The 65,000-nt window shown below is 40.4% G+C and overlaps 4 protein-coding genes, 1 long non-coding RNA gene and 1 pseudogene across 5 annotated transcripts; 2 read left to right on the top strand and 4 right to left on the bottom strand.

Moving 5' to 3' along the window:
* Positions 1–13,200: 13,200 nt before the first annotated feature.
* On the bottom strand, positions 13,201–14,481 carry LOC129765276 (SOSS complex subunit B homolog). Its single transcript, XM_055765412.1, has 2 exons — positions 14,228–14,481; positions 13,201–14,171 (listed from the first exon to the last, which is right to left on the bottom strand). The coding sequence occupies exons 1-2, from the start codon at positions 14,248–14,250 to the stop codon at positions 13,544–13,546; spliced, it is 651 nt and encodes a 216-aa protein (XP_055621387.1). The 5' UTR covers positions 14,251–14,481; the 3' UTR covers positions 13,201–13,543.
* A 2,964-nt stretch (positions 14,482–17,445) lies between these two features.
* On the top strand, positions 17,446–31,928 carry LOC129766507 (uncharacterized). The gene is made up of 7 exons (XM_055767075.1): positions 17,446–18,025; positions 18,093–19,328; positions 30,115–30,184; positions 30,834–31,080; positions 31,138–31,342; positions 31,400–31,623; positions 31,695–31,928. The coding sequence occupies exons 2-7, from the start codon at positions 18,306–18,308 to the stop codon at positions 31,846–31,848; spliced, it is 1,923 nt and encodes a 640-aa protein (XP_055623050.1). The 5' UTR covers positions 17,446–18,025; positions 18,093–18,305; the 3' UTR covers positions 31,849–31,928.
* On the bottom strand, positions 31,874–33,403 carry LOC129765275 (uncharacterized). The gene is made up of 3 exons (XM_055765411.1): positions 32,391–33,403; positions 32,192–32,325; positions 31,874–32,131 (listed from the first exon to the last, which is right to left on the bottom strand). The coding sequence occupies exons 1-3, from the start codon at positions 33,269–33,271 to the stop codon at positions 31,926–31,928; spliced, it is 1,221 nt and encodes a 406-aa protein (XP_055621386.1). The 5' UTR covers positions 33,272–33,403; the 3' UTR covers positions 31,874–31,925.
* Positions 33,404–42,387, top strand: LOC129765277 (uncharacterized). The gene is made up of 3 exons (XR_008741413.1): positions 33,404–33,891; positions 41,756–42,071; positions 42,135–42,387. It is a non-coding gene; the product is annotated as an uncharacterized LOC129765277 (long non-coding RNA).
* A 10,926-nt stretch (positions 42,388–53,313) lies between these two features.
* LOC129766508 (uncharacterized protein K02A2.6-like) lies at positions 53,314–54,534 on the bottom strand. Its single transcript, XM_055767076.1, has one exon. It carries the CDS (start codon positions 54,532–54,534, stop codon positions 53,314–53,316), a length of 1,221 nt encoding a protein of 406 aa, XP_055623051.1.
* An 8,976-nt stretch (positions 54,535–63,510) lies between these two features.
* LOC129772352 (5.8S ribosomal RNA) lies at positions 63,511–63,663 on the bottom strand (annotated as a pseudogene).
* Positions 63,664–65,000: the final 1,337 nt, after the last annotated feature.

Here is a 65,000-nt window from a genome sequence, read left to right on the forward strand (position 1 = left end):
TAAAACACAAGCATGAACACAAGAGTCACAAACATTTCACGTATGTGTAGATCGTGAAAACATTATTAATTTTTTATTTTACAACCAACATATTCACGAGAAATAATGTTTATGACAGAACAACGTTTGCCGGGTTAGCTAGTATATATATAAAGCCATTCCATGCCAAACCGATATAGTGGTTCACAGATTTTCGTCAAAAGTGGTAGTTTTGTTCTTTATCGCAAATTATTAGACCCGTATTTTCCATTTTAAGGTGGTCCGAAAAATCAATTTTTTCGCATTTTTGCCGAAAATGACTTTTTTCAAAAAAATCATAACTTTTGAACCACCAATTAAGATGTTTGACATATTAAATTAAAGCCAATTAGCTTTTTTGGGAAGATACTTCAGTTGCAGGAAATTTGAATTATATTTTCGTTATTATTAATTGTATTCGTTTTTTATAGTTTTCATAGTCTCGGGACCAAAAGCGCTATATTTTTTTATATTTTTCCTGGAAATCTCAGGATTTTTCAAATAACAAATCTCGAAACCAGAGAATCGTTTTTTTTCGTTTTTGAGTTATGTTTTTTCAAAGTTACCCGATGGTCCAAAAAATCATTTTTCCCTATTTTCCCAAAAATGACTTTTTTCAAAAATTTATTACTTTTGAACTACTGGACCGATTCTGATGACGGACGTATCAAATTAAAGCCTACTAGCTAGCTTTTTTCAAAAAAAATTACACACTTGTCAATTAATTGGATTATAGTCACATACATCAGCCTAGTCGCATAGAAATTTTCAAAAATTCATAACTTTTGAACAACTAGACCGATTCAGATGATCGACATATCAAATTAAAGCCAATATTGGTCTTTTTTTGGAAAAATACTACACCTGCAGAAAATTTGAATTCTGCTCTCGTTATTATTGATTGTGTTCGTTTTTTATTGTTTTCATAGTCCCGAGACCGAAGGCGCTATAGTTTTTTATATTTTTTTTGGAAAGCTGAGGATTTTTTATACAACATATCTCGAAACCAGGGAAGCGTTTTTTTTCGTTTTTGAGTTATGATTTTTCAAAGTTAGCCGATGGTCCAAAAAATCATTTTTTCCCATTTTTCCACTACAAAAAATCATAACTTTTGATCTACTGGACCGATTCAGATGATCGACATATCAAATAGCCAATGAGCTAGTCTTGTTTGAAATATTACACTCTGAATAAAAATGGATTTTGTTTTCGTAATTATTGATTAAATTTGTTTTTTATAGCTTACATCGTTTCAGGACCAATGGCGCCATAGTTTTTTTATATTTTTTCCTGAAAACTAATTTTTTTTCACATAATATATCCGAATACCAGAGAGGTGTTATTTTTCGTTTTTAAGTTTTCGTTCAACATTTCTATGCGACTAGACTGGATGTATGTGATTATAATCTAATTGATTTGCAAATGTGTTATTTTTTCAAAAAAGCTAGCTAGTAGGCTTTAATTTGACATGCCGATCACCTGAATCGGTCCAGTAGTTCAGGAGTAATAAATTTTTGAAAGAAGTCATTTTTGGGAAAAAAGAGGAAATTTTTTTTTTTTGGACCATCGAGTAACTTTGAAAAATCATAACTCAAAATCGAAAAAAAACGCCTCCCTGGTTTCAAGATATGTTATGTGAAAAATCCTCAGCTTTCCAGAAAAAAATTAAAAAACTATAGCCTCTTTGGTCCCGAGACTATGAAAACAATAAAAAACGAATACAATCAATAATAACGAGAGCAGAATTCAAATTTTCTGCAGGTGTAGTATATTTTTCAAAAAAGACCAGGGAATTGGCTAAATAGATCAGTGATTTTTAACCGGTGGGGAATTTGGCCATTAAAAGGGGGAATTGTGCAAGGGAATATTGCACATTTACTTCGCTTTGAAGATGGCAATTATTAGGAAACATTTCCACAAAAGTTTCATTGAGAACGCTGAAAGTTGCGATCCTCGGCAAACATTTCTAAATCTAAAATGTAATGTTCAATTGAACAACTTCGCAATGTTTAAAACACTTTCGTCAGTGAATGATGATAGAACAGACGACGAAACAGTACAGAAGACCATAAAAAAGGAAATTGTACAGCACTTTTTACAACAAGTTAAACATGAAACATATTTTCCTTCTATCTAAGAACAAGATCTGACCATGGTTTGAAATCCCTTCCGACTGGCAGTGACGAAAGTTTCGGATCAATATCAGATCAAACTCATCGATCTTCAAATGATTGATTCTCATCAGTAAACGATATTAAAGTAAGATAGAGAAAATTCACTCATTTTCTGGATTGTGCTAACATCAGAACTAATTTACACAACATAATAACAAAATAAGCGACCCAACGAATCGAGTGTCGCAGCTCACTCTACGGGGCTAAATCATCAAATTGACTGGGACAACGCGAAACTCAAGAAGTGTGTCAGAAAGGCTTCCCATCTTAATGCATGGGAATCCATGTTCATTCACACTGCTGAGCCGTCGCTTATCAATGAATTTGAAGCTCCGATTACATAATCTTTATTCAACTTGACGAAACAGAACATCCAATGACCTGACTTCTCTTCGACGCATACTACACCAGTACATAGTTGTTTTTCTTTTTGTTGGAATTCAGTCGGACATCGTCCTGTAGATGGGCAGCATCGAGCCCGAAACCAGTCGACTAAAAAGGTAGATTTAACATCCTTTTTACGTTTGTAAGAACAATAAATGTTGTGTCCTGTCGCGCCCCGCGTAAAGTGTTGTGTATAGAGAAAATCCCCTACAAGAATCTTCAGTTGGAGAATATTTTACAGTTCATTTCGCTTGTTGCCTGCCCAATACTTTTGTGACGTGACAATACCTGTCTTTTTAGGGTTTCCGACTTTGAATGTGCTCCCTTGGCCGAGTGGTTAGCGTCATAACTAACATGCCGGGTGTTCGGGTTCGATTCCCGTTCTGGTCGGGGGAATTTTTCGTCAAAAAAATTTCCTCCGACTTGCACTGTGTTCACGCGTATTCTAGAGCTTGCCACTCAGAATGCATTCAAGGCGTGTTATTTGGCATAGAAATCTCAACTAAGTACTAATAAAAATGACGCAAGTAATACTACGTTGAGACGGCGAAGTTCCTCTAGGAACGTTAGTGCCATTGAAGAAGAAGAAGACTTTGAATATTGATGTTGTATTTTCAGTTCCGTTTCAAAACATACAAATAAACTTTGTTCTATGATTTGTCAACAAGAAATGAACGGTGATTCCCTTCCTTTCCTTTTTTTCCACTTTTACAAACAACTCGCAAGAACATTGCCACAATCGGCAATTCTTTTTGTAACGTGACAACGCGTTCTGTGCGAAAAAGCAGTCTCCACGTAGCGTTGTCACGTCACACAATCAATGCATTGTATTAAATAAGAACTTCACCGTATTGTAGCAAGCTATATACTATTATTTATGTTTTATTCACTCAGAAAACGTCTCACTTTCCTCTGAGATCTCCCCTTCCAAAGGTCCATCCTATAGGGGAATGTGGTCCTAACGCGATCGGTGAACTTGAACCTACCTCTCTTTGTATCTCGGGCACGGAACTTCCTACCGTATTTTCAGTAGTGTCAAATGAAAGGTGTCATAACGCTAACAATGTAATAACATGGTGGCTTTTTTCTGGCTCTCTTCATTCTAGCGTTTTAACGCCATTTTGCGGTTCCACTGCTTCAAAAACAGTGAAGAAATATTTTTTACCTGTATGCAAAATAAGTTCAATGTTCTTTTATATTGTGAAATATTGCGAAACAAGACAATTGTAATTGTTCATGGTATGTTCATCAAAATAAACTATATAAATTGAATCCACCTGTTACCTGTAATACACGGTATGCCGTTGTTTGGGAAAATTCGGGGTGGTCCTGAACCGATCTCCAATTTCTACATCGTGATTGTTTAACACGTTCACTCTGGCGCTTGCCATCAATGGCTAGCAGAATCCTGGTTCATCGAGTGGCGCTCACTACAGGGGGAACGCATTTGTTTTTTTCTATCAGAATTTTTTGACAAATTCTTTGTACGAAAGTGCGCGTACCTGTGCAAGGGCGTTTATGTTTGCGTGTTGAAGATGACTTTGACTTTGACTTGGACGTTGACTCGATACGCGTCGCTCTAAGACTAAGTTCTTATCACTCAAATTTTATCTCCCTCTCGCTTGAATCCTATCTGCACACTATCAAACTTTATTCTCCTCTTTCATTCTTCTTCGCGTACCTATGGATATATGCCAACGCTACCATTCACGATCGTATTGTGAAATTCTATACCATTTACGTTCTTTAAGATCCGTTTTTAACGAACCGGAAGTCACCATCCTCGATTTTAAAATAACATCGGAATATGATATTCTACTTCCGCTGGTAAGACACCTGCAACAAAATACCCAAATCGTATGGGGTTTCCATATTTTTTGTCATTCAATACTATTACCAGTGTAACCACCCCCCCCCCCCCCCCCCCCGACTATTAATGGAAGAGAACTCTTAAGGTCAACGTTTCGCCTCAAACCCTGTTGGGACCGAAAGGACACTTACTAAGTAGGAACACACAATAATACAACACGTGTCCACTAATCGTCAACAGCACACGTTCTTCTCAACTTGAATCTCACTAACTTAGGCTCAAAGGCTTCTAAGCTAGTTCATCTAATCACTATCTGCGAGCGAGGCCTGGTGGTTCCATTCGAACCCGAATAACGAGTACTCAAAAAACAGAGGAAAACAATCAAGGGCTGTTTGTTGTGGTAGATAAGTTCGAAAACAAAAGTGATATTTAATAACGGAATTCATTTTAGAGATTTGGTTTGTGGGTGGATGTGAGGGTGATTCAATTGGTGACTACACACGATACTTGCAATTTTTGTGGGTTGCCTCCGTTCTCCTTCTCGGCTAGATATACCAGCTGCAATTTTGGATTTAGTCACTGGTGTCTTGGTTGTCCAGTATTCCGGTAGATTGTCCCACCTGACCAACAAAATGCATTAGTACATTTGAGTGATGTCACTAGTTTTTATTTGATGATCTATTGAAATAGTTTCTAATCAGTTACCTTTTTTTTAATGTGTTAGATTTATAAGTGTGTTCGTTATTCCTTGATATTATCTCACTGGTTTCAGTGTGACCATAGTTTAAGGTAAGATTATTGTTTTGTTTTATTATATTGACCATTTTTATTATACTGTCCATAATTTTATGACGATTTAATATTAAACCACAAACACACACACACATATATATATATATATATATATATATATATATATATATATATATATATATATATTTATATTTTCAAACCAAATTATATCTTTTTAAACCTACAACCTACTTGATTATGAATTTGAACATGCAACAATTATCTTATACAAATTTACATTCACGACGCGCACTTCTATTCCCGAGGACAGTCGACGACAGAAAGAACTGTACAGTTTAAGCCGAGAACAAATAAAATGTCGAGAGACCGGACACATAATTGTCCTATCAAGTTGTAAGTTGTGCGAGCTGACCAGCTCTTGGACACACACCTACAACGTTCACACCACTTCTTCCATGTCCTACGGTCCCCTCTCCATCGTATGCTTATCATATGTCAAGTGACAGATGCAAAGCAGACAGTGGAGATTTTGGCGCATCGATTTGTGGAGAAGCTGCAAAGGTCTTAAGTGACCGAAGGTTACACCAGCAAACCAGAAGTCGAAACAATAATTAATTCTATATTGTGGAATCTACGTTCTTCTATTATTGACAAAACATAGGAGAAAGTTCATTTATGTGTTGAAAAACTTATATATGAAACGGTTTCAGTTCCGTTTCAAACATTAATGTTCAGTAGTCCGGAACAAAGTCAGTTGTTGTTTCGTCACAAAAGTATTTGACAGACAACAATCCAATTTATCTAAAAAATATTCTCCAACTGATGATTCTTGTAATAAATTTTCTCAACTTCACTAACACATCGTTAATATTCTTTCATGCAAAGTGTGTCTTCAAAACAATACCGGTGAAAATATCTATAACGTAAAAAGTTATAACTATCGTCCTGATTCTGGTCTGGTCCGCCAATTGTGAATGTTTGAATTACAAAAAACTAGCTCTGCAATGTTGGAAAAACTTTACAGTTATTATTTTATATTCCAAATTGCCATTCTACGGTATTGCAACTCTCTCTTAGTCTAATTCAAAAATAGAAACAAAAAAGGTCTACTTCCGATTTTCCTGAATGAACAGAAAATTCAGGACAATCGGAAGTAGACCTTCGCCATGTTTCAATGGGTCTACGGGAATTACAATTTTAATCCTTAATTACATCCCATTGCGCATTTACCGAATCCAAATAAACAAATTTACGTCCTCTGGATACGTCAAAATTTCGTTTTAAGAATGCCACCAGGCGGGTAAATTGCTGTTTGTTTATCTTTTGTTTCTTAAACAACAACAAATGACAAATATACCTGTTTTCTCCGTGACATGACAGTATCGTGGTATTCATGAACTCTTCTGGATTCTACAGACACGGTGACAGCCGTAATAAGGTTGTATACAATTCACTTCGTTTTCACCGTGAAGTGACGTTCGTGATCAGGCCCAAAATATTAGCACGTCACGCTGGAATTGATCGTATACTTTGCGTGACGTGACAACGACTTCTTGAGACAGTTGATACTCCTCTATTTGTGGACCGATCTCAATCAAATTTGGGGGGGAGGGTGGTCTATCATTGTTTGCTCAGAGAAACCCAAGTATAAAAAGGTTTGAACTTAGGTTCAGCTGATAAATTAAAAAAATGCTCTATTTTTGTGACGTGACAACGCTTCAAAATACCTGTTTTTCAAATGCAATTTCTCATAAATTACAAAATGAAACCTAGATCTACCCAAGGCTCTTCAAATAAGTATTCAATTATCCATTCAATGGTATATAGACATTGAGTTTTGGTGAGGCAAGTGCAGAGATATCTCAAGAAACATAAAAATACTGTAAACCTAAAATATTTTAAATATAATTATGTAGTTTTTAAAACCGCCTCTCTCAAAGGTTGGCGCATAAAAAAAATAAAATTCGTAAAAATAAAATTCGTTTCAAGGTATTTATGATATAACTAGTGCTTATTCAAATTACGTTTTCATTTTTTCCTAAAACTAAATTTGAAATCTGGTTCATCGGTGCATAACCTCATGGAATGGATCATATGCAGAATAAGCGTTAGAAGTGTTGCTCGGTCCTTTGTTTTAAAGAGGCTTTAAACTTTGCAGTTCATTCGCGTCTAAGCTTACGAGTGTTGTTTTTTCGTAGCATTTATGTGAACCTAGACTTCCTACAATGCGGCTGATGGGAACAAAACACCGTAACAGTGTTGATATCGAAGATGGCATAAAGTGTGCTATTCTACAACGTTCTCAAGAACTACGATTTTGGTGGAAAGCGTTCAGGCGCAGATGCCATCCTGACTTGACATACTTTATATGCCTTTTTTGTAATCAGATACAAGTATGAAATCAAATTTGTTGCGAATATAACGTGAAACCGTTTGCATTCTTTTATTATTTTACTGATATGCTACATACTTTCTCCCGCCAGTATGTCGGGGAAGTACAGTAAACATTCACTAACTGGGCGAAAAGGGAAGACCAGTTATCGACATTCGCATTTTAACTGGTCCGGCATGTTAAACGTCAATTAAAATCGAGGGGAACTTCAATGAATTGTTTAATTCCCGTTGATCATGAAATTGGATAAACTAAAGGATTCCAATGGGAGTTTCGCATTGAGTGCGACAACAGATATGAAATATAATTTGAGGAAATTATTTTTCTGTAATGTAATCAATGTTTTCGTCATGCAAAAACAATGTCATCTTTTATAACATTTCAAATTACATTCGAATGCCCCTCACAGCAAATCTTCCATTTGAATATGGCGTCGATTGTTCACGAAATTCTACTTTTTAACTGGTCCAAGGTGTTGGCAGTATAAAAAAAGGGGTGACATTTTATGTACGCCGCCACTGTTTCTGAAGAGCTGCCAACTTGATAGGAGAAAAATAAAACGAGTGATACGTTTCCTTTTTCCTTCTATTGTATACCGTCGCGAAATATAGTTCACTTTTGTACGTTCCGAAAATTAGTCTTTTTCTTTTACTCCGCGCGAGTCCCAAGGTGATTCGATTCGTTCTCGTTGTTTCGCTGATTGGGCTGTCCACTGTGTGTCCTGTTGTTGCGGTATTATTCCAACAGGTTATGGGCCCAGTAGTGAGTTAAAGAAAAATCGCGTTTCGGTTGAACAGCAGTCGCTGCTGTGTGAACATTTCGAGGTTGTGTTTTTTTTTTCTCGAGCGTTTGCTGGTGTGGCTTTGGTTTGGCCTTTCACCGCACGTAACGGCGCCGGTAGTTATTTCTTGTGAGATTCTGTGTGAAAAAACTCTCGGTTCGCGTTTTTTTTGTTTTGCTTTGTGATACATTACAAGATGAGTGACAAATATCTTTTCGCGCGGCTGAACAATAAAAACTACCAAGTTTGGAAGACACGTATGGAGATGTTGTTGAAACGTGAAGATACGTGGTGTGCAGTGGGTGACCCGAAGCCGGAACCGGTGACACCGGATTGGGTCAAAGCTGATCGCAAGGCGCAAGCAACTATAGTGCTCTACGTGGAGGATAGTCAGCTGAATTTGATTCGAGATGCTGCGTCATCCCTGGATACTTGGAATCGCATAAGGGATTTCCACGAAAAAACAACGATGACGTCACGTGTGTCAGTTCTGCGTCGTATCTGCAGTCTGAACATGCAGGAAGGTGGTGATGTTGAGAAGCATCTGGTCGAACTTGAAGAGCTTTTTGATCGCCTGTCGTGTGCTGGTCTGGATCTCGAAGTACCGTTGAAGGTCGCTATGATTTACCGGAGCCTTCCTGACTCGTTTGGGAGCTTGGTGACTGCTATGGAAAGTCGTCCTGACGGGGATCAGACGATAGAGTTAGTAAAACAAAAGTTACTTGATGAGCATCAGCGACGATTGGAACGTTCAACGAATCCTGGTGAAAATGCTTTGAAGCTTGAGAGTGCTACTCGGAAGGACAGGGTATGCTATCAATGCCGGAAACCCGGTCATTTTCGACGTGATTGCCGCCAGTTGAAGAAGCAACAAGAACAGGAGAAGAAGAGCGACGAACTCCCGAAAAGTAGTAAGAAACCGGGAACGAAAGCGAAGCAGGCAGCCGAATCTGACGTCACAGTTTGTTTCATAGCTGGAAGCAAACAAAGTAACAGTTGTTGGTTTGTTGACAGTGGTTGTTCGAGCCACATGACGAACGAGAAAACGTTTTTTACCAAGCTGGACGAGGATGTCAAAATAAAAGTTGTGCTAGCAGATGGTTCATTTGCTATGTCTGCTGGTATAGGAGAAGGCGTTGTGAATTGTGTCGACGACAAAGGTGGTGTTTTGAAGGTTCCATTCAAAGATGTGTTATACATTCCCAGTCTCGACAGTGCGTTGCTGTCCGTGCGGAAGCTGACCCAGAAGGGATTAAAGGTGGAGTTTGGTGCTTCACGGTGCACTATATCCAGTGCAGTAGGAAAGGTGATAGCGGTTGCGGAGCTTCGTGGCAACCTGTATATGCTAAAGCAAGCGGAGGATGCAAAGTTAGGCAAGGAGGCTCGACACTTGCCATACTGTCAGCACACTTGGCATCGACGATTCGGGCATCGTGATCCAGCGGTGCTGGACCGGATCAGAGCGGAAAACCTTTGTGAAGGACTTAAAGTGCAAGATTGCGGATTACGACAAGTTTGTGAGCACTGCCTTGAGGGAAAGTCGTCGCGAGTTCCTTTCCCTAAAATTTCACGAAATCGTGCTGAACGTGTTCTGGACATCATCCACACAGACGTTTGTGGTCCCATGAAGAACATTACTCCGGGAAGATGTCGATATTTAATGACTCTTATCGACGATCACAGTAGATACACAGTGGTGTGTCTGCTCCGACAGAAGTCAGATGCTGCTACATGCATCAAACGATTTGTGGCGCACGTGAAGACGCGTTTTGGCAGGGTACCATGCGTCATACGCTCAGATGGTGGAGGCGAATACGTGAATCGAGAACTGAAGAAATTCTATGAGCTGGAGGGAATTCAAGCGCAATTTAGTGCTGCTTATTCACCTCAGCAAAACGGTGTTGCAGAGCGCAAAAATCGCTCTCTACAGGAGATGGCGACATGTATGCATCTCGATGCAGGTCTAGCAAAGCGGTTCTAGGGAGAAGCTATTGTACCTGCAAAATAGACTGCCATCGCGTATTGTAGACAAAACTCCTTACGAAATGTGGTTCGGCAAGAAACCTTCGTTGAGCAATTTGCGGATTTTTGGAAGTCCGGCTTATGCACACATTCCAGAAAATAAACGTGGTAAGCTTGATAGCAAGGCTCAGCGGCTTACATTCGTTGGATATTGTGACGATCGAAAGGCGTATCGTTTTTTAGACACGAACACCAGCGGGATAACAATCAGTCGTGATGCAAGGTTCATCGAGCTTGGCGATGGGTCGTTGCGGCCACGCGATCTAGTTCCTGGTTCTTGTGAAGAATACGTTGAAGTAGAATCTGAAAGTAAGGAAATTTCAATTCAGGAGGAGACAGAGGCCGATGAACCGCAGAAGCAAGCAACTGTTGAAAACGTACATTTGGAGGAGAACGGTTCAACAAACGAGTCCGATGAAGAATTCTACGGATGTTACGATGAACCAGGTGAGCAAACTCACGAGGTGGAGCGAAAACGAAGTACACGAGGTGTGCTTCCCAGGCGATACGAAGACTACGAAGTTGATGTTGCCATGGCAGTGCGTGAAGAGCCGACAAGCTACGAGGAAGCCGTTAGTGGTCCAGAGCAGGATCTGTGGAAAGCGGTGATGAATACGGAGTTTGAATCACTTATGAAAAATGAAACATGGACTTTAGAGCAACTACCGACTGGTCGAGTACCCATCAGCTGCAAATGGGTGTTCCGTAAGAAAGAGGATAGTGCCGGTAATGTTACTCGATGCAAGGCTCGGCTGGTGGCGAGAGGTTTCTCACAGCAAAGCGGTGTTGATTACGACGCAGTGTTTGCACCAGTCGCAACTCTAACAACTTTTCGGGTTCTCTTGACAGCTGCTGGTCATAATAACATGATTGTGCGTCACATTGATGTGAAGTCGGCGTACCTACATGGACGGCTGCAAGAAGTCATCTACATGCAGCAGCCAAAGGGTTTCATCGAGAGCGGAAAGGAGACTCTTGTGTGTCGTCTCCAACGTAGCCTGTATGGTCTCAAACAGGCGGCTAGAGTGTGGAACAAGACTATCAGTGATATCCTGACGGAAATGGGTTTCGTACAATCGCGATCAGACCCGTGCTTTTATTCAGTGATACTTCCTGGTGGTAGAAGAATGTATTTGCTAATATATGTCGATGATATGTTAGTGGCAAGTGTTAACGAGAAGGATATTTGTGATCTGGAGAATAAATTGAGCAAGGAAATTAAATTATCGTCACTAGGGATGGTTAGTCATTTTCTGGGCATGCGTGTGAAAACAGAAAATGGTTTCTATAGTTTGGATCAAGAAACGTATATTAAAAAGCTGGCGATTCGTTTCGGTCTTGAACATGCAAAGGGGTCAAGTGTTCCGATGGATATAGGCTATTACCGTAGTCGCGAAGGAAGTAAGAAGCTGGACGATAATCGGCGTTATCACAGCCTTGTAGGAGCACTACTCTACGTGGCAGTGAATACTCGTCCTGACGTCGCAGCGAGTGTTTCAATCTTAAGTCGACAAGTGAGTTGTCCAACCGAAATTGACTGGACAGAACTTAAACGCGTTGTTCGGTATCTGATAAAGACGAGTGACTACAATCTTAGGTTGGAAACCAACAGGGGTGGATTTGCCACACTGATCGGCTACAGCGACGCAGATTGGAGTGGAGATACTTTCGACCGAAAGTCGAATACTGGTTATCTGTTTCAGCTAGGAAAGGCGACAATATGCTGGGCAAGCCGGAAGCAGACATCTGTATCGCTGTCGAGCATGGAAGCAGAATACATTGCAGTATCAGAGGCATGTAAAGAAGTAGTCTGGCTAAGGCGTCTTCTTGAAGAGATTGGAGAGAAGCAGAATGGTCCAACCGTAATACTGGAGGACAATAGAAGCTGCATAGATTTTGTGCGAGAGGGGCGTCTATCCAGAAAGTCGAAACATATTGACACGAGGCTTTACTTTACGAAGGACTTAGCGGAGAAAGGTGTTGTAACACTTCAATATTGTTCATCGGAGGAAATGACTGCAGATGTTCTGACGAAGCCGTTAGGCGCCATCAAGCAGGCGAAATTCGCAGCAATGATGGGATTGGTCAGTACAGCTGATTAACCCAGCAAACAAAAATGTCAAGGAGGAGTGTTGGCAGTATAAAAAAAGGGGTGACATTTTATGTACGCCGCCACTGTTTCTGAAGAGCTGCCAACTTGATAGGAGAAAAATAAAACGAGTGATACGTTTCCTTTTTCCTTCTATTGTATACCGTCGCGAAATATAGTTCACTTTTGTACGTTCCGAAAATTAGTCTTTTTCTTTTACTCCGCGCGAGTCCCAAGGTGATTCGATTCGTTCTCGTTGTTTCGCTGATTGGGCTGTCCACTGTGTGTCCTGTTGTTGCGGTATTATTCCAACACAAGGACCAGTTAACATTCGCCCAGTTAAAAAACAGACCAGTTAGCGAACGATTACTGTACTGGGATTAGTTTTCGTAAAGGGGGAATGAAGCAAAAAAGGTTGAAAACCACTGTGCTAGATGGCTCTTTATCCACTTGAGCCTTAATAAAGAAAAAAAAGGCAGTTGCAGCGGATAGATAATGGCATAGCGAAGTTTTGCCACTGTCAAACAAGTACATTGATTAAATAACGGAAAAATAATTTCCTCAAATTATATTTCATACCTGTTGTCGCACTCAATGCGAAACTTTCACTGGAATCCTTTTATTTATCCAATTTCATGATCAAAGCCAATTCAAACAATTCATTGAACTTCCCCTCGATTTTATTTGACGTATTACATGCCGGACCAGTAAAAACGCGAATGTCGATAACTGGTCTTTCTTTTTCGCCCAAGTTCCAGGTAATGTACTCATGATACGTACTCTCTCACTAGTTTTCATTGAAAAACATTACAGAAAAATACAATCTGTTGTGAAATATGCAACAATTTTTTTGCCTCACGTCATCTAAATGTAATTATCCATATATGATACGAAAAACATATAATACGGGACACCTCGCGTGGTTCGGCATCCCTGTTGACCACATTTCATATTCCCGTCATCAAGCGGAATCGCGGTTAAAACATACTAAGAATTTTGAAAAATGATAATTTATCACCAAAAAAAGTTACCTTTGTCGCTCTAGCTGTTACATTGGAGATAATTCTACTTAAAAAAATATCTATAAAAACTTTTATAACATATCCATGTCTATTGTATATTATCTTCTTTCGCTTTTCGCTGCTGAATTCTTCGCTTGTCCGCTTCTACTTGTCCTTGGATTATTCTTGGGTGAAGATTTGCTCTGCTCAGAACTAGTACTCGTAAAACGACCGCTTTGCTGGCCTTTCACGTTAGTCGATACACCTGTACTTGACCCAGCCATTGCCTGGGAAGCTGATGCCCCAGAATCATTTTGAGGTCTCCCTCCTTTAGTTCCGGCGTTACTTCCTCCTGCGGCACCATTCCCTTGCAAAGGTTGGTTACCGATAGTCAAATTTGGATTTGGTTCACTCATATTTATCATTTCGTTGAATGTGAAGCAGAAATCGCCCAATCGATGGATTTCGCCATTCTTTCCAGAATACAATGTCAAACACTGGCGCCAAACAGCTGCGTAGCCTTTGGTTAATCGCACGATATCCCCCGGCATTAGCAGCTTTCCCGGTTCATCCCACACCGAAACGTTGATAGCAGCACTCTGGTCGGCAACTTTGAATGTTCTTACTTCACGATTCTCCTTAGTTAGCGTAACCGGTCCCACCTCCAGAACTATAAATATAGCATTGATATTTTTCAGCCCAGGGTAGATGTCTTTGATCGCTATTATTTCGATTGGATGGGATGAGCTAAAAAAACAATATGTATTAAAACGTGTGTATCCAAAATTAGTATTACTATGGACCTATGGGATGCTGCTGGATTCATGTTTTCTAATCACAAACACAATATTGTTGGGTCAAATTGATCGCTATGTCGAAATACTATATCTTGTCGTAAAAGTGAATAAACGATTTTTTTATTTACTAATCAACTGAAATGAAATCAGTTCCCATAATCCTGGAATTTCTCACTGGAAGTTTTAAAATTACAAGAATGATTGTAAAAATTTTTCGGCACAAAACCACCCACAATGCAATGATGGTTTTTGTATTTTGTTTTGAGTGTTTCCCTGTTAAGTAGGGATGCCAGGTAATTTTTTCAAATATCGTCACATGGTACGGAAAAATGTCCTCATATGTCTTCACAATTATATCTGAGGAAACTAGAGATGGGCAAACCGTTCATGAACTGATCAAAAGAACTAGTTCACCAAAAAGAGTGAACGAACATTCGTCCTTTTTTGCTGGGCAACAGTTCATATGAACTGTATACCCAGTTCAGAACGAACTTTGTACGGTGAACGATGAACTGATAATACAGTTCAGAACGAACTGACTGCTGACTGAACTGTGTATACAGTTCAGAACGAACTGCGTATACAGTTCAGAACGAATTGCGTATGCAGTTCAGAATGAACTGTATATACAGTTCATAACGAAGTGTGTGCGATAACCACTGCATAAACTGTGTATGCAGTTCAGAACGAACTGACCGCTGGCTAAAATGCAGTATGGAAACAAACGACAGCCCCATGTAACAACAAAAATAATGTGTCGGTATTGTCGTTTTCATAAAAAAACGCAACATTTCAGGATACGATAGTTTAAATTGGTTTATTTGATTATTTATCAAATATGTTTTCAATTTCATATTATGGAAATTATTTACATATTTCAGTAAGTTGATATGCAAATATATGTCACAAAATACAGTTGAAAACGGAAAAAATGAAATAGTCTTGTTAAACAGTAAAATTCACGTAGCTAATATAAAATATGTTTTCTTTATATCATATTGTGCTCGATAATTTTGAGATGGAAGTTCGCGGACGGACGACGTTATTGCAATACATCGTAAGCTAGCTAGTTTGTGTTGAAAAAAATGAATAACGACTGAAACAAAATCAAAATTTCAAAATCAAAGTTAGATTTCCTATTGTGTTATTATTGTTTTGTTGTTTTGTTTTATTGTTTTGTTTTGTTATTTCTAACTAAATTCGCCCGAATAATTATTAAAATGGCATTTTATGAATGAACTTTGCTACATAACATCCCACACTTTTTATACTAGCTTTGATTTATCCCTCCACTGTACGAGAGAGTGAGTGAACTGCTCAAAAGAACTAGTTCACTTGAGTGAACAGTTGCTCACTGAACGGTTCATTAAAGTGAACCGTTTAACCCACCTCTAGAGGAAACTAAAATGTATAACTTACTTTTGAATCAAGTTTGATAGCTTATTCAATGTTTATTCTAATTGGTATTGTTATATAGCGCATTTCATTAAACTTACCTTGAGGTTTTGAAGTTTGTTTCAATAATGTTAACAAAGAATATAGTGCGCAACTGCGAACTAGATTTCATGAGTTTGGAAACTATGAAAATTATAATAAACCGTTGATTGAGTGAAAATAGTCTCAGTTCTCAGCACAAAAACGGAACTATGATAAGTCAATTGTTTATTTCAGCTTAGAAGTTTTGGTTGTAACTCTAACCATATCCACGAAACTAATTATTGAAACAGTATGTAACCGGAAAACCTTCTATTTGTGAAGTGATCGTTTGAAAGATCGAGGTTAATCTATTGCCCAAAAGAATAAAAATACAATGTCACAATCATTCGAATTCTCGAGACAGTTTGCTTTGCGTTATCCAGCCTCGCATCTCACAAAGTCATTGGGAGCTGTCTGGAACAAATGAGCGAGGCAGAAGGCAGCCAAGCGAGCAGACTTCCTGTGCGCGCTTAAATTTCGAGAGACGAGTATCGATTTTTTTCTTCCTCACAACTCTTCCATGTGCAAGCGATGAGACCGGGCTTTAGCACGCGAGCTTGGGATTGGCTCTTTCTCTTCTCTTACGTATAATTTTGTGATGCGTTCAGAAATGCATCGTCGCGTTTCGATGCGAACGATGCACATGTGTTGGGTAAACGAAGAGATACTCGTGCATTAGTGCTCGAGAGACTTTCTCGTGTAACTGCCTCAAAGTGACATTTGGTTAGTCCTTCTGAGATCTCGCACAGCACGTAGAAGAAACGATGTGCTTTGCCCTATTCAACCTCGTATCTTACACAATCATTGCGAGCTGTGTGCAACAAATGAATGAATTGTTTGGATGTCTTTAGCAGCGATATTTATGTGAAATAGTTCTTCATAATTAATTGTTCTACGTGCCATATTACGAAGATTAAAATTTTAACACCAGAAACACACTTTGAGGCAGGTACACGAGAGAAGCTCGCGAGCACCAACACATGTGCATTGCTCAATATCTCAATATTTTACGAAAGAGAAGAGAAGGGACCAAACCCTGGCTCGTGTGCTAAAGCCCGATCTCATTGCTTGCTCTTGAAGGGATTGTGAAGAGAAAATCAATAATCGTCTCTCGAAATTTGGGCGCGCGCACACAGGAAGTCTGAACACCTCTCAATATTTTACGAGAGAAAAGAAAAGAGCCAATCCCAAGCCCGTGTCCTCAAGCCCGATCTCATCGCTCGCACATGGAAGCGTTGTGAGGAAGAGAAAATCGATACTCGTCTTCCTAAAATAAAGCGCGCGCACAGGAAGTCTGATTAAAACACAGCAAAAGTTATTACTTTTTTATTATTTTTTTCCTCGAGTTCAATTTTGTAAGAAAAAACGGATTTTAATCAACAAAATTTATAAGTTTGTTAAATTTTGCGAACAAAAAGCCGTGATTCTGCACGCTATTAAATCTGGCACACCTTTAGTTATGTCAAACCACGTTGACTGAGCCCAGCATCAAAGTACTAAACGAACCGCAAGGCACAAGTCAAGTTAGCCCTCTGTTCAAAGTAAAATATTCATAATAAATGAAATACGAATGTTTATGCCGAATAATTAAGGAAAATATTAGCGAATATATTGCATGGTACATGCAGCAGTACTCAACATAAGATAACCGGTAGGTGCAATTGTATCAAAAATCAATGTAATGTTACGTTCTATCATTGAAATATAAACATTGACACGATGTTATTTCGTTGAGCTAGCTCAATATTACACACAACACTTATTTGCTGCGATGATGTCTCATATCCCATATGTACCGGCGTATATCTCAACATATGTGTTTGTGAATCATTTGAAGCAGTTGTAAACAAACGTCCGGTTATATCTAGTGTAATTTTACATAATCAATTTCAGGCGTCTGAATCTCATCGATACTATCTAGGTATTAATCATAGATGAAATAAAACAAATACGAGTCGCAGTGTATAGTGATCTGTATTTGAACAGCGATAAATGGGAAACTGTTTACATTTGATCGTTTCCTCAGTTCAGTGTGTTTCGTACGATACGTGTGATTTATTTACGTTTGTTCCACATTGGTAATAAATTTACCCGAAATCAAATGAATGTGGCTGTACTCATACGAACGGATAGTAAACTTTGTTCATGTGTTTGTTCTGTCTCGTGTGAAAATGGTTATTCTCCCATACTAATGCCGTCAAACGTCAAAGTCGAACTCCGATAAATTTCGGGCGTTTTGGAGGAAATTATCTTCAATTGCATCTTACGTACGAGTATCAACATAAACTAAAAATGAACGGGTGAAACATAATAGTTCAGCTGTCAATGGTAAAATGTAGCTAGTTTACGTGAAAACTAGGAATAGAAGAATGAAAAATCGATTTGCATTTTTTAGTTTCGTCAAGAAAGCGGAGAAATAATGATAGAATTGCGACGACAGCAAAAACTATTGCGGATTTGGAAGCCGTTGGAGGAAGAATTGACACGATTTATCAATATATACTAGTGGATGTAATAGCGTGTACGGATCGCTCACGCCAAACACGGAACTTAATATAAGCACCAGCTTAACACACTCAAGCTAATTCGGCAAAAAACAGAACAGAAGATGGGGGCGAGTGAAACTCCCGGAAGTGGAAACGATGGAGTTACCCACTTGATGAAATTAGGCAGTGCCTTATTCTACGGACTAGCGTCGTTCCTAATTACAGTCATAAACAAGACCGTTCTTACTTCGTACAGATTTCCGTCGTTTTTGGTACTTAGCCTTGGCCAGCTTGCTGCAAGTGTTATCGTTTTGTGGTTTGGAAAACAATCAGGGATAGTGACATTTCCTGATTTCACCCGGGACATCCCCAGAAGGATCTTCCCATTGCCATTGATATATTTGGGAAATATGATGTTTGGTCTTGGTGGAACACAAGCGCTCAGTCTACCGATGTTTGCTGCACTTCGAAGGTTTTCCATACTGATGACTATGATATTGGAGCTTCGGATACTCGGCGTTCGACCCACCACTGCGGTCCAAGTTAGTGTGTATGCCATGGTTGGAGGGGCACTGCTAGCCGCGAGTGATGACCTTAGTTTTAATTTACAAGGTTACATGTTTGTAATGATTACAAACACCTTGACTGCGGCGAATGGTGTATACATGAAGAAAAAGCTAGACACTGCCGATATGGGCAAATTCGGCTTAATGTATTATAACTCCCTTTTTATGTTTTTTCCTGCATTGATCGGAACCTGGCTATGCGGTGACCTAGACAAGGCATGGCAGTTTGAAGCCTGGGATGATCTATTCTTCGCTGTTCAATTTCTTCTATCCTGCGTGATGGGATTTATCCTGTCTTACAGTACAATTTTGTGTACTCAATACAATTCAGCACTCACCACAACTATCGTTGGTTGCTTAAAAAATATCAGCGTGACCTACATTGGCATGTTTATCGGAGGCGACTACGTATTTTCCTGGTTAAATTCCATCGGAATCAACATCAGTGTGGCTGGATCTCTGCTCTATGCTTATGTGACGTTCCGGAAAAAGAGCACCTCGTCGTCATCCTCCTCTGGATCCAGTAGTCAGTCTGCGGATCGAAAAGTCCTGCTGCCTCAAGCGGGCAGAATCGACAACGTGTGACGAAACAGCTGTAGCTGTAGAAGATTTCGATTTTGCTGTGCCAGAAACACGTGGTATGGGCGCACGATTAAAGGAAACCAAAGCGGCGCGCGGTTTGATATTGTGTCTGTGTAAAGTGTTTAATTCGTTTACTATAATAGGTGTAATGTATTTAATTTAGCGAAAAAATCTAAACTTTTGTGACTCAGTTGCTAAGTAGTCTTTTATATGAGAACATTAGTTTAGCCTTTTATAAAGGACTGTTCATTTTAAATATTGACACGGATATTAATTAAAAAGGCTACCAAAGCAGATGATATAAAGGAACATTGGAAAATGTGTTGGACCTACGAAAAGAATTAAAAGAAATTTGCCCCTTCGGACGGAAGGTATTATGATCACTTGATTTTGGTTGTGCTAACGTAAGGATATTTATCACTATTCACTCACGAGACGCGATACGGGACTAGGACACAACACTTACAGACATTAAAAGTGGTAAAATTACCTTTTTCGTCGAGCGGTTTCCTTTTTCCCTCGAATGTGGAGACGCTATGCAGATGACATCTTCGCAGTCGTAAAAGAACGCTACTTGAAGCAGACGTTGGAGCTGCTTAATTCTTGACATAGGACGATAAAGTTTACCGTCGAATAAAAAAAAGACGGTACACTTCCTTTTCTGGACTTGAACACTACCCAGTAAAAAAAAATGGATAAAGTTTAGGATATACCGTTAGCCAACGTCTACGGATAGATATATAACTTCAGACTCTAACCATTTCGGCGCTCAAAACCAAGCAGCTTTCCATTCCATGGTGTATCGTCTCCTCAACATACTGATGGAGAGATATGATTACATTGCGGAGAAAAATAAAATTTACCATGCTGCAGAGCTGAATGGGTACGAGAGATGTTTCGTGGAAAAAAACCTTCGAAACAATACAGAAGGATCAGCCTAACGTACTATCCCTAAATAACAGTCCAGTCTACGAAGGCGGCCCGATAAGTACTTAGCCTCTCGCCCGATGTTTTCAGTATCGCAAAATTACTTATCGTGTAGTACATTCTCGTGAACGGCTACTGTCAAAATTTCAGCTGAATTGGATTCGTAGTTTCGTTTTGACCGTGTGTGGAAGCGAAAAATGGAAATTCCACCGTCGTCACGGCCAAATTGGTCGAATTGCACAACGAACTGCTCTCCCATCCACCGTATTCTCCAGATTTCGCCCCGTGCGACTTTTTTTTTTGTTTCCAAACTTGTAAAAGTCATTCTCCGGGCAAAAATTTGAGTCGAATGAGGAGGTCATCGCCACCACGGAGGCCTACTTTGCAGACTTCGAGAAAACGTATTTTCAGATAGATTAAAGCATCGCTGGGTCAGGTGTATCGAGTTAAAAGGAGACTATGTTGAGAATGTTAAACTATGTTAAACAACTAAGTAAACGATGAATAGGGTGTTTTGTGCTAAAAATACTGCAAATCCTTCTCGTATCGGCCCCTACATAATCAATGATATCAGTCAATTTGGTATGATATCGATTTCATCGCTATTATCCATAGTATCAATAACCGGTATGCATTGTCAAACTTAAAATTTTCGATAATTATCTATGACTGGTCAAATCGCGTGTTGAAACCATCGTAAATATACAAAACTCCAACTTTCTTACCATATACTGACGACATTCAATGGCTGAAATGAATCTAAATTGAAATAAAATAAATAATCACCACCGAATCTTGCTTTTCAATGCGTAAAATAAACATACACCCTCACTTTTGTGGTTCTGAGCTCTAATGTAGATGTCGCATGAGCTGATTCAGCTTTGCGTAAATTCGTCAATTCGCTCACTTCGATTATTGGTTGTGCAGTATTCGTTCAATTAATAATCGGTTTCTGTAGGAAGTATTCGATTAATCGAGCGATTATCGGGGATCACTACAGCCATTCCATGTCAAACCGATATAGTGGTTCTCAGATTTTCGTCAAAAGTTGTACTTCTGTTCTTTATCGCAAAATATTAGAGCCGTATTTTTTTTTTAATTTTTCGTTAGGGTGACCATTTCCATTTTAGAGTGGTCCGAAAAATCATTTTTTCCAATTTTTCCAAAAATGACTTTCTTCAAAAATTCATAACTTTTGAAGCACTGAATCGATCAAGATGATCATTTTTTTCATGGCTTTGGACTAGCGGGCGCTATATTCTTTAATATTTTTTCTTGAAAGCAGAGGATTTTTTACATAATATATCTCAATATCGAAGATGCTATTTTTTCGTTTTTGAGATATGATTTTTCAAAGTTAATGGTTCGAAAAAACAAAATTTCCTCCAATCCAGTTAGACCGGACAGCGGACACAGTTGATTGATCATTGTTGAGTTATTTATACGGCCTTATTCTGCGTGGCGTGTGAGGTGAGATGACAATTGTCACTTATGTCACGTGATTCCACCAGGCGTATGCCGTGAGAAATCTCACTTGAATGAACTCTCACTTTATTCCCGCTCTCAAATATACGTGACGATTGTCACATGAACTGGGATTTCTAGGTGACAATCGTCGACATGTCTTGAGGTGTCGACAGTGCATGAAAACAAATGAAAAAAGGAAGAGGAATAATAAGTGTTTTTTTGGGTCGTATAGAATCGATAGTAATGGTATTATATGTATCAATAAATTCAATTTATCTTCAATTTTCACAGTACGAAAGACAAATTGCAAGTAGTTTTTTTTTTGTGAAAGCGGTAGTGAGTCTGTTATTCCACAATTGGACGAATAAGCACACCGAAATTATTTTCATTTCATGAAATCTATTTATTTTCTCTAAAATATATCTATCATATGGGTCTTGTGTTTCATCTATCTATCCGCGAGTCATCGTCACCGAACTGCATATCCATTTCAGAAGCCGTGGTATATGCCCGAGCCGGAGCCAGAGCAACAATTTAACACTGAGAGTGCAGAGAGCAGCAGCAACTACGAGCAAAACAAACAAAAATGCTAAACTTTACAGGATGCAATCAACTGTTTCACCAAATCTAAATCAAATACCTGCAAATTCGGCAGAATGTCCTGATACACTAACAACAGGCCAGGTTAAATCAGATCTATAGATACGGTACTGACTGCAGCAAAACAAATATCTGACCTCTCTGAGCGAAACAAATAAAATTCTGGGATGCCAGATGTTTTTTCTCAAATATATGCGATAAAAATCTGAAATATTTGTAAATATGTGCTGTTGTCTGACATACTGACCAGCTTCGTTTATCATATGGAATCAATAATGTTTTGTCACTATTTTAAATAGCCTGCAGCAGGAATAAAAGGTTGTGATAAAAGTTAAATGTCTGCAAATTCGTGAACACATGTGCGAATGTGGCATCTCTGATCAGATTTGGCAACCAGCAGAATGAACGCCTTGTCACTTGCTGTTCATCCTCTCACATACATCAAATGAACCTCTCACGGCATCCGAAACGACTGTAGGAATAGAGTGAGGAGAGTTGCGTGATGGTGATGTGACAATTGTCATCTCACCTCACACGCCGCGTAGAATCAGGCCGATAGAACAGAAGCCCGATGTGTCTTGCAGAGCAGAGCAGTTGTATGGATGAATCGATCTTATTTCGACCATGGATCGATCTTCATCGCTGATGATTGTTGCGTGAACGTAGTTATTCTGTAATAACACAAAGATGGTCAATAAGGGCCCTGAGTTTTGAACTCACGATCGATCGCTTACTAAGCGAACGCGCAACCAATGTGGCTACGGAGACCCCCGTTTTAAGCATTTGTTCAATATTCCTATGTGACTAGACTAGGCCTATGCGGCTAGAGTCCAATCTTCCCGCAAGCGTGATATTTTTTCAAAGAAGTTAGTTTTTTGGCTTCAATTTAATATGTCATCTGAATCGGTTTAGTAGTTCAAATGTTATGATTTTTTGCAAAAAGCCATTTTTTGATAAAAGGGAAAAAACGATTTTTCGGGCTACCGGTTAACTTTGAAAAATCATATCTCAAAAACGAAAAAAAATAACATCTCTGATGTCGAGATATGTTATGTAAAAAATCCTCAGCTTTGAAGAAAAAATATAAACAAATAAAGTGCTCTCTAGTCCAAAGCCATGAAAACAATTAAAAACGACTACAATCAATAATTACGAAAATAAAATCAATTTTTGTAGCAAGTCAAGGCTAGGCCATTGGCTTCAATTAGATATGTCGATCGTCTAAATTGAGAGGTTTAAAAGTTATGATCAAAAAAAGTAATTTTTGGGAAAAAGTGGTAAAAATTTATTTTTCGGACCACCCTAAAATGGAAATAGTCACCCTAACGAAAAAAATAAAGTTCCTTGCCTAGGGGCAAGGACACGAACTTGACATACGACTGTAATTATGTGTAGTAATTGCATTTGAATTGAGTTTTTTCATTGTTCAGAATCTGTAATTTTTTCTCTTTTGATATATCAAATGGAAGCTCTGAAAAAACCGTTTCCTGTATGATCTTGTATCCTTCAAACGGGTTAGATGAGATAGCGTGGTAGAATCCGAAACCACATTCTGTTTAAAAATGTACACAAAAATGCCATTAAAGCCATTACTACCCTTTTCTTCTGTTTGTTCAATTATAAACAATTAAACACAAATCTAAATAGTTAAGATCTACATAAATATAAGCCTAAGTCAAATAAATCTATTGAAATATATTATCGATAAAAATAGCATTTTCTCCTTCGTTGCCACGTTGTCCGGAACATTGTTTGTAATAACTTTATAGGCCTGTGATGTATATTGAGTATTCTATGGCCATCTCTCTTAGGAAGTTCGTGTAGTTACTGTAGTGAATTGATCTCATTGGGTGCTATGTTCTATGTTCTGCTTATGTATAGAAAAGGGAAAGCAGAATGGGTATGTGCATTCGAGGAAGTTCAGTGGGTTTCTTTGGAAGTCATATATGGGGAGCATAATATTAAGATCGCGACTACTCAAGCTATCGGTATCTGATACGCGTGAGTATATTCTTTCGATCTTCTAAATCAGCAGTCAGTTAACTTCATTAATTGCAATTTTTACATAACCAACCAACATGCTCGATATTATGACATCGTGGACCACAATTACATAAATTGTGAGTAGCAAAACCTAAACGATAAAAACGTGAATTGAGCACGAATTGATTGGGCAACATACAATACAATAACTGATAAATGTATATTATCGGTAAATGGAGAATAATTCATCATACGCATCAACTCACATTGTGAGCTAACGCCCGAATGTTGCTCCTTGCGTCGGGGAGGAAAGCAGGTGGTTAGTGCATCGCAAGAAAACATACCCTTAAAATGGGTCAATTTATTAACTTTTTTTTTACTATATTCATTGTTCATGATTTGAGCAAAAAATGCTGGATAAATTCTAATGGTATATAACACAATATATGTCGCAATAACCGTTTTGAGTAATATGCGTTTGAAAACTCCTAATGAATCGTTACATTTTTCGTAGAGTTACCCCCCCCCCCCCCCATATAGAAATCAAAGACATAGTTCTATGTCAAAAAAAAACGGGTCTAATATTTTGCGATAAAGAAAAAAGCTACCACTTTGCATGAAAATCTGAGGACCACTTTATCGGTTTGGCATGGAATGGCTGTTGAAATCCATTTTCGAACAAAAATCAGTTTCCTTAGCGCAAACATCAAATGGACTAACAACGCTTGTCACTGTGTAATTGTATGAGGGTCGTTCAAAGAATAAGTTGCAGTGCCTCAAAAATCGCGGAAAAATAAAGTTAGGACAAAAAAACAAGGTGATTTTCGTAATCTACGTTTTATTTTCTATTTTTCTACATAATCGCCGTAACGTTCGAGGCATTTTTCATAGCGTGGCATGAGTAGTCGCTAGGGCGAGGTCTGGGAAGTAAGAGGATGCTCGAACACAGTCCATTTGAATTTTTTCAATTGCTATTGAGTTACGCGAGCAGAATGGGGCCGCGTATTATCGTGGATGAGGAACACTCCTTTCGTCAATAAATCTGGCCTTTTGTTCTTAATCGCGGTTCTTAATCGGTCCAAAACTTCACAATAGTACGGTGATGAAACAGGCGTTCGGCGGTCAACGATTCGATAACACTGAAGAAATTCGTGACGCAGTTACATCGTACTTTAAAAAGTTGGACGCTACGCACTTCGCGCTTGGAATAGAAAAACTCGTGCCACGCTATGAAAAATGCCTCGAACGTTACAGCGATTATGTAAAAAATAGAAAATAAAACGTATATTATGAAAATCACCTTATTTTTTGTCCTAACTTTATTTTTCCGCGATTTCTGAGGCACTGAAACTTATTTTTTGAACGACCCACGTAGAACATATTGGAATTGAATTTTCCGAATTTTCCCATTTTCCTTCATAGTTTTCCGAAAATCTTCAATTGTTATTTTTAGTTGTAATGTATTTGGATTAAATATGTGTAATATTTTGATGGGAGCCCCTCTCCATTCCAGAAGAGGGAGGAGTGTCATACCATCACAGAAACATTTCTCGTACCCAAAAACCCTCACATCCCAAATTTGGCTCCATTTGCTTAATTAGTTCTCGAGTTATGCAGAAGTTTGTGTTTCATTCGTATGGCAACTCCGCTTTCGAGAAGTGAGAGTATTGGTAAACCACCTTAGAAACGTTCCTTGCCCCCCAAAACCTTTACATGCCAAATTTGGCTCCATTTGTTTGATTATTTTTCGAGTTATGTAAAATTTTATGGTTCATTTGTATGACAGCAGCACCCCCCCCCCCCTTGATTAGTTTTCGAAAGAAATTTATGCCTCGAACACCTTCATTATGGTGCCAATGAAAGTGTTCATCTAAAAAAAATTAAAAAAATTACCCTATAAAAATGTTCACTATCTCGAAAAAACACCCTATGCAAAATATCAGCTCAATCGGACTTAACACTTTCGTCGCCCAAAGCACCATTTCTGAGTTTCTCGCGGAGCCCAACTTGCGGATAAATTATTAAATGAAGATCAAAGGTTCAGTTTGTAGTTAACTTTTATATAATCATGCAATATTCCTTCCAATTTGCAGACGAATCGACAACGATAAAACATGCCAAAGTCATATTATATGGGTTTCGCCAGAAACTGTAATACAAACCATCCGTACTATAAATTAATAAAAAGCATAGTATAAACATTATAATGATATGGTTATAAGTTTATTCCTTTTGAAAATCTTATTCAATTTGAACGAGGAAAGTGTCATCCATATATATATATTAATGAGATAACTGTAAATTTCGACGTGTCATGCAATTTTAAAGCATTTGGCGTAAAAAAAATGAAAACTCCGATTTCCGCTGAATTTTCGGGTTTCAAAAAAATTCAATTTTAACCAAGGCGCCTAGAAGTATATCATAAGGTGGGCCAACTTATTAAAACCATTCTTCAGCCATCTTGGAAGTCGACTGTGTTTTGTTTTGTAAACAAAACACAATAAAGGGTGTGTCACATCAAATTGCATCACGGAAAAAACGCTGTAGAAACTAATTTTTAGGAATTATATCTTCAGCTTTCGCTTATAATCAGATAAGAGTGTATAGATCACGTTGGTCGTAAATTTGGAAAAATGTCGTCGAACGAAAAAGAGCGTCGTGAATTAATCCTGTGCACTCATTTCGAGAATCCGGAGTTGTCACATCGGGACATCGGTAAGATGCTGGGAATCGTCCAATCCACGGTCAGCAGAGTACTAAAACGATACTTCGAGAACTTAACCATCGACCGGAAGGTGAAGAACGGCAAAAATGGATGCTCCGTCAGTGAAAAAGATCACAAGCGCGTAGTTAAGCAGTTTAGACGTGATCCGAGAAGTTCGGTCCGGGATGTCGCCAATAAGCTGAATTTGTCAAGTTCATTCGTCCAGCGGACCAAGCAGCGGGAGGGCCTGCGTACATACAAGGTTCAGAAGGCTCCTAACCGCGACGAAAGGCAAAACATGGTGGGGAAGACGCGAGCCCGGAAGCTGTACACCGAAATGCTGACGAAGCCGCATTGCCTGGTAATGGACGACGAAACCTACGTCAAAGCGGACTTTCGTCAGCTGCCGGGCCTGTTGTTCTTCTCCGCAGATGACAAATTCAGCGTTCCGGAGGAGATTCGCAAGCAGAAACTATCCAAGTTTGCCAAAAAGTACATGGTGTGGCAAGCGATCTGCTCTTGCGGAAAGCGGAGCTCCCCTTTCGTGATGACCGGCACGGTAAACGGGCAGGTTTACCTTAAGGAGTGTCTACAGAAGCGCTTACTACCACTATTGAAGCAGCACGAAGGCCCGACCATCTTCTGGCCGGATCTCGCTTCGTGCCACTATTCAAAGGACGTGTTGGAGTGGTACGAAGCCAACGGGGTCACCTTCGTGCCAAAGGAAATGAACCCGCCCAACGCGCCGGAGCTTCGCCCAATAGAGAAATATTGGGCGATTATGAAGCAGGCCCTCTGGAAGAACCCAAAAGTTGTCAAATCGTAGGCGGACTTCAAGAGAAAATGAATTTCTGTTTAAAAAAAACTACAACCTGACGTTGTACAGAACCTTATGGACGGGGTAAAGAGGAAGGTGCGAGCATACGGGCTTGGGCTCGAAGTATGAATAAAAAGAAAATGACAAAAGTTGTTTAATAGTTTTTATTTTACTGTCTAAAATTTTCAAAAGGATCGGTCTACTGGGCGAATTTCTACAGCGTTTTTTCCGTGATGCAATTTGATTTTTTACGCTTTACGCTAGTGACGGAGCTCGCTCGTGATCAGTCTGTCTCTTTTACGCTACAAGCAAATAATTCCGCTTCTGCTTTCTTCCGTACTGTTTTCATATACCGCTCCCCTTACCAACTTAGTGACGAAACTGATAAATGAAGTCCGAATGAGCTAATATTGGGTTGGGGAAAAAGAAATGTCGTATATTGTCAATATATGGCAACACTTAAACATATCTTGTGTTGTACTTATACGGCTATTTAAAGCCGACAATCTGTGCTACAAGTTTCGTTTTAACAGTGTTGTGATTGTCCTTTTCAGTCACAAGTTATAGCGCGTCAAAGATGGAGTCCACCAAGCAAGAAATTCGCCATATTTTTCGTTTACGCTTTTAGTTATACCTGCGAGGTAAAACTGCAACGAAGGCGGCCGAAAAAAATCGTGTAGTTTATGAACCCGATACTGTAACGATTCGCACAGCACAGCGTTGGTTTGATCGATTTCGTTCTGGTATAGTGGCTGTCGAAGATACACCCCGTACTGGTAGGCCAATCGTCGTGGAAACCGATAAAATCGTTGAAATCATCCAAGTAGACCGGCATGTGAGTACTCGCTTGATTGGCCAGGAACTGGGTATAGACCATAAAACCGTTTGGAACCATTTGCAGAAGATTGGATTCCAAAAAAAGCTGGATGTATGGGTGCCACACGAGTTGACACAAAAAATCTTTTAGACCGAATCAACGCCTACGATGCACTGCTGAAACGGAACGAACTCGACCCATTTTTGAAGAAGATGGTGACTGGTGATGAAAAGTGGATTACGTACGACAACCTAAAGCGAAAAAAGTCGTCGAAGCGCGGTGAGCAGGCCCAAACCATCGCCAATCCCGGATTGACGGCCAGGAAGGTTTTGCTGTGTGTGTGAGCTATGAGCTGCTCAGCTATGGCCAGACCCTAAACTCGGTTCTCTACTGTGAGCAGCTTGACCATTTGATGCAGGCAATTGACCAGAATCGGCCAGAAATGATCAATAGGAATGGTGTTGTTTCCACCAAGACGCGTAGAAGTATATCCTAAGGTGGGCCAACTTGCTAAAACCACTCTTCAGCCATCTTGGAAGTCTACTGTGTTTTGTTTGTAAACAAAACACTATACGCTAGTGCCGAAGCTCGTTCCTGATCAGTCTGTCTCTTTCACGCTTCAAGCAAATAATTCCCCTTCTGCTTTCTTCCGTACTGTTTTCATATACCGCTCCCCTAACCAACTTAGTGACGAAACGGCCTCACCTTGTACCATAGACCCGTCTTGGTTTCCACCAGGACAATGCTCGGCCTCACACATCTTTGATGACCCGCCAGAAGCTAAGGGAGCTCGGATGGGATGTCCTATTGCACCCACCGTATAGTCCGGACTCGGCTCCAAGTGATTATCATCTCTTCCGGTCCATGCAAAACGCTCTTGGTGATACTAAGTTGCCCTCAAAAGAGGCTTGCGAAAACTGGCCGTCTGATTTTTTTTGCAAATAAGAAGGGGGGGATAATGAAGTTGCCTTCTAAATGGCAACATGTTTGCGAACAAAACGGCGCATATTTGACTTAAATTGGATAATTTTAAATATGTTAAATAAAGCGTCAAATTTCATCAGAAATACGAAATTAGACATTTCTTTTTCCCCAACCCTATATTTTGCATAGGGTATATTATCGTGCAAATCAACATTTCGGAGAAAGTTCCGAATGAAAAACCGATATAACTATTTTTACTGGCACCCAAAACCATACGAGGACAGTCCGATAAGTACTTGGCCTACAAAAAAAAACAAAAATTTTGGAAAAGTGATGATTTATTTCTCAGGTGATGACCTCCGCATTCGACTCAAACTTCTGACTTTTTCAAATTTTGAAACAAAAAAAATCGGCCAAATCTTGAGAATACGGTGGATGGGGCAGCGGTTCGTAGTGAAATTCGAACAATTTGGCCGTGGCGACGGCGGAATTCCATTTTTTCCATTTTTCTAAAACTCACGGACACGCGCGCTTCCACACACAGTCAAAACAAAACTACGAGTACGATTCAGCTGAAATTTCGGCAGTAGCCGTTTACGAGAATGTACTACAATGTAAATGTAAATTAGAATTTAATTATTATAATTGAGAAACCTACTTACTAACCAGAAATTGAAATACTCTATTGTATTGAATTTCTTATATAGAAATACCTAGTAGGAGACCAATTGTAAGTACCTGAAATTTGTTATCCTAAAATGGTTCGACATGTTGAATTAATTCGAACCAATAAACTTGCAGCTTTGAGCTGATATCATCGGGAACCTTGGTGATTTCTTCGACGAAGACCTCCAAACCGTAAACCCCACCTCAGCGACGTAACAACCTGAGAGATGGACGAAAAGCGTATAACCAAACGGGGATTACTTCAAATAAAAATATTTTGAGGTTCTCCTGAAAATTATTATTGTTTATTGAAAAAACGGACAATTTCAACTCGCACACCTGAAAATAATGGTGGCTCAAAGGCCAATTGTGACGGGATCTTCGCGTTCAATTGTCCTTGAGGTCGTTGAGGTCGTGATATTCGGTAACGAAACATGAACTCATCTATACTTCAAATAAAAAAGCTGCTCGTGATATTGCGGCGTTGAGAAATTGATATTCCTCTAGGAAAGTCCATACCATTCGATGTAATTCGATTCCGAAAACCAGACTCCTGAAATAATGCTACATAAAGACTTTTCTTTTGATCGTCAATAGTCATCAATAACATACTGAAAATGTTAAGAAGCGTACGTTTGCCGAAATACTGCATTTCATTCGGACGTGGTTTGATTACAATATCGAGGAATTCTGAAAAACCTACCAACGAATCAGCATCAGCTCAAGCCTCATCTGAAGATGGGTTCACTAAAGATTTTCTGCATAATCACATCAAGCTGACGGATATGCAGAAGGTGCTACTCGGAGTAGGTAGTGCATTAGCAGCTCTAATCGACCCTAGAAGGTAACCCTTAATAAGATTATCTCCGAAACGTACATATTGCTAATAAAGTTTTGTAAGACATGACATGATTGCATGTTTAGGAGAAACAACCGGTGTATCAGCATTGCAAGACATCTGTAGACAAATGCTGAATTCGGAAGAAGGCCGCCAAATTCTGATGGAAAAACCGCGCGTTAATACTCAGACTATCAACCTAGAAGCATTGAAGAAACTTCCGGAAGATAGTTTTGGTTTTCACTACGTGAAATTTCTCGAGAAACATGTTAGTTTCAGTTTTTTACGTTTAGTTTTCCGTATAAGAATATTTTTTAATGTATAGGAAATAACACCAGATTCGCGAATGGCAGTTCGTTTTGTGGAAGATCCGGATCTCGCCTATGTTATGACACGTTATCGAGAGGTTCATGATTTGGTGCATACTGTTCTGGACATGCCAACTAACATGCTCGGTGAGGTAACCGTTAAGTGGGTGGAGGCGCTAAACACTGGACTACCCATGTGTTACGGAGGAGCGATTTTTGGGGCATCTCGCCTACGACCAATGTGAGAATCGCTCGTTGTAGTAGTTTTTGAGTATTATTGAACATAAGCAAAACCCTACTATTTCTTTGTAGACAACGCCAGAACTACACGAAACATTATCTTCCCTGGGCGTTACGCATAGGCCCCAAAATACCATCCCTCATGTGCGTCTATTGGGAGAAACGATGGGAACAAAACATAGAAGATCTACGGAAGGAATTAAACATTCAAACAATTAACATATAATTTTTTTTGTACTCAAATAAATGAACAATTTATTCTTGAACTTTTGTACCGTGTAAAAATTAGAACAAATATATATTTCAAAACTTGAGTTCGTATTTTTTCGCCTCCAATTTGTGTTTCTGCGCCGAATCAGCACTGGATGATGGAAGAACACTATTTTTTCGGCTGGATTTTCCCAATAACATATCTAACAGTTTTAGATTATATAGGTTAGGCAACGGTATATCAAGGTCAATCGAGTTTTGTATAATTTCCGAACAAGCTCTTAAGTCACGTCGCCAATCTAAAAAAGAATGTTTTAATTACAATACAAACTTTAGGTCAACAGGAATTTTCGACTCACATTGGTACTCGAATAGATGGATTAGAACCTGACGGCATGATGGTAGCATTTGGTGTTTCAAAAAGAGTTCCATCAGCTGATATATTGATTCGATGTTAAATTCCTGCATTAACTGAAAACACAATCTGCTGATTCTGCAATTGTACACAAATGCTCAGCATTATTCGAAGTAAATCAGTCACAGAAATGATAGAACTACCTTCCCGCAACCGCTTCCCTAAGTCTAACGTGTTTGTTGAACAGCTGCTTGGCTACCTCCTGGTCACTATGCCACTGACTTCGGAAGCTACTCTCCCAGATATAGCACAGCAAGTATTCATCGTTCAATTTATTCATGGAGAATTCTCCCATTTCAATCACAGAAAGTAAAACGGCCTCACTTTTGCTTCCAACGGTTTCGTCAATTACTGCTCTAAGAAGTCGATATATCACAGGTCTCGTTTCGCTATTGCATTTTATTAGGGCTTCTTTGAAACTGTTTACTGAATTTGACAAGTTACCCTTTCGCCACTGTAAAAGCGCAATAAAGTGCAGAAATTCATTGCATCTCGCGAACATTTCAGAATCTACCAGTTTACAAAGATTTATTAACTGCTCCAGTCTGTGTTGGTCCAACGTGAGGGTAACATATTCAAACAACATATTTAGCACATTCAAAGAGGAAAGTCTTTTACAATCTATCAATTGATCGAATAATATGTAGACATCCCTAGCATTATCTTCTCGGATAGCAGTCTGCAGCAAATTATCAATGTGACTTTCTTCCAGAGCTTCGATATTGATGACCAATGGATTGGACGTCAGATCCTCAAAGATCTGAGTTAATTTGCGGGACGATGATTTGTTGAAAGCGGATGGTATCGCTCCACCGGAGGACGTTCTATTTGATAACGGTATTCGGTATTTATTGTTGAGAATTTTCCATTTCAATGCTTTGTTTTCCACAAGTTCAGAGGTGAATGAATCGATGGCATCAGTATTGGTACATTTTCGATTGCTTGCAAGGAGACCGAGGAGCCACACATTTGGAATCGAAATGCCTCTGAATGCGATTGATCGAATATTTAACGGTACTGCCATGATTCACGAGCTTTCTACAGCAAATTCACAGAGTTATTCAATTACGCTTCATCCAAATATGTATGTTTTTGTTTATTTACATTGCTGACGATAGTTGAATAATCTTTGTTTTTGTTTTGTTTTAATGACAAGTGGCACGGTATACAATACGTGGCAGGTATGCAATCTACCACAACAGTAAACAATTGATTGGAATGTTAATATATGCGTCATCATTATCAGTCTACCTTTAATTGAACAAGGCAAAAATAACAAAAATAATGTGATTCGCGTGTCGAGTGGTTAGCGTCACACATTATCATGTCGCGTGTTTGGATTCGATTCATGTTCTGGCCGAGGTATTTTTCGTCAAAGAGCTTTCTTTTGACTTGTCTGTGTTCACGCGTATTCTAGAGCACTCAGAATAAATTCAAGGCGTGTGTTTTGGCATAAGAAATCTCAACTAAGTACCTGAGTCATGCGGATAGAATCAAATTGGTTGTCAAAAAAAATCCAATAGAAATGTCAAAAGAGATCGAAAATTCAGGAGGGGAAAAAAGTGTTACTTTTTATATAATGACAATAATAACCCACTACATAGAGAAAGTATTGTTTTTAAAGGTAATGAGAGATAGTGAAAGGTCAGTATTATTGTCTTCTAAACATATATAAACTGGATTATAATTCAATTTTACTTCTTGCCAACTATTAGCTGTTTATTATTTTGAACGATAGAATTATTAGGCTGTCAAAAAAGTCCTGCGGTATTTTTTTTGAATTTTCATTTGTTCATAAAATTAGTTACAATCATCTGTTTTAAGTCAAATATGCGCCGTTTTGTTCGATGACTTGTTCCCAACGAGATGCCAACTTCATAATACCCCTGATATAGAAGCTCGCTTCCTTATTGGCAAAAAACTTGGATAGCCAATTTTCACAGGCCTCTTTTGTGGCTAACTTCTGACTACCTAGCTCGTTCGCCATGGACAAAAACAGGTGGTAGTCACTTGGTGCAAGGTCCGGACTATACGGCGGATGCAAAAGAACCTCCCATTCGAGCTCCCGGAGCTTCTGGCGTGTCACCAAAGAAGTGTTTGGCCTGGCGTTGTCCTGATGGAAGACCTCTGTTTATCAAAGATGGCCTCTTCTTCATGAGTGCTACCTTCAAGCGGTCCAGTTGTTGGCAGTACAGGTCCGAATTGAGCGTTTGGCCATATGGAAGCAGCTCATAATAAATTATTCCTTGACAATCCCACCAAACACACAGCAGAACCTTCCTGGCCGTTAATGAGGGCTTGGTCACCGTCTGAGCCGCTTCAGCGGGCTTCGACCATGACCGTTTGCGCTTCACGTTGTCGTAAGTGACCCACTTTTCATCGCCAGTCACCTTCCGCTTCAGAAACGGGTCGATTTTGTTGCGATTCAGCAGCGATTCACATGCGTCGATACGGTCAAAGATGTTTTTTTGCGTCAACGTGTGTGGCACCCATACATCGAGCTTTTTTGTGAATCCAAGCTTCTTCAAATGGTTAATAACGGTTTGATGACTTATCCCCAGCTCTTGGCCGATGCTACGGCTGCTGCTATGCCGGTCTTTCTCGGCTAATTCAGCGATTTTGTCGCAATTTTCGACGACAGGCCTTCCGGAGCGTGGCGCATCTTCGACGACCTGTACACCAGAATGAAAACGTTGAAACCATCGTTGTGCGGTGGAAATGGAAACAGTATAGGGTCCATAAACTGCACAAATTTTATTGGCAGCTTGAGATGCATTTTTGCCTTTGTCATAGTAGTACTGTAAAATATGTCGGATTTTCTCTTTATTTTGCTCCATATTTGCGACACTATAACTCACGAACGACTTAACCAAACAAAACACTGTCAAGGTATAGTATGGCTCGATACAATGAATACAACTAGAACTACGCGCTTACAACGACACCTCACGGAAATACCGCAGGACTTTTTTGACAGCCTTATATATTACTTGAACATTTTCCTTTCATTGAAACTACTAAAAAATACGAATTACTCAAATTACAACATTTATTTCAATTTTGGGTCGATCAAAAAGGTAATAAACAAAGCCTGAGTCACGAAAACGTTTGCTCCTTTTATAGGAGCAACATCTGACAGCATGCGGAAAAAAAGATTGCATAGGGAAAAATGTGCAAAAAACGTTTTTAAGCAAAATGCATTTGAAAAATAAATTTTATTGACTCCGCATGACCCAGCTAAGTACTAATGGAAATGGCGCAAGTACTACCTACATTGAGACGACAACAGATGCTCTGGGAACATTAGTGCCAAGGCGCTTGCATAAATGTATAACAGGTGAAGCAACATCATCACTTCAATAAGAAGGGGATTACGGTTTGTGGAGCGGGGGTTGTTTGTTTCTTTATTGCAGGGGATACGCCATTACTGCATTTTCACATGCGAGAGTAGTGGATGAACTGGATGAGAATGAAATTCTACAAAATCATCCCTTCTTTTTCACATAAATTCGCGAAAGCCGAACATAGTAGGCATCGTTCGAATAAGCGTCGTGGCAGTTAGTAGAGAGCTGCCGGCAGCTGTTTGTAAACAAAACCGACAGCAATTCCAATATGGCTGAAAGTGCATTTCATATGATTGTTTCACCTGGTACATATAGAGGCGCCTTGATTAGTGCCATTCAAGAAGAACGTTCTCGATATGACTATTGAGAGGTCGGCAAATGTTTGGGTATGAGAATGGTCTCGTGTATCATTCTATCGAGATCAAAAATGAATCGTGTATCAAACATCTTTCATTGCTTTTAAAAATCCACGCAAACCCGTAGGTTTATTTATAAATCGTTATATTAGGCTGTCAAAAAAGTCCTGCGGTATTTCCGCGAGGTGTCGTTGTAAGCGCGTAGTTCTTGTTGTATTCATTGTATCGAGTCATACTATAGCTTGTTGGAAAGGTATTTTTGCGCGCTATAATATAGTCATTGACAGTATTTTGTTTGGTTAAGTCGTACGTGAGTTATAGTGTCGCAAATATGGAGCAAAATAAAGAGAAAATCCGACATATTTTACAGTACTACTATGACAAAGGCAAAAATGCATCTCAAGCTGCCAATAAAATTTGTGCAGTTTATGGACCCGATACAGTTTCCAATTCCACCGCACAACGATGGTTTCAACGTTTTCGTTCTGGTGTAGAGTTCGTCGAAGATGCGTCACGCTCCGGAAGGCCTGTCGTCGAAAATTGCGACAAAATCGCTGAATTAGCCGAGAAAGACCGGCATAGTAGCAGTCGTAGCATCGGCCAAAAGCTGGGGATAAGTCATCAAACCGTTATTAACCATTTGAAGAAGCTTGGATTCACAAAGAAGCTCGATGTATGGGTGCCACACACGTTGACGCAAAAAAAAACATCTTTGACCGTATCGACGCATGTGAATCGCTGCTGAATCGCAACAAAATCGACCCGTTTCTGAAGCGGATGGTGACTGGCGATGAAAAGTGAGCCACTTACGACAACGTGAAGCGCAAACGGTCGTGGTCGAAGCCCGCTGAAGCGGCTCAGACGGTGTCCAAGCCCTCATTAACGGCCAGGAAGGTTCTGCTGTGTGTTTGGAGGGATTGTCAAGGAATAATTTATTATGAGCTGCTTCCCTATGGCCAAACGCTCAATTCGGACCTGTACTGCCAACAACTGGACCGCTTGAAGGTAGCACTCATGAAGAAGAGGCCATCTTTGATCAACAGAGGCCGCATTGTCTTCCATCAGGACAACGCCAGGCCACACACTTCTTTGGTGACGCGCCAGAAGCTCCGGGAGCTCGGATGGGAGGTTCTTTTGCATCCGCCGTATAGTCCGGACCTTGCACCAAGTGACTACCACCTGTTTTTGTCCATGGCGAACGAGCTAGGTAGTCAGAAGTTAGCCACAAAAGAGGCCTGTGAAAATTGGCTATCCGAGTTTTTTGCCAATAAGGAAGCGAGCTTCTATAACAGGGGTATTATGAAGTTGGCATCTCGTTGGGAACAAGTCATCGAACAAAACGGCGCATATTTGACTTAAAACAGATGACAGATGAACAAATGAAAATCCAAAAAAAATACCGCAAGACTTATTTGACAGCCTAATATTTATATGTTAATAACAATTCCATACTTTTACTCATCCACTCACACACTAACTTTCAGCAATCTTTCAAAATATTAATTCATTCATTCGTTGAGAATTGATTCAGATGCATCTTAAATCAAACGATTATCGAACCAGCGTTAGTCCTACCTTGCGGTTACATTAGAGATATAACCAACTTCTAGCTTTTTCGGCATACTTTAGTCGATTAGCTCAGTAGGAATTACCTGGAAGTCCTTTTGAATCTCTGAGCGACTGCATTCTACTGTGGAGTATAAACAACAGTAACTGCTGCTGCCACTAGCCTAATATTCACGAATTTTCTCGCATATGTCCGAAGGTAGATCATGGTAAACATCAAAAAGAATCGTTCCAGGGGCCGACTTGCGCGATTATAGATTCCACTGAACGACTCATGACACTACTTCCCTTTTATACAAGTTTTACAGAAACCAACTAGTTCAATTTCCCGGATGTCAACCAGCATTCCTTCTCTAATGATTGTGTCCATTGACTAATTTGATCAAGTCGACGGTGCCATAACTTGCTCGGTCCCGTATCGCAAACATTTGCGCACTCGGTTTCGAACATCAGCATTACTTCGTACAAACTGCCGATAAACTTAAAAGTTGCCAAACGGTTCTAAAATGGTTTCATTCTAAAGAAAGCCACGTTTTCTTAGGTACGGCATGAACAGGATATTCTATGTTAAACGAGACTTCTTCGTTACTTATCGCGTCGATTTTCTTAGTTGTTCTAGCGATCATTGCTTCACCCCTCTAATTTCTATGATACACAGCTTTTAGAACGAGATAAATAATCATTTGTCATTCATCAAATGCTGGCTGCAGCCGGGGTCCAACTTGAATGCCGCTCTGTCCGACCTGTCAAGTGTTGTATTTGCTGGTTCAATCATAAATCCTATTGCACTCTTCTTGACATAGTTTGACTTTTTTTTCCAAAATATCTATTTTTATTAGGACTCATATGGCGTTAGCCTCACGGGACCGGGAGTTCAGTATTTCGACAATTTTTGCCTTATGACTATGTTAGTAATATGTATATGGCTTAACGGTTAACGATGGTTGATAAATTTTCGTTACTGTCAATTTGTCATTTTTCAAACAGAATATATCATTATATTTTACACATAACCTTTCTATTACAGGTCTGTCCTTGTCATTTATTTCTTTTAGGTTTAATTCCGATAAAAGTTCCTTTGTTCTAGCTACATCATACTTGTATGCACTATCAATTTCAATAACATCGTAATTTTTAAAGGGTTTTGTTTGTGGTTTTAGATTTTCAAGTTTTACTGCTTTATTTTTTATGTTCAATATTCTGACAGGAATTTTTCCTTTTTCTGGTTTTACTACTGCTCCTGCAATATATTAGTTTCAACAAAAGTTATTACTTCCGTTCGTGGAGAGATTATGAAATTTTCCTCAAATCGGGGTTTTCTCAATGTCATTTTAGAACTTGCAAAATCAATTTTTGCTCCGAATTTTTCCAAAAAATTAGTACCAACCAGTCCAATGACATTAGATGGTAGGTTATCAATAATGTGAAATGTTATGGGGTACATAAAACCATTATATTCTACAAAAGTGTTAATTCTTCCTATGGTGTTGGTGATTCCATTTACACCATGCACCTGTATGGTATGCGATGAATCAATGTATGAATTTAATTTTTTCGTCAGATGACGCTTGTCGAGTAGACAGCATGATGCACCGCTGTCTACTATCAAACGATAATTAGTATTGTCAATTTTAAAATTCAGTCGGAGAGCCTTCGCGCTATTCAAATTATTCACGAAAGAACTCCCCTACATTTGCTTCTTCTCGTGGTTGTCGCTCTTGTGGTTCTTCTGCCACATTTGCGTTTCTTCGTTGATAATTGTTGTTATTTGAGTTGTTATTATGGTTACGGTTATGGTTTCCGTTGTTGTTGTTATTGTTGTCACCATTGTTGTTGGTATTGTTATTTCGGTTGATATTAGCAGCTCCCGCTTCATCTCGAAAAGTTCCTTGGGAAACATGAGCAGATGCTAATTTACCAGCAAGTGCATCCATTTGTTCCCCAAATTCAGAAATAGTAAGCTTCCCTTGTTTCAGAGATAGCATTTCTTTCTCAACCGCTTTTGGCGTAAGCCTCACGGCGAATTTTTGCTTAAGAATGGCTGTTGCCTGTTGAATCGTCACTGCTGCGTTTATCGCTCCATGAGCTGGGCCTGTTAATCGAGTTTTCGCGAAAGTTAGTATATCGTTTTCAACAACGTTGGGAGAATAAATTTTTCAGCAGTTCCAATGTTTCAATGAAGTTCAAAAGTTTGGATGGTTTGCCATCATATTTGTCAATTAATTTAAGGGCAATGCCCAAATCTAACTTTGCAGGCGTAGTCATGTTGGTTTGTTCGTGTATTTGTTCGTCTGTTTCTTCATCCGTACATTCTTTTTCGTCTGATAAGTCGGTGGTCTCTTCTCCTTCTACTTCTTCCTCCTCTTCAGATTCCTCTTCTTCAGTTTTTTCTTCTTCTTCTTCTAATACTTCCAATTGTGACTGTTCCAATAGGTTACCTTTTAAAAGAACAATACATTCCCGGCCAATCTCTTTGAGATGCCGGTATCTAGCTTTAAATTGATTCCCAGACTTAGTCCCCTGGGTCTAAGGCTGGCCAAAGTTTCTTTGATAGCTTTGATTTTTAAATTTTTTGTATGTTGTTTATAGCTCGTATTTTTCTTTAAATTTTTCAGGAGATGCCCTAATTTATCTCCCGCAATGAAAAACTCGTCCATCCAGTGATGGCTAATGCATAAAATATAGCTACTATTAAAGATCACTCACTTCGACCATGTAACACCTTCCAGAACTGAGGCGCGATATCCAGTTTTCACCCCTTTTCGAATTCAAGCGGTATTCAGGCTTCCCATGCTGGCGTGCCGCACCGCTCGTTCGGCAACGCGCTCCGTGGCTCGTAGATGTAATTTTGAAATTAGTTTCCACGCTGCGTATCCAAACGCTAAGGCAGCAATTCCACACAAAGCAACCGTTTGTGCTATGTGGTTCTGTTCGATGGTGCAGTTGGCTGCTGCGGCTGGCGCGACAATCTCATCCGCGCTGAACCAACCCATTGCACTTTTGTCCCTTTTTTTTTTAGTCAATTAAAACAGTTCTAGTCAATAAAACATCGACGGAATTACTTTCCGGGAATGAGATGCTAGTTCATAATTTTCTATATCACTATATCACTTTCCACTGCTTCAGCGATTTATTGTACGTGGGGCATTTTTGTTTTTTTTTTTGAAACTGTTTTATTAAATTTCTACTGTGGTTCACTTCTTCTACATATACTTTTCATTCTCGAGCAGATGCAAATCATGTTTCGCAAGCTTTGAGCTTCACTTACTGAAAATGTTCGTACTGATATAGATGGATTTGATGCGAAGGTTTTCGGTTCACGAGTTGTTCCTTAATGGTGTTTTTTGACTGTTGTGCTTAGCTGGAACCGTAATAGTATTCCAGTCCAAGTATTCCTCCACTGACGCAATCGCTCGCCTTAATTCGGCGGTAAATCTTTCTTCGTACTGGTTCAGTACTGCAGCTCCTGCTGCCATATGAAACATATGGAAGATGACACACTTTATCGCTGCGCCATGCTCCTTCGTATGGCGCGCGTTTTTCTTTAATGCTTCCTCTGTATCCCGAATGTACTGGTAACAAAGGGTATACAGTACATCGTTATACTGACGGCTATTCATTTTTTTTCACTTTTTCGATTTCAAATTACAAGGCTTTATTTGATCACCACATCACTTTTCCCGATCAATAAGTTCACCGAAAATTCTTCAAATGTCTCACGAACGTCATATGGCACTGTGTTAAATCGTGCGCGCATTCACTGTCACACTTTCGATTTACAGCGGAGTTGCACGCTGGAATGTTGGGTCTCCAGATTATAGTATTGCTTTTCGACGCAAATTTTTAGATCATTCTCATCGCTATATGTTCGGGCAAAACACCACACACGCAATATTGCACACCTCTGATATAGAATCTAAGTCATTGTCCACAGAAAAGAGCACTAAATTTGACTACAGGAATAATGCAGAACATTTTCTTTCCTATACCAAATGGCTACACTTTGCACTCTATTAATGGCCACTGCTCCTGGCATCTTCTGATCCGCATCCGCCTCCTGGCATCTTCCGATTGTTCCAAAGCGGATTTGCTTGTCACACTTTTTTTTCGAAACTTTTTGAATTCAATTATGTATTCATCTCCCCCGAGAATTTGTTTTCATATTTTCGGCGGGGAAAATATCACAAGAAATTTTGATCCATATTAACATAATTGACCTAATACCATTTTTTTCTTTTTTAGTTGGCCTTAAAATTATATGCAGTACAATCATTCATCATAAACAAATCGGAGATAAGTATTCGTTTTTTTACATCATTATATCAGTCACCTCGGTCGGGAAACTATTTTCATATTCCCGCCAAGGATAAACATCAGTTATATTCTATACATTACAACACTATTGACCTTTTTCCTTGTCTTTACAGCTGGCATGATCCCAGACTCGTAATACTTGTTTACCAAAAACCACCCAAGCTATGGGATTGAAGGTAACGGCGAGTTTGTCGCTAAGATTGGAATCTTTCTTCAACACATCATCGACCGTAAAAAACTTAAGGTGAACATACATAATTTATTGCATATTTAAAATCATTAACATATGTATTTCTTTTCTTCATAGGGACACGAGAGAACAAAATACGGATGAAACGTGCTAATTCTACCGTCACTCTGCTAATCAGCTAATGCAAATCAGAGCGATGTAGCAGGAAGAGGAACGGGAACTTGCTTTGGAAATGCTCATCAAATTGAGGTGGTTGAGGCTGCGATTGAAATTTGCCTCTTGTACGCAGTTTATAGAATGATTCCAACGAGAAATATTGATGTTGTTTATAGAATAAGTTATTAGTATAATGTATTCTAAGTAAGTAGAATTAAACGCAATTAAATACATTTTTTAAAATTAAAAATAATTATTAAAAAATATTGTCATTATCCCTGATGATTACCTCTCACAAATATGAAGCAAAATTTTCACTGTTATTGCACCAATGTTGGACCAACAATTTGTAGTTTGTTTGACATATATGCCTACCATTCTTTTTTTGTAACTTGTACCAATGATTAGTAGGGTAGAAAATGACTAGAGAATTGGTAACATGTACCAAAAAATTCGTCATATTTACTAAATTTTCCTCTCAGTGTACGCGTTGGAAGTTAATCCTCAACTCTCTTTATTCAAGGCGCCTAGAAGTATATGCTAAGGAAGGTGGGCCAACTTGCTAAAACCAAGGCGCGTAGAAGTATATCCTAAGGTGGGCCAACTTGCTAAAACCACTCTTCAGCCATCTTGGAAGTCTACTGTGTTTTGTTTGTAAACAAAACACAATAAGCTTGTGCCCAAGCTCGCTCGTGATCAGTCTGTCTCTTTCACACTTCAAGGAAAAAAATCCCCTTCTGCTTTCTTCCGTACTGTTTTCATATACCGCTCCCCTAACCAACTTAGTGACGAAACGGCCTCACCTAGTACCATAGACCCGTCTTGGCTAAAACCACTCTTCAGCCATCTTGGAAGTCTACTGTGTTTTGTTTGTAAACAAAACACAATACGCTAGTGCCGAAGCTCGCTCGTGATCAGTCTGTCTCTTTCACGCTACAAGCAAATAATTCCCCTTCTGCTTTCTTCCGTACTGTTTTCATATACCGCTCCCCTAACTAACTTAGTGACGAAACGGCCTCACCTAGTACCATAGACCCGTCTTGTCTTTATTCATTTCAGATTTCAGTTCCCTACGCTTGGGCGATGGCTACGTGACCCTTTTTGCGGTGCTCAGCATAATCGTCGTCCCCCGGTCATCGCTCGGGTGGCGTGACTCCGTTTATGCTGAGTACAGTGTTTATGTTAACTTATCGTCATCGCTCGGTTGGCGTGACTCCTATTATGCTGAGTTGGTTATGTTATCTTATCGCGCTGCGCGCTTCTATTCAAGGGACATATCCACCACAAACTTACAATAAAAAAAATCCGGAAAATGAAGCCGATTTGAACTCGCCAGGTTTTCTATGGCGGTCCGATTGTTTAGATTCCTCTCAATACCTTTTACATCAACAGATCAAGAGTTACATTCTGCTCGCTCACATTTTCCAGTGCTGTCATTGGTTGAATGAATCTGCTAGGGTGGTGATAGGAAAAGTTGCGCCAGGGTTGCATCGGTCATTTTCAGCTTTCTCATTGAATTCGACCACATGACTTCGCATTTCACTTCCATCATTTATACGGAGATTTTCCAGTTGCTCCCTTATCCTCGTCCGGTTGACCACGGACTCTTCAGTGTACGTTGCCCCTAAACTTTCTCACATCTCTCTAGTAGTTTTCTACTCACGTACTTCTTTCAATCACTTGTCTGAAATAGAGCTCACCAGTATAGATTTTCCTTCCCAATTCATTTCGCCAAATTTCACTCACTCAGCTCCTACCTCCAGGGCCGCCTCGGTGAGCACTTGAGCCGGCAACTCCAATTTTGGAACTCGCATCCATTCCCACGGAATGGCGAAATTTCATACGCCAACTCCATCAATGTTCTCGGTCAACTATTTCAACCGTACATGTCTGGTAGGGGATCTTCATAGCCGAACTGGTTGCGTGTCCGCTCAGGGCCCTCAATTTACTATTTTTGTGTATTATTATAGCTTCTACGTCCACTCCACAAACATCAAGTGACGATGATTCAATTTCGAACGTAGCGTAGAACTCGCGTCTGTCACGTTCGGTGGCTGATGGATAGCTGATAGCTGACGTGATCGGAATATCAAGCGATGGCGATCTAACGCTAAACGTAAACGATCGGTGAGACATCTGGATTTTGTTTTTGAACTAATTTGATGATAATAACCTAAACCTCAAAAACAAATCACGTATATTTTACTTCCGGGCTTTCTAAGGTAGTTCTTACATGCAGGAACCATGCATTTTTCAACTTTTTTTTTATTGTGCCCTCGAATTTCCTTTTGACGTAGAACTACGTCTAACCGGAAGATATAGGGGGTGAAATGGAAATCTAGGCACTGAACAAGTAAGAAAAAATGCAAGATTTGGAACGCTTATAACTCGAGCATTTCTCAATAGATCGCAAAGGTTTTTGCATCAAATGATAGGAAATATATCTACGCATCTATCATAACGAATAACATTTCATTTTTCTTGAGATAAATAATTGAATAATTGTGAAATATCAAGCATTGTTAAAATGCACTATGTGCCCATTTTTGATTGGTCCATTTTGTGCTCCTCAAATCGTACCGACCAAAACGGGCAACCAGAGCAGCAGCGAAATAGAATGAAGCACGACTGGAAAGGAAAAAGAAAAAAATGAACGACACATTGGTCGCAGTCTCACACATGCGTAATTCTCGAGCAAGCCAGTCAGCTTAAAAATCCTCGCTCCGCTGCCGTAACGATCCATTCTTTGTGTGGACACCGACTGGACAACATCGTTGCTGGACGGGCTGGACGGCGAGGGATCGAGTGCCTTTCTCAAGGCAAGAGGGCGGAGGTGGTAGCGCTGGAGTAGAATAGAGTAGAGTTTTCAAAGGGCCTTTCTCAAGGCTAGAGACGAATGAACTGCAAAAGTTTAAAGTCTCTATAATACAATACCTTCCTTCCGTAACGATCATTCTCATTCAAACCGTACACCACATCGGTTCGCATCACAACACATCAACAAACCAACCCAAGCAGCCATGTCTGGACATGGTAAAGGAGGAAAAGTGAAGGGAAAGGCAAAATCCCGCTCGAACCGTGTTGATCTGGAGTTCCCCGCAAGGGTAGCTAGGCCGAGCGCGTTAGTACCAGTCCACCTAGCCGGCGTTATATAGTTTCGGCCGCTGAAGTGATCGAGTTAGCTGGCAAAGCTGCTCGCGACGATAAGAAAACCCGCATTCGGAACAGAACACATTCGGTTCGGTGGACATCAAGACAACAGGCAGTTGCAGCGAGTGGCGAGTGGCAAACGCAATCACAAAACGGCATCAGGTAGCAGAAGAAAAAAGTTTGTTCTTTATACAAACTGCTTTGGTGGTAAATCCAGAACAAGGCGGCATCGAGGGCGTTCGAAATGTTTTTTTTTCAAAACCACGAGTACTAAGTTTTCTAAATTGGAACCATTCCATAAAACAAGGCGCCATTAAACGTTCCAAAAAAGAGTTTAGGAAATACAGTTCAATGCTGTATTTCCTAAACTCAAACAATATCCAAAATAATAATAAAACACAAATTGATTTTTTCATAATTTGTTTGCCAGGATATGATGAGTATGTGAATTTGGCAGTTGTTCTGAGCTTATTGATTTTCACCAACTCTTAAATTGCTTCTAGATTGAAAATACAGTAATTTACACTTATCTCGACATTTAGCTAATTGGACGGACCTGTAATGCGACATATTTAGTTGGACATTTTTGTAAACATAGAGTTCGGGGTCCAAATTATGACTCCTCATTGAAAGCCGACACTGTACCACTGTCATCGCAAATGTACAGGTTAAAATTACCTCCAATCCGATACTGAGTGGTGGTAATGCGACGTGCCATTGAATGTAATTTACTGTAAAATATGTCACAAGCTGGATGGGAAGAAATTTTCCAACTGTGAAAGCTGTGGCGAGTGGCAAATGCAATCGCTAAACAGAAAGGTTTAGCCGAACAAGATGGGGATATCGAGTGATAACAAAACAATAAACTCTTTAGATTGAAGATAATTTTGTGATCCTGAAAAGGACCCTTTTTAGCCTGCATGTGAATCCAACGAGCGAACAAATCGTAATGAATGTATTTTTTTGCCATCGCTCCCTTTTAACGCTCATTCGTTCGTCTCGTTGGACTCGCCCCTCTGGCTGAGTCTGCCGATTTGTCTCTATCCTGTGAGTGTGTACCGCTAGAGTATAAAACACGCGGACCCCAAAAAAATATCTTATTTTCTTTCAAACCGTAAACCCGTGTGGTTGTACGGCATCGGAATCGTGGACGTAACAAAGGAGGACAAGTTAAGGGAAAGGCAAAGTCTCACTCGAACCGTGCAGGTCTCCAGGTCCCTGTTGATCGCATTCACTGATTGCTCCGCAAGGGTAACTAGGCCGAACGGATTGGTGCCGGAGCACCAGTATACCTAACAGCGATTATAGAGTTTCGGCCGTCAGAGTGCTCGAGTTGGCTTGCAAAGCTGTTCACGACAATCAGAAAACCCGCATCAAGAACAGAGCAGCTTCGGTTCGGCGCTCATCAAGGCAACAATTAGTTTCAGTGAGTGGCAAAGTGTTTCTCCGGCATGTCGCATTAAATGTAATTTACTGAACAACATGTCACAAGGTGGATGGGAAGAAATTTTCCAACTGTGAAAGCTGTGGCGAGTGGCAAACGCAATAGCTAAACAGGAAGGTTTAACCGAACAAGATGGGAATATCGAGTGATAACAAAAACACAATACTAAAAGTTCTTTTCAACCCTCAACATATTCATAAAGAGTAAACAGTAAACTAATCCATTTTTCAGGTAGATAGGTAGGTATTCAAAAAAAAAATAGGTAGGTAGGTAGAAGAAAATAAAACAATATATTTAAAATATATATTTAACAAAAGCTGTCCCCTTTGTATAGTCCTACGTCACTCCGGTTATGTCCCCGACATTACCCACCCGTCTTTTTTGATTCAACCATTGTCAACGTTTATACAGTTTTCACTACTGGAAGAGGTACGAAAATAACATCTTATATATAAAATTGGGCAGAATTAAATTTCTTCCAAACACATCGCAATCAAATAATAGTTCTAACATTGTAATTTATGGAAAGAACTACAAACCTTCCAAAAGGTCACATTGCAAAATTTAAAACCATCATCACTTTCACCGCAGCGCCGCTTATACCAGGGACAGACATACAGCTGTACTTGCGTTGTACGTGTACAGCGTTGTACAGGTACCATCGTACCATGACAGACATACTTTGGTTGTACATTGCACCGCATGTCAAATTGGCAATCAGAAATTCGACCAATTTTCACCTCATGTTTCAATGAAAAATTATTTAGCGTCTGAACTATCAATCACAACAAACAAGTTTCCAATCTGAGTTATTAACTCAAGAGAAAGTTAATGAAAAGAATATTTACCAAGTGTTTTGATTCAGTTTGTTCATGCTACCCACCACTAACCGTTTATGGCGCTGCGCACAGTACATCTGTAGTCATGTACAACGGTGAAACAGGTCGGTACAGATACAGCGATTGTACCGAGTTGCTTGCATGGTTCTAGCGCTGTACATGGTGACAGACATACATTTTTCGAAGTACAACGCTAGTACAGTTGTATGTCTGTCATAAGTATTATGAGCGTTTCGCATTTTCATGCACAGGTACACGAACTCAAAGCTCAAGTGAGAAATCCTCGTTCATTGCAATGCAATGAATCCTTCGTAGCAGTTTGTAGAAAATGTATTTAGCAAGCATCCAAAGTTACAGATACTAACGATAATAATCACTACGTTTGGTACTATTTTCTTGCACGGATTTAACTAATGAATTAAATAAAGAGAACATTTATCATTTCATTAATAGATAATCGATGGATTTAATTTTCTTTTCAAGTATGTCTTAATAAATCTAAAAACAACTTCAATTGGATTGTAAAATGGTAGTTCGAAATTGGTGAGTCGACAAGAGAGATTAATCACAAAGAGCGCAAATACTGTATGATATTCGCATTACAATAAATATGAGCATCGTTCATACTAAAAATTAAAAAACCTGAAGATGATCATACCCCAGCAAACATTAAATCGTATAATTTTGCACGTGCTAAGTCTTACAAATAATCAGAATAAATCATAATCGCATATAATATCAATCAAAGTATGCATCGTGTATATTTGAAATCGCATAAAATGTAAAAACTCGATTTTATATATCATTATAAAATTAAGTCGCAATTCGGTATAATTAACATCAGTTTTATGATGTACATTTTCATAAAATATATTTAATCCGCATCATATGCGTACATTGCGCTGATGCAGTTTGTATGTCGTATAAGCGTATAATTCAAATCGATTCAGTACTGCAGTAAATCGTGTTGCAGGCTGAAGAAAATCATGAAACAGTAAATCATATTAGATTCTAATAAAGAACATATTACATCATATTGAAATGTCCATGAAATGGTTTAACATTGACTAGTTTCATTTCATAACAGCAATGTCTGAACACATACGGAAGAATAAAATAATTAAATTTAAAAAAAAGTGGCTCTTATAGTCGATTACTCACAAAACATCGCAACCGGTGGAGAGAAGCTAAATGGATCGAAACAAATATGAGCGAAACTCATAACCAATTAACAGATGAAAATGGAATATTGGATGAATCTCCAAAACAAAACAATTTGGATTTTGATTTGATTGCAGGAATAGAGCAATTCAATGATTTCATTAATGATGATAATTTATTTTTAATTTATAATGATTTCATAAAACGTGTTTAATTTCAATCTATTACAGGAAATCATAGATTTTTTATGAATTTACAAAAATGGACTTCTGAATATCAGCACTCGAAATTGCTGATGTTCGATGAAAGTAACAACGGCAAACAGCCCTTCTAATGAAACATGCAGCAAAACGATAATACATACGACCGGAATTCGAACCCACATTGGATCAGTTTTCACCAAACATCAATCTGTGCTATTTTAAACATTTATATTCCACTCCCAACACAAGTAAATTTAATAATTATATATTTATTTTTTTAATTCATTTCATTTTATTCATTCATAGATACTTGCAGAGTAAGGACTCCTCCTTTTTGAATTCTGCAATTGGATTCAATACGACCACATCTTAAATTTTGGATCCGAATCCAATGAACAACTATTTTCCTATTCTAATTTCTAATTTCTTCCTTCTAGCCAATCTATACATTCACGATTGAACCGTCCGCGTGATCGAATGATTTTAATTTCAGCTGGTAGCTGGTTCCACAGAATAATTGCTCGCACGAAGAATAAGTCTCTAAAATGAGAGGTATTTACTTGTGGCAGAACAAAATTTTGGGTTCGCGTGCCTCTAAAAGAAGTAAGCTTTTCAGAAAGATAAAGGGGACCATGATGTACTAATCTAAACAGAAAGATGATGTATTCTACAAATATAAATACTCATATATAAAAATGGCGATTCGTGAGGCTATAATAAACATTTTACGAAAATATTTTGCGCCATTTGTTTTTTTTTTCTATGTGTGTAATAATTCGTATATGAGTATGGCAAAAGGCGTATTAGATGCGTTGACAATTCATGAATATATTCATATTAGATCGCAATTCAATTTCAACATAATCGCTATTATAGTCGGTCAAAGTTGCATATTCATCCAAACTAATTCGGTAAGCATTTTCCATGTATGTACCCAACAAACATCAAATCGCATAATGTGCGATTCACATAGCACGTTACGGAGAAGAACGTCTACGTTCCGTCAACGTCTCCACCAATTCACACATGCAGTCAATGCTTCCACCAGCACCGTCACGTCAAATGCCAAACGAATGATTTATTTAATTTTATTCATGGTGTCGCCATCTACAACAATTTTAAATTGCAATGTCCTCTTTCAAATCAGCATGCCTAGAATCAGTTCTAAATTTTGAAAAATTCAATGAGAATCATTGAATTCAATTATTTAAATGCTTAAACCCCGTAGTCCGACCCTTATGCAATAATAATAATAATAAATAGAATAATTCTTTCAACTAGTCGCGAATGATTTTCACTCCGAAATTTGGAGCTATGAGAAATGTTGGCATAAAAAGTACAGTAAGTTACTTATAAAGCGATATGCTGAGGTACCACTCAGTGTCGCATTGGAGTCGGTTTTGACCAGTAATTGGACATTTGCGACTGGTGGCGACTATCAATGTGGGGCCATAATTTGGGCCCCGAACTCAATGTTTACAAAAATGTCCAACTAGAGGTAAAAATGTCTAATTAAACGTGTTGCATCACAGATTTGTTCAATTAGCTTAATGTCGATGTAGATGTAAATTACTGTATAACCAAATCAAAACAAAAGCCGAGACACAACCAAACGAGCCGTCCGTCTCCGTCAATTATTCTTTTCTACAAACCCTGCCGGTCGTTTTCGTTGAACGTATGCTGACGGGTCGTTACGTTGCTGGTGTATGTGAATGTTTTCATGAGAATTGCATGGTAGAATCATTGACGTATCGTGACGTGACGGGACGTGAACGTGACGTGTATGTTGTATGTGAATCGCACTTAACCCAGCAAACATTAAATCGTATAATTTTGCACCTGCCAAATCTTACAAGAAATCCGAATAAATCATAATCGCATATAATATCAATCAAAGTATGTATCGTGTATATTTGAAATCGCATAAAATGTAAAAACTCGATTTTATATACCATTGTCAAATTAAGTCGCAATTCGGCATAATAAACATCAATTTTATGATGTACATTGTCATAAAATATATTTAATCCGCATCATATGCGTATATTATGCTGATGCTGTTTGCGTGTCGTCTAAGCGTATAATTTAAATCGATTCAGTACTGTAGTAAATCGTGTTGCATGCTGAAGAAAATCATGAAACAGTAAATCATATTGGATCCTAATAAAGAACATATTACATCATATTGAAATGTCAATGAAATGCTGATGCACTCGAATGTTTTAACCGCTGTTGAATTATATTTCAGATAGCCGCGCTAGATAGCTGGTGGATGATAATCCAGACGACCGGAGCTCGAACCCACATCGGAACAGTTTTCACCAAACATCAATCTGTGCCATTTTAAACATTTGTATTCCACTCCCAACACAAGTAAATTAAAAATTCTCATTTCTACAAATATAAGTACTAACATATAGCGTGTATGTTACGTGCTAACCTTATCGTGGTTATGTTACTGTTATGTAACAGACTTTTGGATGGAGACTTTGATGGATGATAATCCATCAGCTATCTCGCGCGGCTATCTGAAATTTAATTCAACAGCGGTTGAAACTCATACATATGATTCGATATGATATACATTCTATGCAGTAGGATCAGTCATTCCTGGTTTCCGAGCCATATAAGAGCCACTTTTGTAAAATTCAATTATTTTATTTTTTCGTATGTGTTCAGACATTGCTGTTATGAAATTAAACTTGTCAATGCTAAAGCATTTCATTGACATGACAATATGATGTAATATGTTCTTTATTAGGAGCTAATATGATTTACTGTTTCATGATTTTCTTCAGTATGCAACACGATTTACTGCAGTACTGAATCGATTTAAATTATACGCTTATACGACATACAAACTGCATCAGCGTAATATACGCATATGATGCGGATTAAATATATTTTATCACAATGTACATCATAAAACTGATGTTTATTATACCGAATTGCGACTTGATTTGATAATGATATATAAAATCGAGTTTTTACATTTTATGCTATTTCAAATATATACGATACATACTTTGATTGATATTATATGCGATCGTGATTTTATTCTTGGAAGACTTAGCACGTGCAAAATTATACGATTTAATGTTTGCTGGGAATTTTTCGTAATAGGGCCCTCTCTTTCAAAACTTTCTACTATTCTATTCTCAATGTCTGGAAAAATTCTAAACATTAACTTCTGTTCTATAATTCCGTACCTGGAGATGAACCAGCCTTTGGCTGAAAATCTCGTTAATAAAGAAAGAAAAAAAATCCGTATCTTTGGTTGTGCATGATATTTCTGTTTGGAAACGCAACTTCCCCAAGAATCAAGAGTTGATGAAGATCCAATTGTAAATAGTTTTATTCATCAACAAATTTTCCAATGTTCACTTGGCGTGTCTGCAAAGTTCTCCTAAAAGTCAATTCCATATGCATGCATTATTTTATAAATTGACGATGCGATGATTGAAGAATCCAAATTTCACGAAAATGCTCACAAAATAATAAGCAAAGATTTGTCATTCTTGACACATTTATCTGTCATCGACAAACGCGACTATTTTTACGACCGTTTGAAATGCGACTGTTTCTAACTGTCGTTTCCAGTTAGGGAATAGACGCACAATAACATAAGTAAATTTAATTGTCTTATTTCACAAGCAAGAGTTTTTTTATTGAAGCTTCAATTATCCGTGTAACATTTTCTTGAAGTGAGCCATCACAAAGATGCGCTTTTGATGCGCCATCACCATTCAAAATCGTGTCGACAAAATGATCAAGTGAGGAATTCATACTTTCTCCATCAATATTAACCTTTGCTGAATCTAGGTGAGATTTACGGTTGAAACCTTTGTTAATTTACAACATAATACTTATGACAGACATACAGCTGTACTTGCGCTGTACTTCGAAAAATGTATGTCACCATGTACAGCGCTAGAATCATGCAAGCAACTCGGTACAATCGCTGTATCTGTACCGACCTGTTTCACCGTTGTACATGACTACAGTTGTACGGTGCGCAGCGCCACAAACGGTTAGTGGTGGGTAGCATGAACAAACTGAACCAAAACACTTGGTAAATCTTATTTTCATTAACTTTCTCTTGAGTTAATAACTCAGATTGGAAACTTGTTTGTTGTGTTTGATAGTTCAGACGCTAAATAAAAAACTTTTTCATTGATGTTATCAACTAAATTAACTCGTTGTTGAATGGTGCTAGTCTGGTTTATTGTCTAATCAAAGTATATATATAAAGGTATTACAAGTAATTAGTCTCAAGGTATTTAGAATACAACATCCTCCTTCCGAAAAGCAATTGAATCAAAGAACAAATGAAATTACAAACATTAGGTGACAAAATCTGAAAATCTTGTAGGAATTCTGATTTCTCTTTTAGGTCGACCTCCACGCGCTGTCAGCTCCATTGGTTGTTGGTCTACCTCCTCACTCGATGTGCTGGCTTTATCGTTTCCAGTAGAAGATGGCTCAGCGTTATCCCGTTCATTGCGATTGTATTGGTCAAAGACACGATTCGTTGAACTCTCATGTGTATTCTGATCAGAATCGCTTCTGTCTCCATTTCCTCGAACATAAACATTCTGACCGGGTTTCACATGCGTAGCACTTCGACGAAATATACCACCGTCTTGTGTTTTCACTTCACATGATCTGTCTGGAAGTTGCCTAACAAGAGTAGCTTTCTCCCAGTCCGATATAATATCTGGTCGACGCTGCACGAATACATCGTCTCCCACCCGCAATTTTGGTAATTCCTTGGAACGCTTGTCATAACTTGCTTTGGTCACTTGTCTCTTCTCAGTAATACGTTGTTTCACTGCTGCAGACTTTGGAGGTTGTAATTTATTTGTGATCCGAGGTATTTCGTTTCGCGTGTCCCTTGAAAACAAGCGTTGGTTTGGGCTGGATCCAATTGCATTGGGAGTATTTCGATGTTGTGATAGGGCTTTCCAGAAATCAGTGCCACTTTTCGAGCATTTTCGATACAATTGCTTCATAGATTTGATGGCTGACTCGGATTTACCATTTCCTTGGGCATGGTACGGTGCTGACGTGACGTGTTCAAAACCCCAAACCTTCCCGAAATCACACCATTCCTCATTATTAAACTGTGGACCATTGTCCGTCACGATAATCTCGGGTACTCCATGCCTAGCAAAATGACGCTTGCAAATTTGGATGATCGTTGGTGTTTTGGTATCTTTCAGGAAATCTACTTCAATGAAATCAGAAAAACTATCTGCCATGACCATCATGTGGAACTTTTTTCCGTCCTTCTTCACTTCGCCGAGATCGATATTTACACGTTGAAAAGGAAAATCAGGTATCTGATGTGTACTCATAGGTGCTCTTGCTTGACTAGCGCTGAACGTCATGCATACTTCACAATTCCGTACAAAGTTCGTAATCTGCTCTGCCATTCCTGGCCAATACATAGATTCACGTGCCGCCCGAATGGTGTAATCTACTCCCAAGTGTGCTGTATAAAGTTTTTCGATAAACTGCTGTCGAAGACTTCTTGGTATCAATATACGGTCTGATTTGAACATCACTCCTTGTTGTACTGAAAGCTCGCTTTTGATAGCATTATACCTCAGTTGTTACGAAACCACAGGGCAGTTTCGTGCAGTAGGAGGGTGAGCTCAGCCCGTCCGTAGCAGCCAACGTAAAAACAACAAATAAATAACGAGAAACGTCAGACAGCAAAACACAGTAGCAAAAACAAAACAATCTCACGTGATACGGCAAAAGAGTGGCAAACGAGTTGAGAAGAAAAATAATTAGTTATCCTAGAATAAAAACCTTTTCCTAATATATCTATATCCTACGGTTAGTAAAACTTACTTCTATAATATATACTATTTCTACAACTATACTTACAACTTATTCTTACAGCTATTTACATTTACATTTTGTGAACCATGAATTTAAACGAATACATCACAGCTTTGAAGCTGCGAGTTAGCTGCTATCTGGACGTTTTTCTTAATCCATCCGAACATTCTTCAAAGATTTTCCGGTGCTATGAATCCAGAAATGCAGGTCGTGAGTCATTGCGCTAAGTGTGACCGACCGGACTCGGCCGACAACTTAGTCGGGTGCGATACATGCGAGACGTGGGTACACTTCGGATGTGCACAAGTGAGCGATTCGATCGTCAATCGCAGTTGGAAATGCGATCAATGTCGTGCAGAGCATTCCATAATCCAACCACAAGGGTCGGTTGCTCGTTCCACCTCGAGCAAGCGCTCGTCCAGGGTAGACCTCAACCTGAGGATGATGGAGGAACAAAAGGCCATGCGAATGAGGAGAATTCTGGAAGAAGAAGCAGCTCGGGCTTCTACAAGGAAGAAGTTAGCTGAGGAGGAGGAGGAGTTTCTCAAGAAGAAGTATGAGATTCTTCTAGCAGAGACGGAGGATTCGGAGGATGGAGCCAGTAGGAGATCGAGACTGAGCAGTCGAGCTAGTCGGGAGAGGGTCCAATCGTGGCTGAGCAACCAGGAAGTCGGCACAACACATAAAGTGGAAGTAGTGCCATCCAGTAGCATCATGCCAACGGTCGTAGTCTCAGAAGCAGCTCAGCAGTCTATCGTTCCTGTTCCTGCTACTTCAAGTCCCATCGTGTCGAACATCCCTGTTTCGGCAACTTCTGTCCCAGCGTCAACTTCTACGCCAATTTCGATGGACGTTTCCAGGAGCGTCGAGTGTGCTGATGGAACAATCGTTCCTCAAGTGCAAACTCCGGTGATGTCAAGACAACACATCGAAACTACCCCTCGATCGCAAGTAAGTCCGTCGATGACTAGATGCTTCTCTTCTATCGGGATCAACTCCCGCGGGCCAATGGATGAAGAAAGGGCTCCACTAAATAAAAGTGCTCCACCTTCGATTGTCGACTTTTCTTCTGTAGCTGGTCGCAATCGTCTACCAGAAAATAATAATCAAATAAATATGAGGTCATCGGGATGTGATAATGTGATCGCGTCTTCGACTAGTGTAGGGCCAATGTTACACGATAGATTAGTAGAGAAAAGTGTACCAGAAGTTTTTCCCGTCTACTACGGGCCCAGTCACATACCTATGCCCAGTTGTAATCCTATGTTCTCAACTTCCAATCCAAGTCTGGGTCAGAATTATAACACAAACAGTTTAATGCAAAACTTCCACAACATCGTCGCTACTAATCCAACAATGTCGTTTCTCAATGGGGGCGCTGGATGCTTGACAAACGGGTATCCAGTAAGTTCACAAAATCCTGCTTCATCAATAACGATGGGAATTTCTCGATCTATGCTGAATTTCGGATGTCAACCAACGTGGAGCAACGCGAATATTACCAGTACGAGCGTCGCTGGGACGAACGGTGGAATAGAGTCGGTCTCCATGAAGCACATTCCGGTTTCATCGCAGAGAAGGTTGATTCTGAACAGTGTCGGCGAAGTTCCAGGACTCACCAATGTATCGATGCCACCTACATCCAGTGTAACCTTTCCCCAGTTTGGGACTCAGCAACAATCCGTTACTCCAGTCCGAAATGGGCCATCTAATGAACAAATGGCGGCGAGGCAAGTGATGCCACGGGAGTTGCCAAACTTCTCTGGCGATCCGCAGGACTGGCCGTTGTTCTACAGCTCGTTCTGCAACTCCACAGAAGCATGTGGATATACGGATTCGGAAAACCTGGCAAGATTGCAGCGTTGTCTAAAGGGTAGTGCGTTAGAAGCAGTTCGGAGTCGTTTGCTGATGCCACAGTCTGTGCCTTTCGTTATCGATATACTTAGAAGGTTGTATGGTCGACCAGAAATTTTAATACATTCTCTCCTCCAAAAGTTGCGAACGGTACCTTCTCCAAAATTGGATAACCTGCAGTCGCAGATTAACTTCGGTCTCGCGGTACAAAACGTCGTAGATCATATGCCTATCGCCAATCTTCCTGATCATCTGTGGAATCCGACGCTGCTCCACGAATTGGTAGAGAAATTGCCACCTCAAATCAAGATGCAGTGGTCTTACTACAAGAGCAGATTCTCTTGTGTCAACCTAACGACCTTTAGTGCTTTCATGTCCGAGCTTGTGATGATGGCCTCTGACGTTACGCTTCCGATGGACGCCCTCGCACTGAACTCGAAGACTGGTAAATCGATTAAAGAAAAACCGAAGCTGTACATGCATACTGAGGATCAGCGGGAGAAGAACTCTGAATTTGCCGAGAAAATGAAGACGCCAATGGAACAGGCAAAGAAGACCTGTGTGTATTGCGGTAAAGAACGTCACGAGATCGCGAACTGCATCCAATTCAAAGCGCTCGATGTTGACGGTAGGTGGAAGGCAGTTAAAGAGAAGAACCTGTGTAGGAGTTGCCTTGTACCACACCGCAAATGGCCATGTCGTACCAAAAAGGAGTGTGGCATTAACGGATGTAGAATATATCACAACAGTCTTCTACATCCAACGAGCAGTTCGGAAAAGACGAACACAGCGAGAACTACAGGGAATACAGACACTGTTGTACATCAAAATCTACATCGCTCTAGGTCTTATTCTTTATTCCGTTATTTGCCAGTTACTATACATGGAAATGGAAAACATGTCAGTACTTACGCGTTCCTGGACGATGGATCGAATTCTACCCTTCTGGAAAACAAAATCGCGTCCGCTCTAGGCATCAAGGGGCCAACCGACGGTTTCTGTCTGAGTTGGACAGGCAATATCTCGCGGGAAGAAAAAGAATCTCAACGAATCAGTATAGTAATCTGCGGGGATGGCAAGAAGTTTAAACTCCATAACGTGAGAACGGTTCAGCAGCTCCAGTTACCTGCGCAAACGATGCGCTATGAGGATCTAGTCCAAACCTACCATCATCTGAAGGGACTTCCGGTTCGCAGTTACGAGGGTGCGATCCCGGGCATCATCATCGGTATAGAACACATACGACTATTAACTGCATTGCGAACACGAGAAGGAAAAGACAATGAACCGGTAGCAACAAAGACACGTCTCGGATGGTGCATATTCGGGAAAAACTCCGACAGCGGAACAGCGATGGAGCAGTTGAACCTACATCTAGCTGATGAGGTGCAAAATCGCGATCTGCATCAGTGGATGAAGCAATTTTTTGCCGTTGAAGAGTCGAGTGTAACGGTTAAACCCGAACCGGAAGAAGACAAACGAGCGCGGAAAATAATGGAAGCAACCACACGACGTGTCAAAGGTGGTTTCGAGACAGGGCTGCTTTGGAGGTTCAACAACATCTGCTTTCCCGATAGCTATCCGATGGCATTGCGGCGATTGCATGCGTTGGAGAAACGACTAAGTCGAGATCCAGTTCTTGAAGCAAAGGTGAGAAACCAGATAATGGAATATGAAGTGAAGGGTTATGCTCATCGAACTACGCCAGAAGAACTTCGATCTACGAACCCAAATAAGGTCTGGTATCTACCTTTGGGAGTCATACAGAACCCGAAGAAACCGAATAAGTTGCGGTTGATATGGGACGCTAAAGCACGAGCAGGAGGAGTGTCGTTCAACGACATGCTATTAAAAGGTCCTGATCTGCTGGTAGCCCTGATGGAGGTATTACTACGGTTCAGACAAGGGAACATCGCAATAGTAGGCGACATAAGAGAGATGTTCCATCAGATTTGGATTCGAGATGAAGACAAGCAGGCCCAGCGATTCATTTATCGATCATGCCCTGGGTCAGAACCCCAGATATATACTATGGACGTTGCGACGTTTGGAGCGACATGCTCGCCGAGTCTGGCACAGTACGTAAAGAACAAAAATGCAACGGAGTTCGCGAGATCATTTCCGAGAGCGGTGAAAGCCATAACAGATAACCACTACGTGGATGATTTTCTGGACAGCGTAGACACAGAAAAGGAGGCCGTCCAGTTGGTTAACGAAGTGAAATTCGTCCATTCTCAAGCAGGATTCGATATCCGTAACTTCTGCTCTAATTCAGTCGAAGTCCTAGCGAGAATCGGAGAAACGACAGAACGCCAGCAGGTATCCATGAACCTGGACAAATCACCAGAGTCTGAACGGGTGCTGGGATTGATCTGGAGGCCAGCAGACGATGTCTTTAGCTTTGACTTGAGCAATATGAAGGAGGAGATTAGGGAACTTGTCGAGAGTAGAACCGTTCCTAGCAAACGACAGGTTCTGCGAACTGTAATGTCCCTATTTGACCCATTGGGACTCATTTCACACTTCGTGGTGCATGGGAAGATTCTCATGCAACAGATTTGGAGAACCGGAACGGACTGGGACGAACTCATTGTGGAGGAATTGTGGGATCAATGGAAGCAGTGGTGCCAATACATGCAGCGTTTGGATGAAGTGAGAGTACCACGCTGTTTCTTTAAAGGGGTGAACATCTCTGCACTCAAAGAGGCGGAAGTTCATCTATTTGTGGATGCGAGTGAATTGGCATGTGCGGCGGTTCTTTATCTCCGAGTCCTCGACAGCGGTAAGCCCAGGTGTGCTCTGGTAGCCGCTAAAACTAAAGTGGCCCCACTAAAACCTCTCTCCATTCCACGTCTTGAGCTTCAAGCAGCGATGATCGGGACAAGGTTGATGGACTTCGTCCTGAAATCCCTGGATGTCCAAATAAAGAAACGCTTCTTGTGGACAGATTCCTCAACTGTTCTCTGCTGGTTGCGGTCTGATAGCCGGCGGTATCATCAATTTGTTGCCTTTCGTGTAGGAGAGATCCTCTCAACAACTACAGTGGATGAATGGCACTATGTACCATCAAAAATGAACATAGCCGACGTAGCCACGAAATGGAAGGAGGGGCCAAGCTTCGATCCGACCAGTCCGTGGTACAATGCTCCAGAATTTTTATACCAAGAACAGGAGCAGTGGCCTTCAGAACCCCCGCGGAAACAAGCAGAAACAGAAGTCGAACTGCGTTCTGCATTTTTATTCCACGGCATGATGCCGAAAGCCGTTGTTGATTGTTCCAGGTTTTCAAACTGGAATCGTCTATTGAGGGCGACCGCTTACGCTTTGCGTGCTGTACGCAGATTTAGAGGGGAACCGGCGTCCCAGTCGGATTTTCTATCTCAAAAGGAGTTGTGTGATGCGGAAATAGTGATATGGAAGCAGGTGCAAGCTGGAACCTATTCAGACGAGTACGCGATTCTGGAGCATAACCTGACGAATCCCACAAGTTTAGCTCCATTCCCGAAATCTAGTCCACTCTATCGACTTTCGGTATTCTTGGATGAACGAGGTGTCGTCCGAATGAACAGTAGAATATCTACTTCGCCGTCTGTATCGTATGACACGAAATTTCCGATTGTGCTGCCAAGGAAAGAATATGCAGTCTATCTTCTAACGGAGAGCTATCACCGGAGGTTTCTTCACAGGAACGGGGAGACAGTCTGCAATGAAATGCGTCAACGATTCTTCGTACCCGGACTTCGAATTCTGATTCGGCAGGTGGCAAAGCAGTGCGTGACGTGTCGTATTCGAAAGGTTGTTCCAAATCCTCCTCTGATGTCAGCTCTGCCTGCAGTTCGTGTTACAGGAATGATCAGACCGTTTACGTTCACTGGAGTGGACTATCTAGGACCAATACAGGTCAAGCAAGGTCGCAGCTTGGTAAAGAGGTGGGTGGCATAGTTAACAATTGACTATGCTTGACTATACGTGCTGTACATCTAGAAGTGGTGCACAGTCTGTCCACCCAGTCATGTATAATGGCCATCAGACGTTTTGTGGCTCGTCGTGGTTCCCCGGAGAATTTTTATAGTGACAACGGCACAAATTTCTTGGGAGCGAGCAACATATTGAAGAATCAGATACAGAATATCCATGAGGACTGTGCGGTCACGTTTACGAACAGCAAGACCAACTGGATTTTCAATCCACCATCAGCACCTCATATGGGCGGTTCATGGGAGCGTATGGTGCGCTCCGTAAAGGCTGCCATGTCAGCAATTGCGGACCATCCACATCATCCGAACGATGAAGTTCTGGAGACGGTAGTGCTGGAGGCTGAGGCCATTGTCAACTCCAGGCCGCTAACTTACATCCCTTTGGAATCGATTGAGCAGGAGTCGCTTACGCCGAATCATTTCCTGCTCTTTGGCACCAAGGGTATCACACAGCCGGAGATGTCGACAAGGCTGGAAGGAGGAATCCTGCGTGACAGCTGGCGTCTAGCGCAATGCCTGGTGGATCATTTTTGGAACCGTTGGATTCGAGAGTACCTTCCAACTATAACCAGACGCACCAAGTGGTTCGAACCGGCTAAGCCGTTGGAAGTTGGGGACCTGGTACTCGTGGTAGAAGAGAGTAAACGGAACGGATGGTTGAGAGGCAGAATTCTAGATGTGGTTAAGGCAGCGGATGGGCAAGTTCGACGAGCAGTTGTGCGGACTAAAAACGGAATACTCAACAGACCTGCAGTGAAATTGGCACTTCTGGATCTTCACAAACCTGGGGACGGTCCGGAACTACACGGGCAGGGGGATGTTACGAAACCACAGGGCAGTTTCGTGCAGTAGGAGGGTGAGCTCAGCCCGTCCGTAGCAGCCAACGTAAAAACAACAAATAAATAACGAGAAACGTCAGACAGCAAAACACAGTAGCAAAAACAAAACAATCTCACGTGATACGGCAAAAGAGTGGCAAACGAGTTGAGAAGAAAAATAATTAGTTATCCTAGAATAAAAACCTTTTCCTAATATATCTATTGGGCTGTTTCAAAAGTTTATGATTTGCTCAGCATCTACTATCCTACACGCGAATGATATGTCCACCCATACCTATCATCGCTCACGCACCGTGTTACAGTCGAATACGACCCATCCACATGCCTATCTTATGTCTAGCATAAGGCATCTCAAGTGTTGAGAAAGTTCGTGCACCTCGAGGAAGGTTCTTTTGAAACAAATCAATAGAAGCCATCCTATGCGCGATCAGTGTGACTACCCGCACATATCATCGCTCACGCACACCGTTGCAGTCGAATGTGACCCATCCACATGCCTATCTTATGTCTAGCATAAGGCATCTCAAGTGTTGAGAAAGTTCGTGCACCTCGAGGAAGGTTCTTTTGAAACAAATCAATAGAAGCCATCCTATGCGCGATCAGTGTGACTACCCGCACATATCATCGCTCACGCACCACGTTGCAGTCGAATGTGACCCATCCACATGCCTATCTTATGTCTAGCATAAGGCATCTCAAGTGTTGAGAAAGTTCGTGCACCTCGAGGAAGGTTCTTTTGAAACAAATCAATAGAAGCCATCCTATGCGCGATCAGTGTGACTACCCGCACATATCATCGCTCACGCACCACGTTGCAGTCGAATGTGACCCATCCACATGCCTATCTTATGTCTAGCATAAGGCATCTCAAGTGTTGAGAAAGTTCGTGCACCTCGAGGAAGGTTCTTTTGAAACAAATCAATAGAAGCCATCCTATGCGCGATCAGTGTGACTACCCGCACATATCATCGCTCACGCACCACGTTGCAGTCGAATGTGACCCATCCACATGCCTATCTTATGTCTAGCATAAGGCATCTCAAGTGTTGAGAAAGTTCGTGCACCTCGAGGAAGGTTCTTTTGAAACAAATCAATAGAAGCCATCCTATGCGCGATCAGTGTGACTACCCGCACATATCATCGCTCACGCACCACGTTGCAGTCGAATGTGACCCATCCACATGCCTATCTTATGTCTAGCATAAGGCATCTCAAGTGTTGAGAAAGTTCGTGCACCTCGAGGAAGGTTCTTTTGAAACAAATCAATAGAAGCCATCCTATGCGCGATCAGTGTGACTACCCGCACATATCATCGCTCACGCACCACGTTGCAGTCGAATGTGACCCATCCACATGCCTTCAGGCATCCGAAAATTTTTTAATGAAAAAAAGAGAAGTCACCACATGCAGCACTAAGCTGCAGTAGGACTTCTCTTCTAACCACAACAACCGTACACGTACCCCATCCACATGCCTATCTCCGACACTCGGCATGGACCTTCAAGTGCCCGAAAATGTTTAAATAAAAAAAAGAGAAGTCACCACATGCAGCACTAAGCTACAGTAGGACTTCTCTTTCAAACACAACAACCGTACACGTACAAGGCCAACCTTCAAGCATGGGTAGTCTGAGAGGATCGAAGTGTACACCTCTCTGCAACTCGCAACTCCCAGCCTGTAAACCTATCGTTTGTAGGAGGTCTCAGGTGTCCAGATGCCACGCAACACGGTGGACACGCAAACGCGCACCACCTCTACGTGCTGGGCTCATCCCTTTTCGCTCGCAGCTACTCAGGGAATCCAGTCACACATCATTTGAGGCCTATAAGAACAATCTCATGTATGGAGAAGATGGAACACACAAAGACTTTCATCTTGGGACGTGTGTTCATCAAGCCGTGCGCCGGGGCCTTCGCACGTTTGACTATCTTCAATGTTTTTCCACCACCGAAGGCCGAAAAACACCATTACGCATATACGCTACCTAAGCAGCGCATATAGTTAAATTGGTAAATATAGGCGGCACTCAAAAATGTGTACATCGCACAATGATTGTACGATGTGCAATATGCGTTCAACTTGTCGGTGTTCATGTGTCCTGCAGTTCACATTCTGACGCGCAATTTGCTGCGGTCTTCATCGATCCACGAGCCGAGTGTAGTCACACATCATTTGAGGCCTATAAGAACAATCTCATGTATGGAGAAGATGGAACACACAAAGACTTTCATCTTGGGACGTGTGTTCATCAAGCCGTGCGCCGGGGCCTTCGCACGTTTGACTATCTTCAATGTTTTTCCACCACTGAAGGCCGAAAAACACCATTACGCATATGCGCTACCTAAGCAGCGCATATAGTTAAATTGGTAAATATAGGCGGCACTCAAAAATGTGTACATCGCACAATGATTGTACGATGTGCAATATGCGTTCAACTTGTCGGTGTTCATGTGTCCTGCAGTTCACATTCTGAAATTGAAACACGGGTTGAAATTTGAAACACACACTTGGAGAGTACGTTCGCATGTAAACATACGATGTACAGGCCACTCCTGGGTTCTTAGAACCCATCGCACTTGCAGAATGAACATCACGCCGGTTTCATCACTTGGGACGTATTTTTGTCATCATTCGTCCAAAGACCGTGTGATCGGCTTAACCTTTAGCTCACTAGTATGGGGACTCGCCAGGGGGCATCTGTACGTTCACATGCGCACATGCGAAGTACGAGACACCGCACCTAGTCCAACAGATGAGATCTATAACGCCGGGTCTAGTAGTTTCGAGCCGCGCACACACTGCAAGGTATGGCCCCTACAATAGGATGAAAGTTCGAAGGCCCCGGCCCTTCATCCAAGTAGTAATACCTTTAGTGCAGTAAGGAATGGGAATCCCATCATCGATCCAAAGACCGAGACGATCAACCCTTTCCTTCCAATCCCATCTCACTAGTATGGGGACTCGCCAGGGGGCATCTGTACGTTCACATGCGCACATGCGAAGTACGAGACACCGCACCTAGTCCAACAGATGAGATCTATAACGCCGGGTCTAGTAGTTTCGAGCCGCGCACACACTGCAAGGTATGGCCCCTACAATAGGATGAAAGTTCGAAGGCCCCGGCCCTTCATCCAAGTAGTAATACCTTTAGTGCAGTAAGGAATGGGAATCCCATCATCGATCCAAAGACCGAGACGATCAACCCTTTCCTTCCAATCCCATCTCACTAGTATGGGGACTCGCCAGGGGGCATCTGTACGTTCACATGCGCACATGCGAAGTACGAGACACCGCACCTAGTCCAACAGATGAGATCTATAACGCCGGGTCTAGTAGTTTCGAGCCGCGCACACACTGCAAGGTATGGCCCCTACAATAGGATGAAAGTTCGAAGGCCCCGGCCCTTCATCCAAGTAGTAATACCTTTAGTGCAGTAAGGAATGGGAATCCCATCATCGATCCAAAGACCGAGACGATCAACCCTTTCCTTCCAATCCCATCTCACTAGTA

This window comes from Toxorhynchites rutilus, chromosome 2, assembly GCF_029784135.1.
Source record: "Toxorhynchites rutilus septentrionalis strain SRP chromosome 2, ASM2978413v1, whole genome shotgun sequence".
NCBI classification, from domain to species: Eukaryota; Metazoa; Arthropoda; class Insecta; order Diptera; family Culicidae; genus Toxorhynchites; species Toxorhynchites rutilus.

Coding starts and splice junctions, on each gene's coding strand:
- LOC129765276 (XM_055765412.1), bottom strand. CDS start 14,250: ATGAATCCAGCAGCATCCCATAG. Junction 14,172..14,227: donor AATCCAGCAGCATCCCATAG/GTCCATAGTAAT, acceptor TTGTTTTTTTAG/CTCATCCCATCCAATCGAAA.
- LOC129765275 (XM_055765411.1), bottom strand. CDS start 33,271: ATGGCAGTACCGTTAAATATTCGATCAATCGCATTCAGAGGCATTTCG. Junction 32,326..32,390: donor AGGGAAGCGGTTGCGGGAAG/GTAGTTCTATCA, acceptor GTACAATTGCAG/AATCAGCAGATTGTGTTTTC. Junction 32,132..32,191: donor CCATCTATTCGAGTACCAAT/GTGAGTCGAAAA, acceptor ATTCTTTTTTAG/ATTGGCGACGTGACTTAAGA.
- LOC129766508 (XM_055767076.1), bottom strand. CDS start 54,534: ATGTTCAAATCAGACCGTATATTGATACCAAGAAGTCTTCGACAGCAG.
- LOC129766507 (XM_055767075.1), top strand. CDS start 18,306: ATGGGGGCGAGTGAAACTCCCGGAAGTGGAAACGATGGAGTTACCCAC. Junction 19,329..30,114: donor AAGCGGGCAGAATCGACAAC/GTGTGACGAAAC, acceptor TTCCACACACAG/TCAAAACAAAACTACGAGTA. Junction 31,081..31,137: donor GCTCTAATCGACCCTAGAAG/GTAACCCTTAAT, acceptor AAGTTTTGTAAG/ACATGACATGATTGCATGTT.